This window comes from Curcuma longa, chromosome 20 (assembly GCF_044706935.1).
Source record: "Curcuma longa cultivar G26 ecotype Majalengka, Jawa Barat chromosome 20, ITB_CL_G26_1.1, whole genome shotgun sequence".
Taxonomy (NCBI): domain Eukaryota; kingdom Viridiplantae; phylum Streptophyta; class Magnoliopsida; order Zingiberales; family Zingiberaceae; genus Curcuma; species Curcuma longa.
The window spans coordinates 1,538,558-1,610,646 of NC_133880.1; the positions used below are offsets into that span (position 1 = coordinate 1,538,558).

The 72,089-nt window shown below is 34.7% G+C and overlaps 3 protein-coding genes and 1 pseudogene across 4 annotated transcripts; 2 read left to right on the forward strand and 2 right to left on the reverse strand.

Moving 5' to 3' along the window:
• Window positions 1-30,298: 30,298 nt before the first annotated feature.
• LOC141813315 (protein REVEILLE 6-like) lies at window positions 30,299-48,114 on the reverse strand. Of its 2 annotated transcripts, none has more exons than XM_074701257.1 (9): window positions 47,801-48,114; window positions 47,002-47,059; window positions 44,556-44,679; window positions 44,307-44,420; window positions 44,112-44,234; window positions 43,804-43,904; window positions 42,769-42,828; window positions 30,676-30,776; window positions 30,299-30,591 (listed from the first exon to the last, which is right to left on the reverse strand). In XM_074701257.1, exons 1-9 carry the CDS (start codon window positions 48,019-48,021, stop codon window positions 30,576-30,578), a joined length of 918 nt encoding a protein of 305 aa, XP_074557358.1. In that variant the 5' UTR covers window positions 48,022-48,114; the 3' UTR covers window positions 30,299-30,575. The 2 variants fall into 2 exon arrangements, with proteins under 2 accessions (XP_074557358.1, XP_074557357.1); XM_074701256.1 differs by having other exon boundaries at window positions 43,804-43,913.
• Window positions 48,115-48,241: 127 nt separating this feature from the next.
• On the forward strand, window positions 48,242-55,393 carry LOC141813517 (uncharacterized; annotated as a pseudogene).
• A 4,150-nt stretch (window positions 55,394-59,543) lies between these two features.
• On the forward strand, window positions 59,544-61,482 carry LOC141813979 (pentatricopeptide repeat-containing protein At5g15300-like). Its single transcript, XM_074701983.1, has one exon. It carries the CDS (start codon window positions 59,544-59,546, stop codon window positions 61,479-61,481), a length of 1,938 nt encoding a protein of 645 aa, XP_074558084.1. The 3' UTR covers window position 61,482.
• Window positions 61,483-61,854: 372 nt separating this feature from the next.
• Window positions 61,855-67,019, reverse strand: LOC141813349 (putative phosphoribosylformylglycinamidine synthase, chloroplastic/mitochondrial). The gene is made up of 3 exons (XM_074701300.1): window positions 66,659-67,019; window positions 62,354-66,555; window positions 61,855-62,256 (listed from the first exon to the last, which is right to left on the reverse strand). The coding sequence occupies exons 1-2, from the start codon at window positions 66,722-66,724 to the stop codon at window positions 62,359-62,361; spliced, it is 4,263 nt and encodes a 1,420-aa protein (XP_074557401.1). The 5' UTR covers window positions 66,725-67,019; the 3' UTR covers window positions 61,855-62,256; window positions 62,354-62,358.
• Between the last annotated feature and the right edge of the window lie 5,070 nt (window positions 67,020-72,089).

The following is a 72,089-nucleotide window of genomic DNA, read 5'->3' on the forward strand; positions in this document are numbered from 1 at the left end:
CCTTCGTGTGGATCTAGCAATGTATTGGAGGGGAAATGGGAGAACATTAAATCCCAATTTTGATCTTCATGTTCTAGATGTGCCAATTGTTGTGTAATATTATCTAAGTCTTCTTGTAAAGTTTGGATACAAGGAGATTCTGGTAGTTGTAAGTTATCTATCATTGAAGGTAATTGTGGGTGATCTAACATGGAATTGATTAATGTATAGTCACTTGAAGAAGCTACTTCTTCGATATCTTGTACTGATACTATTGAGTAGATTGAAGAAGTATATATATATATATATATATATATAAAAAAGAAGATAACTAAATGTCACAGTTGGTTAACTTTTCAAATACCTTTCGAGGATCATCATAAGGTAGTAGTGAATTGTTCCTGTTGGGACTATGTGGTGAAGCAAAAGCCTGGTTCAACAATGGTTGAGTTTCAAGGCCTGACTTCTTCTTCTCCTCCTCCTCCATATATGCCGTGATGCTACTATTCAAGCGGAGCTGCCATATGAAGCAGCTGATATGTTTATGCATACTACTACTACTGCTGCTGCTGCATTACAACATTAATTGCAAATGTGAATGAAACTGTACCTTTGCAACATTCAATGTTGGGAAGGAAATTCCACCAAAAAAACCTAAAACAATTCCAAATATGATGGCTACCCTAAGCCTCATATTCTCTCTCACTTGGATACCTAAGAAAACTGCTGCAATCCATTGCAGAGTAGAGTGGAGAAACAATGTCAGCCTACACTTTGAAGATTAGCTAGAAAAATGAATGTTCTATACTGCCAATAAACTCAAACGGAAGAATCAATAGACCTGCATGCCACATTTCCACGTTTTGCCATGTCTTTTAAGATAAAAAAAAAGGCAGAAAGAATCTTGCAAATGAGAGATGTTCCACATGATTCAAATTGTTCATGTTTTCTGTAGTTCAACAAGACAAGTGGCTAGGTCTTCATGGAAACCTACATTCATAGAATACAGTAAAAAACAGATAAAATTGTTGCAAGTGTCTCCAAACCAAAAGTTAAAAAAAATTTAAAAAAATGTGAACTTATTTAAGTTGTCTATCTATCAGTATTTTATCAAATGAGGTACTTGATTTTGCGTATTACCCAAAACGCATAGTCCATTTTCGAATTGATCAAATCGTGTAGTCCTTCTCATTCTCTTTCCCATATTACCCCTCTTCCTTTTCCTTGTTCATCAGAACAAAAAATAAATCTGAAGCGTTTTATTATTTTTGCTAAAAAAAGATAATCTCTCAGCCCTCCTTTGTCATCTCTCACCGAATTTCCTCCATCGTCCCCTTCGCCTCCACCCAGCAGTGCAAAGAGACACAGTAAGTCAATGACAATTTAAGATTAAGGCTAGAGTTTTGGATTGATTCGTGGCAGGCTCTAGGAATCAGTGACATTTCTAATTAAGATTTAGAAGAAAGCGAACAACATGGAAATCATGGCGAGCTACGTCAAGGACATCGAATTGCGACATAGTCTGCCTAGCTCCAATGCGTCAGAGAAGCTGATCACGAGGGATAGAAAATGAGTGCTTTCAGAGGATAAGACTGACTTGATTGATTCTTTGCCAGAGGGCGATTCTGGTAATAGAAGTGTCGGTGCGTCCTTAGTGGTGAAGTAAGTTTTTGATTTCGAATCAAAGATGTGAACTTTATATGTTTTAGGGTGGTTCTATTTTTTTTATCGGTAGTTGTTTGATGAAATGCTAAGGAGCAACTAAAGGCGGACACAGGCGCCGCTTGATTGTTTGTGAATGTTAGCATAAATGAGGCTCCTTACTTGAGGAAGATTCAAATAATTTTTCTTAGGTAAGTAAGCATGACTTAATTGTTGCTATTATTACAAATTGATATGTGTTCGTATTTTTCAATAACTATCATCGTAAATTATTGATTCTCAAATCTCTTGCAGGAGAAGTATCAAGAAAAGAAGGTTGCAATAGATATGAATATGTCATCACTTACAAAAACAAAGATGATGACTTAATGTTGGTTGGATATGTTCCTTTGGAGTGAGTGACACGTACTAACTTTTGTGTGTTTAATGCACTATTCCTTTTTGTGAATTAACATAAACACCTTTAATTGCTATTTGTAGAATATTTATATCTTCATGTAAAATACTAAAGAAAATGAAAGGATTTGAAGTAAGAGGCCTAGAATCAAGATAGTAAGAAGTCAACTAGCCAAACAAAAAGATACAAATGGAACTTGTAGTTGTTTAGTCCAAGTTCATAGATGTTGAATAGATAAAGGAAAAATTAGAAGTGGATTTTACATCACCTTATCATTCCTATTTAGACAAAAAGCTAAAAATATAAAAAGGAAAATTGCAAGATAAGATATTAAACGTTATTCAAGCATACATTTAACTGAGAATATCATTCATGTTGTTTATAAGATGTGCCAACCTTTTATAATATAATAAAACTATGTTATATATTCTTTTGCAACGTGTCAAATATGAAATGTATTGTTGAAGATTTCTTCCTATTGTTATGTGAAAGAAAAAGAAACTATCAACTTGAGATCTATTATAGTTTGTCTATTGTAAATTAATATTTAGTATGTTATAAAATGATCTTGTTCTCTTTTTTTTTAAAAAAAAAATATTCAATCTTAATGTATATTGGTCTTTGTTTGAAGTCATTTTGAGATCTCTTGGTCCATTAGCCACTTTTGGAAGAAACCGACTGATGAACCTTCATCATTCAAAAAATTAAAAATTTGATAACTTCGAAAAAATGGAAGTCCAAGAAACTCATTTGTGATATCAGTCAGTGAATATGATCATCAAGACTTTTATAATGCACTTTTGATATCATTTATCATGCTTGAATCGAGTTTAAAAAAATCATTACATTCAATATAGTGTATCACATTTATGTTTGAGCCTCTTAAAAGGTTTTAAACTATATTTTTTTTAGCCTAAAGCCTGACCGTTATGGGTTCCACCCCATAACAATTAGGGAGTCTTTGGTTGGGGGTTATCATTGATAACCTTAGTTATCTGTCCAAAGTTATCAACCATAATCTTATTTGGTTTAGGTTATGATCGATTTTCAAGTAATACAATATCACCACCACATCAGCAAATGGATTATAATCTGGAAATGTGATTACCTTGGCAGCCTAAGATTTTTTATAATTCTGGAGGTTAATAAAAAAAATTTTCATAATTACCCTTCGATTTTAAAATTTAATTAATTGAAATGTATTGTAAAATCTAATTAAAACTGAGTTACTTAATTTAATAAATTTTAATTTTAAAATTTTATAAATTAAAAAAATATAATTTATTTTAAATTTAAAAAAGTAAAATTAATGAATTATCTTTATAGTTTAACAAATTATTTTATTAAAATAATTATTTTAATAAATTATTTTATTAATATATATAAATTTATGTTAAATTTTAAAAATAAAATAATAAATGATGTTCATTAATTTTATGAATTATTTTATTAAAATAAAATTAATAAATATATTTATTAATTTAATAAATTATTTTATTAAAATAATTATTTTAATGAATTATTTTTTTAAAATATATATAAATTTATTTTAAATTAAAAAAATTATTGAATTATATTTATTAATTTAATGAATTATTTTATTAAAATAATTATTTTAATAAATTATTTTAACAAATTATTTTTTAAATATATATAAATTTATTTTAAATTATAAAAAATAAAATTAACAAATTATATTTATTAATTATGAATTATTTTATTAAAATAATTATTTTATTAAAAATATATAAATTTATTTTAAATTTTAAAAAATTATAAATAAATTATATTTATTTTTTGATATATTATCAATTTATTATCATTATTAATATTATTAATATTAATATTAATATTAATATTATTAAGTGAATTTAATTTATTTAAATCAAGGATAATATAGTAAATTTTAAACTGATTATGTTTTATTCCCTCCAAATACATAAGTTGAGTCAAACAATATTAGGTTATATATTATACCTCATAACCTTGGTTATGTGATTCCCTGGTAATCACATAACCAAGATTACATATGATAACTTGAACCAAACGCACTTTTATAGATATCTGAATGAGTTTCGATTTGATATATTATGTGTCCTGTGGTTAAACCCAAATCAAAAGTTATGGCCTTTCAAAATTTAAGTTTAACATTTAAGTTATAGTAGTTATAGTTTCATAACTGCTACAACGTGTTGTTGATCTTTTAAAGACCAACAACACAGTCTTCTGCAAACCACGTACATCTCAGTTGTAGCAGCTACGAAACCTAACTGCTACAACGTGAATGTTAAACTCTAAAATTTTAAGAGGTCATAATTTTTGACTTGGATTAAACCATAAAACGCACAATATATCAAATCAAAGCTTATTGAAAGATCTTAAATTTGACATATTGTGCATCATGTGATTTAATCCAAATCAAAAATTATAACCTCTCAAAGTTATAATATGCAGTTGTAGCAACTACAGTTTCGTAGCTACTACAACGTGAATGTTAAATCTTAAATTTAATTGGTCATAACTTTTGACTTTGAACTATAGAACACACAATATATCAAATCAAAGCTCGTTCAAAGATCTTCGATATGAGATATTGTGTGTCCCGTGGTTCAACTCGAGTCAAAAGTTATGACCTCTCAAAATTTAGGATTTAACATTAATGTTGTAGCAGCTACGATTTCGTTGCTACTATAATGTGTTGTTGGTCTTCTAAAGATTAGCAACACAATCTTCTGCAAACCACGGGCATCTCAGTTGTAGCAGCTATGAAACTGTAGTTGCTACAACATAAATGTTAAATTCTAAAGTTTAAGAGGTCATAACTTTTGACTCGAATTAAACCACAAAACACACAATATATCATTCCAGCTAAATACCGTGGATGATCAAATTACCAATCAACAAACAAGCTGGCGTGTACTTTCCCCTAAGATAATCATTGAAAAGGGTGAAGAGATCTAAAAAATACTTTGAAAGAGAGTTAAAATGATACTGAAAATGGATCCCGATAAGCCACTCCGACACTCAAGTTAAGGTTTTACGAGAGGAAGAAGATTAATATTGGTGTAAGGAGCACTAGGTCTAATACTAGAGATTCGATATTTGACAATGCACCTAGGTCTAGTCTGTTTGACCAAGGGTTAATCCAAACAGAATCTAATATTTGAATATGAGTGAAGTCTAGTCAGGTCAGTTTGACTAGAAGACTAGTGAGAAGTCCTTGTCGATTAGATCAGACAAGGAGAAGTCCTAGTTGAGGCTCGACAGGGAAAGTCCTAGTTGGAGGCTAGACAGGAAAAGTCCTAGTTGGAGGCTAGGCAGAGAAAGTCCTAGTTGAAGGCTAGGCAGAGGAAGTCCTGATCTGGAGGATTGGGCAAGGAAGTCTTAGTTGAAGGCTAGGCAATCCTAGTTGGAGTCTTGGAGACTAGGAGAAGTCCTAATCTGGAGGATTAGGCAGGGAAAGTCCTAACTTGAGGTTAGGCAAGGGAAAGTCCAAACTGGATGTTTGACAGGTGAGAAGTCTACTTATGGAAGTGACTAGTCTTAACTGTAGATTAGGCAAGGAAAAGTCCAAACTAGATCTTTGACAGGTGGGAAGTCTACCTATGGAAGTGACTAATCCTAACAGAAAGTTAGGCACGGATAAGCTAGTAGGTTAGACCTACAGGATAAAGGTTAGGTAAGTCTAGTAGGTCAAACAAACTACAGGTAGGTTTAGGTTGCTTGTGTGTTTGTATGCTTATTTTACAGGAACCAGGAGCTGGAAGCAAGACAAAGGAAGCATAAGAGGAACACACAGAAGCAGCTAAACCAAGTCCGAGATCAACTCAAATCATACCCAAGTTGACTGGATCTGGGTGCCAGGATGTTACTCCAAGCACCCGGATCAAGAAGAATCAGCTCGGATAGAGTCTAAAAAGATCATATTTGATCGGATCCAAGCGCCCGGATAAGAATCCAGGCGCCCTAAAGACTCTATATATGGAGGTTGAACGTGCACTATAAGGAGATCATCTCTCTACGTCATACTCTTCATCTAGTGGTGCTGCTGAACGTGAACGACATCCTGCTCGTGCAATTAGGGAAGTTCTAAGAGAAGTACGATGCGCTCAGGACTTCTAGATTGGTCCGACAAGAGTTTGTTTATTTTTAAGTCTTACTTTTTATACTTTTACTTGTTATTATTTGGAATCTAAGACGGGTTTCTCCGCCTCCGAACGAAGGTTTGAAAAGGAGACCATTAGTAGACGGGCGTCTCCCATACATAAGCCTTGGGCGTACTAACCCTAGGAGATTATGAACCAAGTAAATCCATGTGTCCCTGTTATTTTTCTAATATCTGTTGTAAGTGTATTTGATAGAACGAACGAACGACGAACGCGCTATTCACCCCCCTCTCTAGGCGCCCAACGATTCTACAATTGGTATCAGAGCAGACCTGCTTTTGATTGGACTAACTGCTAGAGGAGCAAGACGGAAATGATGGAGGGGGAGAAAGGTATTAAATTTAAAGTTCATTTTAAGTTACATATTATATGTTTTAAGTGCAGGAAGAGAGGACATTACAAAAATCAGTATCCTACTCGTAAGACTCGGACGGCATCACCGGTGACAAAAGAGCAATCAATGCCAAGAGTCTGAATGAACAAAGAGCACATCAAATGTTTCAAGTGTCAAAACTTCATAAACTACAAGAATCGATGCCCAAAGAGGAAGAACACAGCGGAAAAAAAATCAGAATTAAGGAATGTAATTTCTGTAAGTTTATTATTTTACGAAAACATCCATAGGATTTTACATGCTAGATTTAATTTTGTTAAAAATTAAGATAATTTTGATAATTCATAATTAAAAAATAATAAAAATATTAATTTGACTACTTAAAAAACTTTAATTTAAATAATTTAAAATTAGCAGCTTTAGTAAATTAAAATTTAAATAATTTAAAATTTTCAATCATAAAAAATTTAAATTTAAATAATTTAAAAAATTCAACCATAGAAAATTAAAATTTAAATAATTTAAAAATTCTCAATTTAGATAATTTAAATTTAAATAATTTAACCAATTCAAACTTGAATAATTCAAATAATTTGACTAATTCAAAATTGAATAATTTAAATAATTTAACCAATTCAAACTTGAAAAATTCAAATTTAGATAATTTCAATTTAAATAATTCGACCCATTCAAATTTAAATAATTTAAACAATACAAACTTAAATAATTTAAATTTTGATAATTTAAATAATTTGATTAATTTAAATTTGACCAATTTAAATAATTTAAAATTAATAAATTTGAAAATTTTAAATAAATCTGAAATTTTAATAAATATAAATAAATAAATAAATAAATTTTAAAAATTTAAATTTAGGTATTATTAACAATGAAAATTCATCTAATTTGAATAAATTTAAATTAAATAATAATTTAAATAATTAAAATTTAATAATTAATAATTAAAATTTAATAATCACGATATAATTCAAATAAAGATGAAATCGGACCAATTTTTTTATTTATTTAATTAAGATAATAATAAATTAAATAATTCAAACTTAATTAATTTAATAAATTTAAAAATTAATAATAATTTCATCAAACAAGGTAAAATTGATAATTATCAAAATAAATTAAATAATTTAATTTAATAAATAATTTAAAATTTAATAATCATGATAATCTTAATAATAAAAAAATTAAAATCCATCAAGATAAATATTAAAATTAATAATTTAATCATAAAAAATTCAAAATTAAATCTAAAAATGCTTATAATAAAATTTCATTAAAAATAATTATTAAAATTTAAATATTAAAAAAATTGAAATTAAATAATAAAATTAACTATAACTGTGTACCATTAATTATGAAATAATAAATAGTTCTAAAATTTTAAAATTAAATCTAAAAAATTTTAAATTAAATTCTAAATTCAAGAAAATAATTCTATAAATTTTAACAAGTCAAACTAAATCTTAAAAATTCAAATTTAAATAATAAAATTAATTATCATCAAGTTTCATTTAATTATAGAATATAACTTAATTTAAATCTAAAATTAAATCTCCATCCTTAAACAAATTCAAATTTCAAAAAAATAAATTCAAAATTTAAAAACAAATTCAAAATTTAAAAAAAAATCAAAATTCAAAAATAAATTTAAAATTTAAAACCAAGTTCAAAATTTAAAAATAAATTTAAAATTTAAATTTAAAATTCAAAAACAAACTCAAAATTTAAAAACAAACTCAAAATTTAAAAAAAAAACTCAAAATTTAAAAACAAATTCAAAATTCAAAAATAAATTCAAAATTCAAATTAAAAATTAAAAAAAACAAGTTAAAAATTTAAAAATAAATTAATAATAATTCAAATAAAAAGAAATTAAAAGTCATGAACATATTAATAATAATAAAATATTTATAATTATGAAACTAAGTTAAAATATTTCCTAATGAAATAAAATTTAAAGTGTGTTAAAGTGGATTGACACATTCATAGGTCCACAAGAAATGTATCAAATCGAGAATTTGATAAATTATTAGAAATTAAAAAAATTACTTGACTTGTTTGACTCATGAATAAATATTTAATTTTTCTTTTCAGAAACATGTCATGTCATCATATTTACTTATTGTTAATCTAGAACAGTTAATTAAGGATACATGAATGTTTGATACTTACCCAACATAGTACTAAGGTGGGGCAAGATAATAGTACGTTAGGGAAGTTTGGTCTAAGTAGTCAAGTGGAGGAAGGAGTATCTTGCTTGATCTGCTTAGTTAAGTGAAACTAACTAAAGTTACCTCACCACATTTTAGACTAGTTAGACCAAGGTTTCTCAAGAAGTTGATTAAGGTCATAATTTCTTTAAAAAGCTTTGTCTAAGAAAGTGGTCATTTTTTCGATAACCATGAAGGTCCTTACCTCACCACGACCTGGAAATTAATTTTTAAAATGTGGACTTAACCAATTGACGGTTAAACCTAAATCTAACACAAGGTCAAACACTCAATAGAATTTAACTTAAAATTAATAAAGATAAAATTGACAAATCATCTCACAAAACCCTTAAGATAACCCTTATATACCATGTACTGAGACACTTAGAATAAGTGAGATGTTAAGGACTATTAAAGTATAAAGTGTTGAAAAATATTTTTTAAAATTATTAAACTATTTTCTATAAATTATTTTTGAAAAATTTGATATTTACTTGAAATTCCTGCTTGTTGTATGTATCTATACTATAGTTTTCAAAATATTATATATTTGAAAATTGTGTAACCAACACTTAGACACAAACCTCTAGGTCAACACTATGTCTAAGAACCTTAAGACACACAGGCAGAAAATCTTTATCGGTAACAAGGGTATCCTAAGAAGAGTGTCTAGTTGAGGGGAGGTTATTCTTGAAAGAGCTAATTTTTAAAAGACTTTGTAGAACTTATTTGAAAACTTATATTGGAAACATTTTTTGAAAACTCAATGTGTTGGGAAATATTTTAAAAATTGAGCTTTTGACTTATAACAACCCCTAAGACACATAGAGAGATTGTCTTGTGGTCAACAAGGAGCCCTAAGGGAGTGTTAGATTTAAGGGGAGTCCAAACAAAAAAGTTTAATTAAAAATTATATTTTAAAATTTTTAAAAAAATTATAAGTTATTTGCTCTATTTAATTTAGATTAACCTCTAAGACACTTAGGGAGTAGAGTTTACCTTGTGGTTAACAAGGAGCCCTAAGAAAGTGTCAGATTTAGGAGAGGTCCAAATTGAAAAGGTAAAACTATTTCAAAATTATTTTTTATATAAACTCTTCAAAATTTATTTTTATAAATATATTTCAAAAATCTTTAAAAATTATTTTAAAATTAACTTTAAATTATTCTTTTAATATGGGTCAAACCTTAAGACACCTAGGAAGATTACTTTATGGTTAACAAAGAGTCCTAAAAATGTATTAGGTGAAGGGGGAGATTCTGATTTAAAAGAATAATAAATAATTTTTAAAATTTATTTATTTTGAAATATGATTTCAAAACTCATTTGAAAATCTTTTGAAAAATTGATTTAAAAAATTCTTTGCAAAATTATTTTGAAAATCATTTCAAACTCCATCGCCAAATTTAGGCAACAATAACATCCCCACACGTCATCACAATTAATGAGGTAAGGTACTCTTGCTATTTTAGGTGGATATCGAATGTCGACCATTAATGCGACTGTACGTCATGCCAATGATAAGGCTGATATGTGATCTAGCGTATCACATCCCTTAAATGTGATGTCTTATCTTGTCAAGGCGAGAACCTAGCTAGCTATCCCAACATTGAGTTGACATCATCTCAGCAAGCATTGTATCTCAATGACAACTCATCACAGTCCAGTTAGTCGAATTATGCATCTTTCGACTAGACTAATTAGGAAAGTTTGTGATATAGCGGGAGCCTTTGACTAGACTAATTGGGAATGCTTGTGATATGGCGGAATCCTTCAGCTACCACGTGATCCGTGAGATCTAGAATGGTGTTGAGCTATCAATTAAAATCAAGGAGGATTAAACAAGTTTTGAAGGATAGCATATTAGATCCCAAAGGTGACGCAAACCTTCAAACGTCTTCCACAAGCCTCATGCCCTTCCTTGCACTAGCTTGAGACGTTTCCCTCAACTTCATCGTGATAAGTCTTCCTTTGCCAAGAGACCGTGCCTCTGGGACTTCATCCTTTGTCAAGAGACCTCGCCTCCGGGACTTCATCCTTTGCCAAGAGATCTCACCTCCGGGATTTCACCAAATGCCAAGAGGCCGCACCTCCGGGATTTCACCATTTGCCAAGAGGTTGCGCCTCCGGGACTTCACCATTTGCCAAGTCTTCCAACCTGGACTTTCCTGTGAACTCAATTCACACACGTTAGATCACCAACATTGTCTAACTTAAACTTATTTTAGCCAAACATTAAAATTCAATTCACTTGGGGCAAGATTTCACCAACAAAAAGTCTTAACTGGAGGATAGGCAATGGAAAGTCCAAACTAGATGTTTGGCAGGTGAGAAGTCTACCTATGGAAGTGACTAGTCATAACTAAAAATTAGGCAAGGAAAAGTTCAAATAGAATATTTGGTAGGTGGAAAGTCTACCTATGGAAGTGACTAGTCCTAACTGAAAGTTAGGCATGGGTAAACCAGTATGTTATAACTACAGAGTAAGGCTTAAGTAAGCCTAGTAGGTTAGACGGACTACAGGTAGCCTTAGGTTGCTTGGTTGCTTGTATGCTGATCTTGCAGAACCAGGAGCTAGAAGCAAGATGGAGGAAGCATAAGAGGAGCAAACTGAGCAGCAGGGTCAACTCAGGTTAAACCCAAGTTGACTAGATCCGAGCGCTCAAATATTACTCCAGGCGATCGGACAGTCCAGGTGCTCGGATTGGTTCCAGGTGATCAGACATCAGTCGATTTGGCCAGCGAGGCAGATGAGGTGGCAGAGTCTCAGTGGTCGGGACACCTCAGCGTCCAAACGTCCGGAGAGGTTCCAGGCGCACAGATCAAGAAGAATCATCCCTCATAAAGACCGAAGAGATCAGATCAGATCATATCTTATCCAAGCGCCCGGAAGGGTCTATATAAGGGGCCTCAGCATGGAGCACCAGAAGATATCAATTCTACGCCTCATTCATTATCTTGCGGTGTTGCTGAATGCGAAGGGAGCTAGCTAGGCTCGTGCAACCGGAGAAGTTCCAAGAGGAGTGTGCGGCGCTCAGGACTTCAACACGATTGTTTGGTTATTCTTTTAAGTTTTACTTTCGTACATTTATCTTTATTATTATTTGGACTGTAAGATAGATTTCTCCGCCTCCGAACAAACATTCGGAAAGTAGACCACTAGTGGGCGGGTGCCTCCCGTACATAGGTCTTGGACGTACTAACCCTGAGGGGTTAGGAACCAAGTAAAATCCCCAAGTCCTTGTCTATTTGATCTACTTTCGCTGCTAGTCTCTGTGATAGAAAGAACGAACGAATCACGCTATTCACCTAGTGCGCCCATCAATCCTACATATCTAACTATTTACAATATCTTTGAAGCTTTTTCACTTATCTTCGCGCTTTTACTAAAGAGATGAAACATAAAATATTCAACATTAATCACATAAGTAAATTTCAATATTATCTAAATCACATACCCAACTTTCATAATATCCAAATCACATGTCATATTTTCAAAATACTTCTCCTCTTTCACTATATATAGGTCCATCAGCTAGTTTCGTCCAAAATTGACTGATGGACCTACATCTCTAAATTTTTACTCTACCGATCAATTTAAAATTCATTCACTGCTCTTAATTTACACTATAGATCTGAGAGCATAGATATATTAAGGAGATTTTCAGAAGTATATTAGTTTTAGTTCAAAATGATTCAGAGTTCTCTAAGTCCATCAGCTAATTTCGAACGAAATTGGATGATGGGACCTACACCATTCAAAATTTTAAAAGTTTAATTTTTTAAATAAGGAGAGTCCTAAGAACTCATTAGTAGTGTTGGTTAGTGAATAATTATCCTAAATCTTATAATGAGTTTGTGATAAATTTTATCAAACTTTTATAAATTTAAAAATTTACTGCTCTCAATTTATACTATTAAATTCAGATCCAAGAAAATAAATACATTAAAGAGATTTTTAGAATTACATTAATTTTAGTTTGAAGGTCTATCACTTAATTTCAGATGAAATAACTAATGGACTTAAAGAGCATGATTTGGATATTATGAAAGTTGAGTACATGATTTAGATAACACCAAAATTTACTTATGTAGTTCAGTAAAACACCGATAAAACAAGTAAATTATGTGGTATGTGTGTAAAACAAGTAAATTAAAGAATATTCAATTGTAACTTAATTATGCTAAATAATCACTAGGCTAGGAGCTTTGCTTGTTGAATGGTAATTGTATGAATAATTAGTTGAGTTGTAGTTGCGGAAGCAATTAATTTATTTATAGGTGAAGAATTCAATGAGGTGTAGTAAATGTATGTAATGGGACAAGATCTAGAGTGTGAGGTAGACTTAACTTGAATGGTCCTTGCTACCCATTAACAAGGTTGTGGTCCTTGATTGATTGGTATTTGTCCAAATAAAAAGGAGCTAGGTACAATTTTTCTTTTCTTCTCTACTAAAATTATTTGTGCCAAGATTTATATATCATGCATGCACCACATGCAACCACAAGCAATAATATCCCAACAAGACCTAAAATTTCCTATTTTATTTAATACATTTATCAAATAAATTTCTATATTTGATTTGGGAAACCAAGTAGTATCACAAATTAGCTATCCCAAATGGAACTTATATAAAGGAGATTTCATGATAATCGGCTAAATGAAACTTATATAAAGGAGCCCTTTATTTTTCTATAGACACTGTTTTAGGATAAATATATGAATAAATCTGGACTAGTAATCAAGCAATATTGTCCAAGCTTATGTGTAATAATTTCTTTAACTTGATAGCTCTGTAGGGAACCTTCATAAAATTAATTTCTCTATAGCGGTCTCTTAATTTCATATAAGTTTTGTTCAAAGTCTAGGATTAAAGATTGATTAATTGCTCGTGCATGGGTACCTTCATGCATAATCACCTTGTAGCCTTTGTGCATGCAAAACATAAGAAGATGAAATTTTTTTCTATAGTTGTATAGATTAGTTTAGAGTGTTCATATGCCCCCTCACATGCATCTCATTATATACTACTCATAGTTATAGGTTGAAGGCTTAATAGCAAGTCAAAAAAAAAAATTTGGTCATAAGGATTGACCAAGTGTGTAAATAATCTAACTAAATAGAAGTTTCTTTACATACTCGTATTGCATGTACCATGCAATGTTTCAACCACAACTAATACCTAATTAGTACCCTTAATGAAAACAATGTCAAATTCTACATCTATGTGTCTCATTTGGAGTGCTACTTGGGCAAGCCAAACATCTAGGACATTTTCCACTCATTGGCAATGGGAGAAATGGATTGCCCATAGTTTCCTTAATTATGCTTTTCCTCCACCTTAAGTGTAGTCTTTTAAGGATGCTTACTAGCCCCCAGGGCGTAGCATAGATGGTGTGTGCATGGTATTACTGGCGTGGTCAGGGGTCGATTCGAGGAAGTAATGACTTGGAGTCAATCTCGTCATTCACCTAATGCATGTGTATTTGTATGAACCTCCCTTCATATCTGTGGAACTAGCTCTAGGGGAAACGTTGATCAGCGGATCTACCTCTTTAGGGATGCTTACTAACTTTTTTTTCCAAGAGGTACGTACATTGGGTGTATTGTTGTCATGAAATCGCACACACATTCTCCATTATCTTTCAAAAGATAACCCCAATTCTTGTTGCTCCAAACTGAGAACCGGGAGAGGGAGGGAGGTTCATGTTGCATTCACATGTTGCGAACTCCACTCGGATGGGGATATGGTGTCTTTGTGTAGTTTTGAAATGGTTCGATGTTTCAAAAGCTATTTGCACCCTTGACATTCAAAGAGATGAATTTTAAGTTAATACATATAATAAGATGTTGCATCTGACCCATGAAACAACCTTGACTAGAGTGATTAAGAAGTGAAACCTCCAAATCCACCAAGATAGCATCAATAGTACGTAATCACATCTCCATGAATAATAATCCTCACAGATGCATATATAAATATGATATATCTAGGCAAAGAATTTAAGGAGTCATGTTTAGCTACTCAAAAGTAAGTTGGATTTTTTTTCATAGGAAGAACCATCTTAGATTGGTGATTAGTGCTACAGAAATCGCAAATGCCTCACCCCTTTTGAAGGATAGTTTGCTATAAGATGAAATTGTAAGAACTAATAGAATCAAAATATCTCCACAATAGTATGATATTGTCCACTTTGGGCCTAAGCTCTCATGGCTTTGTTCTTGGGCTCTCTTCAAAAGACCTCATACCAATGGAGATATCTTTCATCCTTTTAAACCCATGATCTTTTCCATGTGTTTTAGATGTGGGACTATGTTTGCACCCTTGCAACCCAACAATCCCCCCTCAAACAAAGGACCACATGTCCCCTTCAAACGGAAAGTCTCCGTTTGATGTCTGAATCCTCGACCCACCAGGACTTTTTGCCCCTCGGTCCACCCGACCTACTAGGACTTCCCACCTAGCCGCAACTAAGATTTTTTTGCCCCTCGGTCCACCCGACCTACTAGGACTTCCTACCTAGCCGCAACTAGGATTTTTTGCCCCTCGGTCCACCCGACCTACTAGGACTTCTCACCTAGCCGCAACTAGGACTTTTTACCCCTCGGTCCATCCGACCTACTAGGACTTCTCACCTGGTGTTTGGTCCTCTTGATTCAGACATGAGAGCACCCACTTCCTTTGTTTTTAAGGTTCAACCCACATGGTTAGATCTGGATCATGGCTCTTCCGGCGGTTAGTCCGGTGAAGAACGATCTCGCTCTGATACCAATTGTAAGTACCGATGGAATCAAAATATCTCCACAATAGTATGATATTGTCCACTTTAGGCCTAAGCCCTCATGGCTTTGTTCTTGGGCTCTCCTCAAAAGGTCTCATACCAATGGATATATCTTTCATCCTTTTAAACTCATGATCTTTTCCATGTGTTTTAGAGAAACTATTCTTGTTTCTCAAACTAGATATATATACCTAGCATTTTGCTAGATAGAACCACCGCCAGGTGATGGATGGGTAGAGAAGTAAAAGCCTTAAGAGCAAAGGGAGAAGTCCAATTAAGTTATAATTCAACCTAAGAGGAACGAAGGGCCTAGTCACATGGTTTGAATCAAAGGCCATCTTGTTAGGCCAAATTAGGAATCAACCAATAGGTTGTTAGTGTAATCAACCTTTAGTCAAGGTTGATTAGGTTAACTAAGTTTGAGTTAACTCGAGTTGGAGTTTTTTGATCAATATATTAGTTAGTCGAGTAAGACGTCAAATAAACAAGGTTGATCGGATACCTGACAAGATACGAAAATCTAAGTGGATTATAGGTGATCAAACGCTCGATGGTCGAAAGTCCAACATAAAGTTGGCATGAGATAAAAATTTCAAGTGAGTTTTAGTTGATCGGATATTTGGTGATCACAAATTCAACAAGGAGTTGGCGAGAGAAAAGTCCAAGTGGGTTATGGTTGATCGGACAATTAGTGATCGAAAATGACGGTAGTCCAAGTGGATCATGGAAGACTAAACACTTGGCATAAGTATGGAAGTCTAAATAGGTCAAGGAAGACCGAATGTTTAGAATATAAGAAGTCATGGCAGATCAAGGGTGATCGGATGCTAGGCGCATAAAATTTCAACATATCAAGGTTGAACAGATGTTGGATAACAAAAAGTCTTGACAGATTAAGAATGACTAGGCAAAAGGAAGTCCTGATAAGTGGAGGTCAACTGGATGCTAAGCAAGATGAGATTTCAACTTTGGAAAGGTTGAAACATGGGTAGCAATCAATTACTCGAAAGTGACAATCAATTGTTAAACTCTAAAAACTTGGGGTTGGAATAAAGGGGGTCTGTTAGAATCCAATAATTGATTGCTGGAATGCAGCAATTGATTACTGACACTATAACACTAAACTGCCCAGTTGAACTATTGGCTACCAATCAATTGCTGAAATCCAGCAATCGACTACTATCTATGTTCAAGCGAGCAAAATGTTTCCAACTCAACTAGTCAATGCAACTAAGGCCTACCAATCAATTGTTATGGTTCATCAATCGACTAATAGTAGTCAAACTGTATGGAAAGAGTCATTCTGTAAGTTTTTGTTAAGACCTTACGAGCTAGAGGGGTGAATAGCTCTGATCATTTCTCATCTTCATCTCATACTCGTCGTTTGAATGCGTAATGGAAACTTGAATCCAAAATCGACACCACATAACTTGAGATTTACTTGGTATCCATCTCTTAAGCGACTAATCGAAGGCCTACTCCTACTGATCTCCCTCCACTATGAATTTTTCTTTCTCCAATTACCTTCAAGAGGTAGGGAAATCTCTTACAACAAGGTCTTAAAAGAACAAATATAAGAAATACAAAATACAAATGGAAATGAAAGCAAAAATATTTTACAATTGAGAACTTTACTTTGGATGTTTGCTTGTTACTTTGGAATGTCTCTTGATGGTTGGAAATGCAACAATACTTCGCCTCTAACCTCTCAAGAATTGGTCCCAAGAAACCTTCTCAAAATCCTCTTTATAAGGCTTCTATTCGGACTGATTTTGCCTAGCAATTAATTACTAGACTTCACTAATCGATTGTCATCAAATCCAACCATTTAAACCTACACAATGACTCTTTTTTACCTTACCAATTGATTGGTGAGACTCACTAATCGATTGTTTGCCTCCAATCGATTCGAAAATATTCTGTTCACTATTACAGTGCCACCAATCAATTGGTACTATAGCAAAAATACCGTAGCAGCAACCCTAAACCTAGTTACTATAGCAAACTATAATTACAACTGTAGCAAATCTTAATTTTTGGGTGTTAGGATTTACGAACCATCAATACTATAGCAACCCTAGTTACTATAGCAAAAATCATAGTTACTGTAGTAAACTCTAAAAGTACCTCAAAACCTCAATTGGTTAATACTTCATCGGACGATTGATATGCCTTATTAATTGGCTAATACTTCTATTTTAACTTTATCAAGCTGAATTCTCATCTTGCCTAGTATCCAGTTGACCTCAACCTACTAAGACTTCCTTTGCTCAGCATCCAATCAACTTAACCTGTCAAGATTTCCCATTGTCACATCCGGTCAACTTAGACCTACCGAAACTTCATCATTTCCTAGCATCCAATCAACCTTGACCTATCAGGATTTCCATCATTACCTTGGTATCTAATTGACTTCAACTTACCAGGACTTCTTTTGCTCAACATCCAATCAACCTTAAACTACCAAGACTTCACGTTACTTAGCATCCTGCCAACCTTGATCTGCCGAGACTTCATCATTGTCTAGTATCTGATCAATTTTGATCTACTAGGACTTCCGTCATCACCAAGTGTCCGATGCTCCATATCCCACTTGGATTTTCTATCTCATGCCAATTCCATATTGGACTTTCGACCGTCAAGCGTCCGATGACCCATGACCCACTTTGACTTTCTATGTCTTGTCAAGTATATAATCAAGCTTGACCTACTTGACTCTTCACTCAACCAACTTAACATATTAATCAAACATCAAAATCTCAACTCGAGTCAACTTGAGCTTAATCAACTTAGTCAATATTGAACAGAAGTCGATTGCATCAATAGTTTAAATGGTCGGATCCGATATGACAATCGATTGGTGGGGAACCCCAAGCAATAGCCTTTAAAAGAGGATTTTGAGGAAGATCAAATATGTTAGTTCTTGAAAGATTAGAGACAAAGTGCTATTGCATTTTCTACCATCAAGAGGCAATCTAAAGCAATAAAAAAATAAGCAAAGTAAAGTTTTCATTGTAAAATCACTTTCACTTTCATTTGTGTTTGTATACTTGTTTCTTATTGTATTGTGTAAGCATAAGTTGTAAGAGGCTTCTCTACCTCTAGAAGGTATCCAAAAATGAGAAAGATTAGTAGTGGTAGTCGTTAGGACTAGACCTTAGGTGCATTAGTAGTGGTAGTCTTGAACTAGAAGGCTAGTCGTGAACTGCAAGTAAACCATCTGAGTTAGAGATTGTGTGTGTTATGTTTTGACGTCGAATTTGATTTAAATTTTCCACTGCATATTTAAAAGATGAGCACTCAATTGAGACAAAGCGATTAAAACTATTCATCCTCTCTAGTTTGCATGAGTTCTAACATAAGTCCCACATGCTTGGGAGAGAGAGAACCACTACGATCTACTCACATAATGATTGAGGAACAACCCAAATAGAAGCTTCTTTTATTCTTTCAGCTATGTCCAATGAAACATAAGAACTCCAATAAAAACACCTACGAGGTAAACATAGGTTGGTGGAGTCGTCGGTTTAGTGCATAGTGAATGGCTCTCCTTTGCCATTAAAGAGAGGAAGCCCATTCATTATAAAGTCAAGTCGACTCTAGTCCCTATGGCCAAAAGAAGGAGAGGAGCTCAAGGCTAGCAACAAACCCCACTAGACAAAGAATATGGAGCACCCAAAAAGGTGAATGTGTGGTATATTTTCCACCTTGAGAGATTGAAACGTGATCTCCAATGACAATAACCAATCTTAAGTGAGGACTTCTGAATCGATAAAAGAATAATATATAGCGAACTACCTTTTAACGATCGAAGACATTACATATATATGACACCTCAAATATTCCAATCTAAAAAACATCACTCGCTTCCTAGCTAAGAAGCACCACTCAACTAACATTCCAAGGCAACACATGGAAGGATAATTCTATCTACCATAATTAAGAAGTCCATATAGTATTGTGTCTCAGAACAAATATAAAATTAAAATAGATCAATTTCATAGAGAATAGTCAAATATCAATAGAGGGCGAGTCAACTAGAGACGTTGACTATATCATAAACCTATCTAACTTGCAAAAGAAGGGGAAGACATTGACAAAGCAAGTAAACACCTAAAGTTGATGATAATCTCCTCCATTATTTGAAAAAATTATAGATAGAAAGAGAGTGAACTCCTTAGAAATTAAGGTGTAATAGGAACTCTTTACCACTATGGCTAGAGTGTGGAATAAAAAATATTTTTGATAATAATAAATTTATAAAAAAAAAAGAAGATAAATTTCGTTTTTCATCACTATTTCTATAAAGGAGTTAATACGTCAGCATGACTCATTTATAAAAAAAAACTTCGAGTTGTGGATCGACAGTCATATAGAATAATTTATAATTACAAGCTAAGCTACTTTCTTTATTATCCATGCATGAATAAATGAGTCATGTTGGTAATAATATAATTTGCCGCCATAAACAATTTATGGCCTGTGCAAATATCAACAAACCATCGAACCAAAGAAAATATTGCTAGTTATAGATCAAGCCGAATTAAAAACAAAATTAATTATATACCTCCAACACTTTTTCTAGTACCTAATTTTCTATAGAACTCAAACTTCACTGCTGCAGATTTTGAGAAGCTATTCCTATATAGGAATAGCTTTTCCATGTGAAAACCCTTTGCTTGCTGGTACTTGTACTCTTCCTACTGCTTCATTTTAGAACAAACACTGAACTATGCTATCATCTGTTCTTCATATCCCAAACAATTGAAACCAAGTGTTCATTAATGCTGATGAATGATAGGCCGTGTAGTGCGCCGATGAGTGTTAACAGTTCGCTAGCATCGATCAAACCATACATATCTACTGTAGTAATTAATAAACAAAACACTGCGATGAAGGAATCGTAATGAAAAGGCAGGCAGACAGGCAAACAGGCAGGCAGATCCTGGACGTCAGTGGCTGAGGTGAAGGCGTACAAGAGAGACGGAAGGAGGAGAGGGACCGGGCGGTGGGGCGGAGGAGTTGCTGTCATGCCACAGTGGCAAGCCGTGGCGAGGCCAACAGGCGCATTCATTCAGCAGACCGCCCTCCGTTACTGGCCAAAACTGCATGCTGCAGCTAGCTTCGTCTGCACTGCTGCTCTAATTATTGCTGCTCCTGTTTTTGTCTTTTTCTTTTTTTTGAAACAGAAGCCTCAAATTTAAATTTATCTATTAAAACTCTTCTTTAAATTTGATTCTAAGACTAGCTAGTATGTGAGTTTAGTGGGTGTACAATGAACTAATTAAGCTACGTAGATAGATTTATCTTAGAAATTGATGGAATGGAAGAGCCACACAACTTCTAGTTGTACTTTCTAAAATTTAATGAGTCTTTGAATTGGGTGGTCAATGGACACAATGTCTATGTTACAGTACTGAGTAAATGCTTTTGTTCTCTTCCAAAATTTACTTGTCTTTCAATATATCTTTTTTTTTTTTTGATAATTCATGTAGTCAATTCTTACAATCAAAGCGATCATCTCTAAATTAATCTTTCAATGTACCATGTTACTCTATAGAAGTTGTACAACTTCTAGGTGTACTTTCTAAAATTTAATGAGTCTTTGAATTGGGTGGTTAATGGACACAATGTCTATATATGTTACACTTGTAACATAGAGTAAATGTTTTTGTTGTCTTCGAAAATTTACTTGTCTTTCAATATATACCATGTTATTAGTCAAGATTATCGAGATATTGATTGATTTGATCGACAATCTAATACAATCAACCTCATAATTTTATCACATGGTGGAATATGACTATAAGACGAAGGAACTTCTACTAATGTCACTCATCTTATTCGACAACATCAAGGTATTGTCAATTTTGATTGACATCTTATACTTTATTTTTAAAGTTTTGTCTCATTGTGGAGTCTAACTCCAATTTAAGGGCTTCCAAATAGGTCACTCATTCTAGAATTGTTTTATACCAAATGACTGAATTCCACCGAATGACGCCTCGTTATAGAGAGTATATAATTCATTTAAGGGTAAGTTACATCCATAACCTAATCACATTCATTTAAGACTACTAGGAACCACAACTTAATGTCTTAGCTATGTGACCTAGTGTCGCTTATAGCGCTCATCATACTAGGTAGATAATATTGAACTACACATCTAATAGACGACCCTACTTTGGTTCTAAATTATAATGTTACGCCTATGTTATAGGCACTCATTCATCTAAGCTTGTAAAGTTTCATTATCAGCTATAACTCATCGTCATGTTGGAGTAAATTGAAGAGTCACAATCTTTAACATTTAAGGTTTGATCATATGCTCATCTATCGAGATCCAAAGACCAACTCATAGTCCAAATAATCCCTATTTAGTGACATCTAAAGCATAATGGTGGCTACGACATTATCTAGGAAACTCTTTTCGATACCTATGTCTTAGTGGTAGCAAATATAATTTGAAACTGTTAAAACAAACCAATTCAAACTGAAAAATTCAGTCTATCAACTTCTCCAATTAGTTTTGATTTGCGTATTAGTTTGGTTTTTGGTTTGATTTTTTACAAACTGCTAAAACATTAACACAATTAGCTATATATTAACTAAGATTCTTCTAATTCTTATATATAGATAGATTATTATATTAATTATCATAGTTGTTTTTATTGCTTTTTAGGCATTCTGATCGACATAAACCTTAAATTAATATATTAATTAATACCAATATTATTATTTTAAAACTATTTTTAAAATTTTTTATTAAGGCTATGGAAGGAATATGTGCATGATCGGTGGGCATGCTAGATAGGGTGAATAGTATTTTTCGATCGTTTGTTTGTTCTATCACATACACTTACAACGAAATTAGTAAAAGAGATAGAGGACTCGTGGATTTACTTAATTTCTAACCCCCAGAATTAGTACATCTAAAGCATATGTACGGAAAATACCCGTCTACTAGAGGTCTCCTTTCTGGACCTTTGTCCGGAAGTAGAGAAACCCGTCTTATAGTCCAAATAATAATACAAAGTTAAGTACAATAGTAAAATTGAAATAAAATCAAAGTCTCGTGTAGTCGATCTGGAAGCCCTTGAGGACATTGCACCCTTCTTGGAGCTTCCCCAGTCGCATGAGCAGGATCCATTTGTGTTCAACAGCACCGCAGGATGAAGAGTATAGTAGTAGTTGATTTTCTTGTGGTGCACGTTGAGACCTTTATATAGACTCTTCCGAGCCCCTGCTGGATTCTTATCCGTGCATCTGGATTCGATTCGATCTGATTCGATCTTTTCGATCTTTATCGGAGCTGATTCTTCTTGATCCAAGCGCCTAGATCATCTAGGGGTGGCTGGACCGTCTGGGCACCTGGAGTAAAACTCGGACGCCCGAATCCAATCAACTCAGATTTGACCTGAGTTGACTTCGAGCTTGATTCGACTACTTCTATTTGTTCCTCTTATCCAACTTCTGATTCCTACAAGATAAGCATACACACAAACAAAGCAATCTAAGCCTATGTATAGTCCACCCGACCTACTAGGTTTACCTTCTCTATAGGTCTAACCTACTAGGCTTACCCGTACCTAACTTTCCATTAGGACTAGTCACTTCCATAGGTAGACTTCCCATCTGCCAAATATCCTGTTGGACTTTTCCTTGCCTAATCTCTTGTTAGGACTAGTGATTTTCATAAGTAGACTTTGTACCTACCAAACTTCTGACCCTTGGACTTTCCCTTACCTAGACTCTAGTTAGGATTTCCTGCCCAGCTTTACTCATCAGGACTTCTCCTAGCCTCCAACTACGACTACCTAGCCTCCAACTAGGACTTCCTCTTGTTGGATTGCAAGGGTGCAAACATAGTCTCACATCTAAAACACATGAAAAAGATCATGGGTTTAAAAGGATGGAAAGTATCTCCATTGACATGAGGCCTTTTAGGAAGAGCCCAAGAACAAAGCTATGAGGGCTTAGGTCTAAAATGGGCAATATCATGTCATTGTAGAGATATTTTAATTTCATTGGTACTTAACAATTGGTATCAGAGCGAGGTGAAGAGTCGCTCTTCACCGGACTAACTGCCGGAAGAGCCATGATCTAAATTCAATCATGTGGGTTGAACCTTTAAACAAAGGAAGTGGGTGATCCCGTGTCTGAATCAAGAAGACCAGACACTAGGCAGAAAGACCTAGTTGTGACTAGGTAGGAAGTTATAGTAGGTCGGGTGGACTGAGGGACAGAAAGTCCTAGTTGCAGCTAGGTAGGAAGTTCTAGTAGGTCGGGTAGACCGAGAGGCAAAAAGTCCTGGTGGGTCGAGGATTCGGACATCAAACGGAAGCTTTCCATTTGAGGGGGGTCTGTGATCCTTTGTTTGAGGGGTGGATTGTTGGGTTGCAAGGGTGCAAACATAATCCTACATCTAAAACATATAGAAAAGATCATGAGTTTAAAAGGATGGAAAGTATTTCCATTGACTTGAGGCCTTTTGGGAAGCGCCCAAGAACAAAGTCATACGGGCTTAGGCTCAAAGTGGACAATATCATGTCATTGTAGAAATATTTTAATTCCATCGGTACTTAACACCTCTGTCTAGCTTACAGCTAAGACTTTCCTTACCCGATCAAACTGACTAGGACTTCTCGCTAGTCTTCTAATCAAACTGACTTGACTAGACTTCGCTCACATCCAAATATTAGATCCTATTGGATCAACCCTTAGTCAAACTGACCAAACCTAGTTGTATTGTCAAACATCAAAATTCTAGAGACAGAATAGTACTTCATACACCAATAATCTCTCCTTTTTTATGTTTGATAATTTTTTAAGTTAAATCTAGGTCAGAGTTTAATAATCTAGGAGAAATCTAAATTTTTTTAACTTAAGTCCCTTCTCCTCCTTTTCATACATAAAAAAATTATTATATTGCATCAATAATTATGGTATGCCCTATGGTCATAACTTAATCTTGACAATTCTTGAAAAATTATAATAGTTTCAAAAATAATTTTGAAATAATTTTCAAAAGAGTTTTTCTTTAAAAAATTAAAAGATTTTCAAACCAAGTTTTGAAATAATTTTTTAAAATATTTTAAAATAATTTTTCAAGAGAGTTTTAAAATAAATTTTAAAATAATTTTTAAGTTATTTTTAAAATAGATGATTTTGAAAAACTATTCATTATTCTTTTAAATCAGAGTCTCCTCCTTTACCATATACAAATAGTTTCAAAAATAAATGATTTTTTAAAAATTATTTATTATTCTTTTAATCAAAGTCTCCCCCTTTACCATACATAAATAGATGATTTTAAAAAATTATTCATTATTCTTTTAAATCAGTCTTCTCCTTTACCATATTTTAAAATAGTTTTACAAGAGAGTTTTCAAAATAAATTTTAATTTATTTTTAAAATAGATGATTTTGTATTCATTATTCTTTTAAATCAGAGTCTCCCCCTTTATCATAATAGTTTTCAAAAAATATTTTTAAAATAATTTTCAAAAGAGTTTTTCTTTTAAAAAATTAAAAGATTTTTAAACAAAGTTTTGAAAGAATTTTTAAAAATATTTTAAAATTATTTTAAAATTATTTTAAAATTATTTTTCAAGAGAGTTTTCAAAATAAATTTTGAAATGATTTTTAAGTTATTTTTAAAATAGATGATTTTGAAACTATTCATTATTCTTTTAAATCAGAGTCTTTCCCTTTACTTGACATATCCTTAGTGCTCTTGGTTAGCCACAAAACAACATCCTTATGTGTCTTAAGATTTAACGTAAATCAAAAGAATAATTTAAGATAATTTTGAATATATTTTTAAAATGGATTTTCTAATTTTTTTAATATTTTATAAAAATTAATTTTGAAATATATTTTGCTCTATTGATTTGAACCTTTCCCTCAATCTGATACTCCCTTAGGGCTCCTTGTTACCCATAAGGTAAGCTCCCTATGTGTCTAAGAAAACAAATAACTTATGATTTTCAAAATATGAATTTTGATTAAACTTTAAATTTGGACTTCTCCCTAAATCTGACACTCCTTTAGGGCTCCTTGTTGACCACAAGACAATCTCCCTATATGTCTTAGGGGTTATTCCAAGCATTCTCTAGGAACACCTTGTGGGCATCAATAGTTGATGCGTATAAGGTTTCCAAGAACCTTTCTAAAATTATGTTGGACAAACTCTTTTTCGAATTTAAACTGCACAAACATACTAATGTCAATCCAGTTGAGAAAGGGATTGCTCTTTTTATAGGTCAAACCAAGGAACAAAAGATAAAACATCAAATTAAGGAAGAATCCAAAGACTCATCAGGTTCCGAAAGCAACAATGAGGTTGCTACCGAACTAGTCAACCTAGTTTAAAAAATATTCAAGAAGAAACGCAGAATACACTTAATTTGAAATGAAGAAGGTGATCCAGAAGGTTGGATCCAACAAAACACCAACCAATAAGGTTGAAATCACCTGTTATGGTTGCAACAAGAAGGGGCATTTCAAGGTTGAATGCCCTAATTAAAAGAAAGAACGCAAAATAAAGAAGAAGGTGTTAAAGGCCACCTAAGATGAGTCCTCCTCAGAAGACTCAGAGGAGGAAGCAAGCACAAGCTTCCTAGCCCTCCCAGCAAGAGAGGAGATTGCTGAGACCAAGACCAAACTAGACACAAAATCAAAAGCTGAATCAGAATCAAGCCACGAATTGTTAGTAGTAGCCCTAGAGCCAATTATGTGATGATTGACTAGGAACTTTTGTATCATATTCTATTATTAATAAAGGCATGATTTTTTGTTATTATACTTACTTTGTATTTGTGTCAAATAACTAAGTATAATAATATCTTTGGGTAGCTAGTTCTAATCTATACCATATCAATTGTTTGAATCGATAGTGAGATGATATAGAGAACATTACTCTTAATCATTCATAGTCAAGCATTAATATTCAAGGATGATGTTAATGCCCTGAGACTAGCATGTAGGTCAACTGGATGACTTGATCTCACAAGTCATTGATATGAGATATCGAGTTGACACATAGGTATACATTAGAAAATGTATACTGAATTGACCTGCCATGAGAAAGTTTCATGGATCATTATATGAGTGTCATAAACTTTCTCACGTGACTATTAGTATGAATAGTCTTTAGACCTGAAGTCACTACGATTTCCTACATAAGGAGTTATGTACTTTGGTATCGTCAAACGTCACCCATAACAGGATGGACTATAAAGGTGATCACTGGGTATGTAACAAATTATGCGGAGAGATGTGAGTTATGTAGATGGGATATATCCCTCTCATATAACGGAATGATATCTTACGGCCTATTGATAAAGTAGGATCACAAAATGCATGGTCATACTCAAATGAGTCAATATGAGATATTGAGCTCATTTGCTTGAGTGAGTCTACTTGAGGATTAAGAAACATAAAGATTGATAAGAGGATGACACGGTCTATGCCTCATTGATCAATCTAGATATCGAAGATAGAACGGCATGGTCATATATTATCATAGTCATGAAAGTTATGTTGGATCTCGACATTCTTGTCACTTGGGTAGTAATGATGCATTGCTTGATGCCGAAGGGGTGTAAGGAGAGGAACGATCAGAATTAAGATCTTTTGTTACATATTTTTCTATGATCTTAAAACCTAAAGCTATTGTCTTCCTTATTTCCCTATCAAATCTTTTTTTTAGGCTTCTATTAATTTCTTATTTTCTTATCAATGATTCATGTTGTAAACTTGTAATCTTATTCGCAGTTAATATTGTTAGCAAATTTTTACAATATAAAGATATGAACATTACTATTGTATTAGATCAATTAAAAGGTTTTATTTCTTTTTTGAATGAGTATAGAGAAAATGGATTCATATCTGCTATAATTTCTACTAAAGAAATTGTAAATGAAATGAATATAGAAATTTAATTAATAATTTTATATATCAAAAAGCTAGAAAATTTAATTTTATATAAAAAAATTATTTTTAAAATTAATATTTTAATTTATTTTAAAAAATTATTAAATCCACTATTATCGGTCTCAAATCCGAATAAAAAAAGATGAAAAATTTTTTTTTTAAATAATAATAATTATTTAAAAAAAATTTTGCCTAGGGTCTCCCGGAGACTTGAGCCGCCCTTGAGTTCAGATTTCAACATCGTGCCCAAATTGAAGTCAGCTCTCTACTCTATTATCAAGCTTATCCAAGGATCATCGATCTTAAAATCCATAGTCCGTTAATAATCTATAATATTAATGCATCGTATTATTAAATCTATACATGCAAATCATGATAGATAACTTAAAGCTCCTTTAATATATAATGTATTAGATCATTTAATTAAAATTTAATAACTTTAATGATAATTATGTATGATGTTAATTCATGTATCAGCCAGTCAAACGAAAGCCTTTAGGTTATGCCCCTCTCTCTCTCTCTCTCTCTTTTCTTTTTTTAAAAGTATTGGGATTTTAATAAAAATGTAGAATCCGCCACCCAGCGATTTCACACGATGGCTTCACGACCATCTATAAAGAGATAAATCGAAAAGCTACAGTTGGCCATGATGGAGGATGACATTGCCTCGGTTTCGTTGAGATTGGATCCTTGCTCACTTCAGTAACTCTGTTCTGTCGTAACCAATTCAACTATGTCCAAAGGGTAACTCTGTATTAGCACACTAAATTTCGATGCCTATTCCTAGGAAAGTTTATCGACCTTTTTTATGTTCCTAGTGAATTAATGTAATATCTTAACAGTTAGATTTGCATAATTGGTCACATTTCAATGATTATAATAAAAGATCAGTTATTTTCCTCCTTCAACCTCGAAGGTGGGAGAGCATTATTATGTGGGAAACTAATTCATAAAATAGCTTGTCTTTTAAAAAATTGACATAGAATACAACAATTATATCGTCGTATATATATATATATATATATATATATATATATATATATATATATATATATATATATATATATATATATATATATATATATACAACATCTGTCTGTCGTCTATCAAAGGAATCGCGACGATCGAGCATTAAAAATCTAGCAGAAAAAAAAAAGAAGAAGAAGAAGAAGAAATCATATCAAATGATGTTAATTAGAATCTGATACCAAACATCGCTCTGAAAGTTGTCCTTCCTAAAGATCAAACTCTGCTTTCCCATTATATTGGGTCCGTCCGCCTCCTCCCTAACTGCGTATGCATGGCATATGCATGCACGGCTTTAGTTAATGTATCGTTTGCAAGGGTGACAGCGACTATTTCCCCGACTACAACTCCACAACCGTGCCTCTGCTCTTCTCAGGGCCGATCCAGTCCCCTGGATCTTTAGCTGGATTTAGAGTGTCTCGTCGTGTCGAGATTCCAGAAATTCACATGGCTTGACGTCCCCCGCCGGCCCCAACCACGTACGGGACGCCCATTTAGATTTCACCAGCGCCGGCCATTAAAGCTGTGGCAGAAGCTGTGGCAGGCGGCAGCGGCAGCAGCAGCTGCTGCACCGATCGATCGCATGTAAATTATATATATATATATATAAATGGATCAGCCACATGCGAAAACCGTCGAATCAAATCGTGTCGGAGCATGCAAGGAAGCAGACAAACGTGATGGGAACGTGGAGTGGCAATTTGTGTCGAGGAGTCGGAAGGCCAGCGCAGTAGAGGACGATCGAGGAGGCTCTTAAATTCGATCGCCTGCGCTAGCTAGCTGCATGCCATCTCATGGCCGGTGGTCCATTGCATTAAGCCGATTAATTGCGATTTTCAGTCGCAGGCAGAAACGAGTTTTATCTTAGTTATCGGGCACGAGGCAACAATGGTCTGTTTAAATTACATAGAAATTATTGCTAGCTCGTAAACACCCTTAAGGTGTGTTTGGCTTTAGAATCAAAATGTTAAAGAATGAGAAAAAAAAAACATATGTAATAAAGAAGGAATAATATTCACAAGAATAAAATATCCCTATGCGAAATAGGGTATCTCACCCATGCATCCAACTCCCACCACTCAACCCGACTGATCCATCAAGACCAACTTTCTTATGTTTGCTCACTTTGATTAGTTCGATATCGACCCACTCACTTTGATATTAGTTCGATCAACCCACTAGTCCATACCACCTACATCAAATTCGACCAAACTTATCTATTATATCCAACTTCATCAGACCTGATTTGCTTGTCCAATTTGATAAATTCAATCGATCCATTAGTCCACCTTGCCTAATGAAACATAAGAATACTTCTTCCATCAGAGTGCATAGAAAATTAAATAACCACTCTTGTGAACCAAGCACGTCGATTGAAATTTTGCATAGGTATTTTAATGCATCAAATAAAGAGCCATAAAAGTGTTCAAACTTTACCCAACTAATCTTAAAAATAAAGTCTTTTTTCTAATTCATATTTAATGAATAAATTCAAAACAAAACTTATACACATTTAAAAATTAACCTTCAAAATATCCATTCTATTTGAAATTCAAAAAATAATTCTCTTATTACTCATCTAAATATTTTATCCCTACAGCACACGCACAATGAACATTCTTGAACCTTGGATACGATCTATTTATGATTCATTTAAAACAATACAATAAACGTACTGCACAACACATACTCCCATGCATTCTTCTACTCCCGTGCATTCTTCTGCTCTGCGATAATACCGAGTTAACGAAGCACAACAGAACAATTTGTTATGTAGGCATCAGAAAACCAAAAATGTCCTTGCAGCCTCAAGGAATGGAAGCTTTTCATAAACCAGTGTAGAAGCTCTAAACTACTATATACAATCAAAACCCACTCGCATGGACACTCTGCTGTACAAATATACCATCTTTATTACTTAGAGAATACAACTAAAAGCAAATACAACATGCTTGAGTTCTCAGTACTCTCCCTGAATACAACTAAGCAAATATGCGATGTTAAGAGACGCTGCATGAGCCACAGAAATGCATGCACCATCAGCTATTAGAATATTCTTGTAGTTATTCTCCTTGAACCCTAGACAACAAAATGCTCATGTTAGCGTGGCAATTTAACAGTATTAGGACCAACTGATATTGTATGGCAAGAGAATCAACTCACACAAGAGGGGTAATTGCAGCATCTCCTGAATGAAACAAGTCGCTTATATTATGTGCTTTAGCTTCTTCCATATCACTGCCATAAGTTGAAAGCAACATTCTCTGCACGAGGTTATTGTAAAAAATAAGTTTGCGAGTTAGTACCAAGCAAAACATGCAATGTTGACGAGATAAATTTAGGCACAGTAATTTCAAAATAGCAAGTGACCTGTGTTCTTGATAAAAGGAGGAATAAATTTGGGTGGCAACCATTTACAAGAAACCAGAGTTAAATAATGCAAACACAAATCCAAAAAAAATACGGAGGACTATCTAGAAAATAATTTGTAAGCATGCAACATTCAGTACTGTTTTTTATACGTTCAAATAAACGGATGACCACAACGAATACTCTTGCTTGAGCCAATATTTTGTGAGCCATACAAGATCACCTTAAAATGTGAACACGCCGGTGTCAGATGATGTTGTAGCTTCTAGGGAAATGCCATTGCACAAACATCAAGTCAATTGTTCATTATTATTGCCAGACAGGCCATTCTGCCAAAGTTGAGCTAACTATAAAGATTGCAACATGAACTGACAGCCACTAAACTTCCAGCTATCTTTCAGTTTTGAAAGTCAAATATTCTACTGTTCATTTGGAATAGAACAATAAATGTTGAGGGGAAATTCTACTGATTATCCATGTGATCGTTGGCATAATATCCTTCGCATGCAATTCACATGCTTAACAGATGTTCAACAAGATTTGGTTGAAAGTGTGGTGGTAAATCCTAATTCAGAAGAGACATGCAAACACATCCAAATCAGTAATAGGCAAAGGCCATCCAACCATTAGATCCCAAGTCCCACAAACCCAGAAACAGTAACATCAGATAGTTTCTAACAAGAAACAATCAGGTTTTGCAGATTCCAAGCACAATATCAGAAGTCAATTGGAGCTGAGTACAGCTAATGATTTAATACAGTAAATCTAGCCTTATTCAGTTTCTGTCTCATATAACCAAATTTCAAGCCCTTGAACTGTGGCTTCACATTGATTGTTGAAAGTTAACAGTTAACTTGAAATGTAGCACCCTGGAAATGAACACCGTAAGCAAAAGAAAAACAAGACTACTAAATCTTCTGTTCTGGAGATCTGTATGCATCCACAATGAGGAGAAGAAACAATTCCAATGGGAAAATCATAAGGGAAGATACATTCCCTACCACAAAGCCACTTAAGAAGGCAACTTCGCCAACTCAGCAAACTCATCTGTCCAACCAGGTATATAGGAAGCACACATGCAAGATGGATATAACATCGGGAGGAGGTTGGCCTGTGTGATGGCAAAGAGTGATGTGATCATGAAATCAGTGGAGCCTTGTTGAAGTCCTGTAGTTTGGTCAGCTAATTCAAAGTTTTCTACAGGAATTATCCAAGTTGTGGTCTGCTAGTTAAGCCCTATAGTTTGGTTGTCAAGTTGTAGAAGGCTGGGACAATGGTTCAAACAGAGTTTGTAGACAATATCAATACCAGCAATACAACAAACAAATCATTATCTCTTGGACAACACAGCACAAGTAGGGATCATAACTTACCCAGCAATTCCACACATTTGTGTGACAACAATTTTGCAAGAGGAGAGTTTTGGAGAACCAAGTACTTTACTGATTACTGAGCAAATGAGTGAATAATTGAAAAAAAAATAATAGGGAGCCCATTTATAGACCATACAATAGCTTGGTCTCCTTAGATTTGGTGTAAGTTCACTTGTTTGCTAGAAGTACTAAAAAAAACAGCAGCATGTGCAAAGTTCATGTTATTGGACTGATTTATTTTTAAAAAAAATTAAAGGTCAAATTCTACATCACTTGGACTTGTTACAAAAGAATGGGGCTGCAGCAAGCTCCATGCTGAACAACCTGTCGCATGATCCAAAGTGGGATTTTGAAAGGATGTAGATCTAAGCATCAAATAATCACCACCAGGCCATTCCTACCAATCCTGAAAGACTGAAACACCCTTCTTCTCACACACAATCTTAAGCACACAAAACATGTATAATGAAAAAATGCCAATAGCTCCATCTCACCCACATCCAGAGGCATTTTAGTAGGATAACAACTTCAGCCCAATCAATGCCTCCACATTTCACATGTTCAGATCAGTTGGTACCTGTTCCTACCCAGCTTGCTCAAGTCAGACTCATGGATTTTTTTTTCTAAAAAAAATAAATTTTAGTTGGTTCAGGAATGTCCAAGATACTCTTTTAGACAACCTGATCAGAGATACCAGTAGAATCCAAGGTGGCTTGTGGTTGTTAACTGATATGGCCCTTCTTTGCTGTGCTCTTCTATTCGTTAAAAGGTCAATGCTACATTGGTGTCCAGAGGATTCTTTGGTCTCTGTAGTTATCTGAAGAGGATAAGTACAAAAGACGAAGTGAATACATCAGTGGTATGCCTTCCTCCTTTCTAGTACCAACAACACTATCCAACCTTGAAATCCTATTCCTTTTCCTGTTAGTAGGACCAGTCACCAGTTTTCTATGATTCTGGCTTCTGCTAATACTTATGTCAGTGATAATAATTATATGTGTTAACATATAAATATAGTCACACAAGGGGTAGTAAATCATTATCCGCTTTATTAATCCTATTTATAGTTGTAATTGTTCTTTTGACTAGATAATACAATTTTATCCCTCTCAACTCAGTGAGGAATTAGGAGAATCCTAGAACTCTTTACTAGGTGTTTCCATTTGAGAGGGAGGCTAAGATTTTGCACGGAGCAAACTCCACTATACCCCTACACCACCATCTCTCCAAAATCTTTCCTTGTGACTGAAGCATGCCATAGAATCGATGCACATATGCCACCCCTCCATCCTGTGTTACACTACATCATCCTTCCTTTTCTCCTTCTGTGTGTATGGACCCACATCTATATGTTAAAATATCACCAACTCATGGAAGGGTCTAGAACTTACCAGAGCTTACTAGAACACTCCACAAGCTTCTATAGTATTGTAGGTTTCTCTTGAAGACCTAGAAGAGTCTAGGTAATCCTAGGAAAGGCCTAGAGAAGAAGCAAATATCTAAGCATATGGCTAGAAAGATTTCTCTAGAATGTTTTGTGAAAATATTTAACCACCATCCACTCCTACAAATAGGGGTGGTAGATGCCATAACAATGAAGCGAAGAAACAAGAAACAAGAGAAGAAAAGAAAATGAGTGTGTGTGAGGTGTGAGTGGAGCTACTGTGTAAACAATCCAATTAGATCAATAAAGTTATTCAAATTTCAAAGCTTAGACTTTCCATTTTGCAACATTTGGTTTTAGAGTCATCTCGATTAGGGACCGTTGGTGATGCAACAATTTCTCTACACCAAAGTTCGAAATTTTAGACAGTAAAAGTGTTTCGATCTTTCACTAGAAAGATATTAAGTATTGTGTTGGCGTTCGGATATATGATGTCAGTGGTAAATTAGAGGTAGAAGAAAAAAAAATTAAAAAAAGGAAAAATATAACAGAACTATATAGTTTGTTTTCCATTTGAAATGCTAGAATTTTGACATTATCTTGTACGGAGACAAATTATAAAAAATAACATTATCACAATTTAGCATGGGTATCGAGTATTGACATGAAATGGTATTTGTCAACATGAATGATACAATAATACAGGAGACATCATCTCGGTGTCAAATAGTATCGAGTTTCAATAATTTATCGGAATAATAGGTTTTGACCATTTCATTCGGCACAATATGAGATTTCTAACCATGCTCTACACAATCACTCAATTAATCTCTCCTGTTATGGTCACCATTTCAACAATATTACAAGGAGGCAAGGAATCCTGGAGAAGATATTATCCATGTATATTCTGGAATTGTGAAGTTAGTTGGTCTGGGACTAAGCCTAATTAGTATAGGCCAGTATCTTACTACACCATGATGTTCAATCAAGTGGAAATACTGGTCATCAATTAACATAGCATCAATTAACATAGCCCATGACAAGAGATGAAGGGAAGTTGATGATCCTGGCCCAATACAAATGTAATAAAGTGATGAAGACTGTGGATGATATAAGGCTTCCGATCTAGCAAGTCAGATGTGCAAAAATTACAACTCACATGAGTTCTAAACAAGGTGAATAATGTCTTCCACGTGATGAAGAAAAGTCTACCTTCTGTTGCATAACTCACAATTCTATGGAACTATATGGTTTTTGGTATTGGAGATGTGCAAGTATATTGACAACTAAGATGCGCATGAATAGCTGGCATGCACGTCTGGGGCACAGCAGCTATCCCATATTACAAGTGATTGATGAATCAGTCTTTGGTGAAAGGTCTTCTCAAGTTGGAAGTGCCTAGAGATAGAAAAAGGGATTTGGCCTGTGAGATTCTTTTTCCATAACATGGTATCAAAGTCATAACTCTGACCCACATTGATCATCTACATGTATGTCTCAGATCTATACCTTCTCTCTCATTGTTGCTCAGCGTTGGCTCTCACCCAGATGACATCTACAAGAGTCGTCCATAAGGGATAAACACAGGTGTCATCCTAGTAAAGCCCATTAAGTGTTTGTTGGTTGTTGTTGAACCTTTAGTAGCAATGCTCAATGAACACTTTGGCAACTGCATCAGGATCCATTGCCTCTGTCACTAAGGCATCTCTTTTTGGAGCACCCATGTTGAGTATCCTCACCACTGCCTCTCTGGCCAAGCATCCTCTCAACACAAGCACTTCTTCCTTAATGATGACATTTATGAACAAGCAAATGAACTAGCACTCAGTCAACTCTCTTCGCTCCTTGTTAAATTGCCTCTTCGCCATTGTTACACTTGGAGAACCCAACAGAAGAAACATGCTACTAAGCTGAAGCTTTCCTTCCTTCTAAGGACTCCTCCTCATTGGTGTCCTAATTCAGTCGACCCATTACTAAATATTGGATTCAACCTCCACTAAACCATCACTGTCTAGTTGCACCGTTGTTATTCCAATAGAGGAGCACTTAAAACTTGAGTTATTAGTGTTTTATCCCAATGGGTTACCTTATTGGTTCATAGAGAAATGTCTACTACTTTCTGCACACAATTAGATCTTTTTTATGGATTTTAGCCTCGAAGCCTCTCAATACATTTCTGGTGACATATCGTCTATCTCTATTATCACACCACCAGCAAATCCTATTAATGTCACTATAGATGATGTGTCTTAATCAGTTAAAGACATTGGAACATTGGAAGTGTTTCTCTTTCATCCGCTTTGCATCTGCTGTCCGTCTTTCATATTCCTGAATTTCCGTTGACCTTATTGTCAATAAGTAAATTAAAATCCTCAAATTTGTTCTGACGCATTTAATGCAACCTTTATCTTGAGGACCAACAAATTGATTGGCATAGGGTAGACCTGCTCACCAAAGCTTTGAGTGGTCCTGGGATCATGTGTCTGTAATAAGTCAGTTTTCCACTAAAAAGAGTGTTAGAAATGGAAATAATAGAGGGATGAATATATAAATATTCTCCCCGGGACCTATTTGTAATATCGCTTGGTGAATCATACAAGACGAATGGGAGAACAAGTATCCTATGGAATTCTTTTCCATAACAAGATGATTGAGCTTGGTAATCAATCTATAGAGTCCGTGGGCTATATGTGTCTTAATCTAGGTACCATGCACATTGCTTTTAGTTCAGTATCTTACAAAAAGAAAAAAAATATAGATGTTAGAGAAGGTGCAGTAGGTGATAATAATTTCTTTTGGCAGTTCCAAAACCTAATTAGAAAATTAGTACTGTCAGTTGAGGTAAAAAAAGAATATATCATTTTATTGAAAGATAAGGTATATTTATATACAAGACTAGAAACTCATCTCAGGAAACTATCTACAAATAGGAAGTTAATAAAGTTAATTAATAGCTAACATAATTAACAAATATATATTACTATATATATATATATATAGCTAATATGGTATTATATATACAGCTAATATTCCCCCTCAAGTTGAAGCATAGATATTAATCATGTCCAACTTGTTACAAAAATAATCAATCAGAATTTCATTTAAAGTTTTTGTAAAGATGTCTCCTAGTTGTTCACCAGTCTTCATATATTTTGTAGAATCAAGTTTTGTTGAATCTTCTCACGAACAAAATGACAATCAATTTTAATATATTTAATTCGCTCATGAAACACATGATTCGATGCAATATGAAGAGCAGCTTGATTACCACACCACAATTTTACTGGTACTAAAGTCTTAAATCCTACTTCAGTCAAGAGTTGATATATCCACATTATATCTCATACAGACTGTGTCATAGCCCTATATTCTGACTTTGGCCTGGATCGTGATACAATATTTTGCTTCTTACTCTTCCATAAGACTAAATTTCCACCAACAAAAATACAATAACCTGAAATAAATCTTTTATCCATTTTAGAACTTGCCCAATCTACATCTGAAAAACATTCAATATGAGTATATCCATGATTTGCATACATGATACTTCATTCGGGTGCCCCTTTCAAGTAATACAAAATTTACTCTACCACTACCCAATGATGAATTGTTGGAGATAACATAAACTGGCTGACAACACTAATCGGATATGCAATATCTAGATGAGTTACAGTAAGGTAAGTCAACTTCCCAACCAATCTTCGATATCTCTCAAGATGTTCGAATAAGTTTCCATCTCCTATGAGGTACATATTCTGAATCATTGGAGCATTACAAGGTTTTGCCCTCAATTTTCTTGTTTCCGTTAATAGGTCAAGAACATATTTTCTCTGAGAAAGAAATATATCTTTTTTACTCCTTGTAACTTTCACACCTAAGAAATACTTTAGCACCCTCAAGTCCTTCGTGTGAAACTGAGTATGAATAAAAGACTTAAGAGATGAGATTCCCATAACATCATTTCCAGTGATAACAATATCATTCACATACACAACTAATAGGATGATACCAGCTCCTGATTGCTTATAGAATACAGAATAGTTAGATTTGCTTTTCATCATACCAAAATTTTCAACAACCTGATTAAATTTTCCAAACCAAACACAAGGACTCTGTTTCAAACTATATAAAGACTTTCAAAGACTACAAACTCGCCTTGACTCCCCCTAAGTAACAAAATGAGAAAGTTGCTTCATATACACTTCTTCCTGAATCTCCATGAAGAAAAGCATTCTTGATATCAAGTTGATGTAAAAGCCAATGATGAATAGCAACCATTGAAATAAACAATCGAATAGATGTTAATTTTGCAATAGGAGAAAAAGTGTCAGAATAGTCCATACCATAGGTCTGAGTAAAGCCCTTTGCGACAAGACGTGCTTTCAATCTGACAACATACCTATCCAAGTTGACTTTAATTGTGAACACCCATTTACATCCAATAGCCCATTTCCCTAAAGGTAAATCAACCAACTCTCAACTGTCATTCTCATCCAAAGCATTCATCTCCTCTATTATTGCATCATACCAACCAAGATGAGATATGGCTTCACGGACAATTTTAAAAATAGAAATAGAGTCAAGTGAAGCAATAAAAGAGCAAGAAGAAGACGACAGACCATTATAAGAAACAAAAGAAGTAGGATAGATACATTGTTGTTTCCCTTTGTGTAACGCAATACGGAGATCATCGCTCAGGACTGGATCAACTGACGAAGGACGAGATGCAAGACCTGAATCAAGAGGTTGACGTTTGGAGTAGACTTGAATAATAGAAGCCTTGACATGATCTGGTTCTGAAACGTGTGGAGGATTTGACAAGATATAACAACAAATCATCATCTCCCCCTAACAAGTCGGAATAGATGAAGATCGAAAATAAGGTGTGTCTTCCATGAAGGTAACATTAATTGAAATAAGATATTTGTTAATATTGGAACAATAATACCTATATCCTTTCTGAAGACAAGAGTAACTAAGAAAGACACACTTCAAGGACTTAAAATCTAATTTAGTGATATTTGGACAAACATCCCGAACAAAATAGGTGCTACCAAATATCCTAGGGTTAACAAAAAATGACAACTTATTGGGAAAAAGTATTTTAAAAGGGATCCCACTATGAAGAACAGAGGATGGCATGCAACTACTGAGAAAACATATTATACAAACTGCATCAGCCCAAAATGCTTTGGGAACATTCATTTGAAATAAAAGAACTTGTATAGTTTCAAGATGTCTGTTATTACGTTCTTCCACACCATTTTGAGATGGAGTATCTGTTGGTGCGGGAAGCACCAGATGATCAAACCTTAGTTTTGATAATGGCACGAGGTTCAAGTTAAATGTGTGGTTAGACTAACAAGTTGATCTAGTGTGAAGGGAGCACAGGAAAGTCCTAGTTGAAGCTAAGCAAGACAAAGTCCTAGTTGTAGGCTAAGCAAGGGCAAGTCCTAGTCTGGAGGATCAGGCAGAAGACTTAGCAAGTCAAGTGCACCAGGTGCAAGTCCATGCAGTGTCGGAGGACCGGGAAGCGTGATCAAAGTCCAAACGAGTAGGGTCAGGAGGACTGGAAGCTTGGTGAAAGTCTAGGCGGTCAGGAGGACCGGGTCCTAGCAGCAAATCCCTGGAGGTCGAGGACCACAACTGAGCAGAAAATCCAACAAGTCTGGAAGACTTGATTGGCAACTCAGGTAAATTCTCCCGAGAAAAAAGGGTCAGGACACGTTCCCGAAGTGGAACTATAGGCGTCGGTCTAACTCAAGGTTTCACTGAAAACCTGAAGTTAAAACCAGTTAACAGTTCGTTGAACTGTTAATCCAATCTGTTTATTTGCATTTTGGAACTAACTTGTAATGCAGATTGGAGAGGCGAAGTCTTTGACTCCGGGCGACCTTATCCTAAGTTCCAGTCTACCGGATGGTCCAGGTGACCGGATTGTCGAATCCAGGCGACTCGGGTTTGGATAAACGCAGCGGAAGTCGAAGTCTATCAAGACCCTCCACGTCAGCACGGAGTCGACCGGAATGGAGAGTCCAATCGACCGAAAGGTCGAGTCAACTGCGAAGATAGTGGATCGGCGGTCTACGTGGAGTCGCCCGGAAGGAGGATCCAGGCGACCGGAAGGTCTTATAAAAAGACTTTAAACAGAGGCTTCTGTACAACAATTCAAATCAATTCCAAGACGCTTCAAGTCGAGCTGACGGCACCCTGAGCGAGCAGCAACATCCGACCAGCCGTCGTAACGCCGGAGTCGCGCCGGAAAGATCGATCTTCAACTCCGGCTCTGGGTAACTGTTTACATTTATTGTATGTTTTAAATACGATAAAGTTTTTATCATTGGCTTTCTTGCAAATCATTACAACTCGTTCCCGTAAGAAACGAGTTCACTAGTGGGTTGCCCATACAAAACGATCAAAGACCGTGTACCTTGGAGTAGCAGCCTTTGACTGTGAACCAAGTAAAAACAAAGTATCTTCTTGTGTGTTTGATTTTATTCTTATTTCCGCTGCATAGTACCTGATCTACGAACAAGCACGATCGAATTAACGAGTTTTTGAAATCAAAAAAAAAACCGCTATAAGCTCTATTCACCCCCTCCCCCCTAGCGCTTATCCGATCCTACAGTATCAACACAAGAGGTTTCATGATACATGTCATTCTGACCCATATAAGATTGAAATAAATCGAACGCAATAGCATAGTCATAATATTTAACTGCCCTGGACTAAATTAGTAGGACTGAACTAGACTATTTTAATTTTTTAAATTTTAATTTAATATATTAAATTAAAAATTACTGGGCTGCAATGGACTGGAGCCCAGTGCAACCCACCACTGTCTATGCCAGTGACCGGACATATATTCTTTAGCATTATCACTTCGCAATGTACGAATAAACACATCGAATTGAGTTTTAATCTCAACACAAAATGCACAAAATAGAAAAAATAACTCAGAACGACTTTTTATTAAATATAACCAAATTACACGAGAATAATCATCCACAAAAGTAACAAAATATCTAAATCCAGGTTTAGACAAAATAGGACAAGGACCCCAAATATCAAAATAAATTAATTCGAAAGGAATAGTAGCACGTTTATTTACTCTAAGACTCGAACTAACACGGTGATTTTTGCAAACTAACATGACTCACAATATAATGAAGATATCTTACTATAGTGTGGACAAAGCTTCTTGAGCAAATGGAGAGATGGATGACCCAACCTACAATGAGTCTCGAAAAGAGAAGTGACATTCGAACAAGCAAAAGATTTTGTGAGCGATGTGTTAAGAATGTAGAGGCCTCCAGACTCATCCTTTACCACTAATCTTCTTCGTCAAAAGATCCTGAAATAAATAATGATCAGGAAAAAATGAGATGCAACAGTTAAGATTATGACTTAGTTAACTGACAAAAAGCAAATTAAAGTATAAATTAAATAAATATAAGACGGAGAACAGAGGAAGCAAAGGGGTAGTATTGATAGTGTCAAACCCACGAACAGAAGATGGTGACCCATCAACTAAATTAACGGTAGAAGTGTTATCTTTGGATTGAAAAGTAGAAAAGAGATTAAAATTACCTGCCATATGATCCGTGACACTAAAATCAATGACCCATTTAAAGGATGAGGAAACAAAACATGCGTTGTATTTACCTGAATCGGCAATAGCAATGACAGAGAAAGATGAAGACTTGAGTCATTCCTGATATTTTAAGAACTTGGCAAATTCATCTATAGAGATAAGAACTAATTTATCAGAGGCACCATTGATGGAGGTCATATGGGCCAAATGTTTTTGTTGATTTTTGTACTGAAGCTTTCTACACTGAAACTTTATATGATCGTACGATAGTAGTTGCACACAATACCACCAGAATTCAACGTTCGAGTTTGAAAATTCTAAATAATCGATCAGTTCTTTAACAAATTCACAATGATTGATCAAATAAATTACCTCAGTCTCAATACCATTTCGAATTTAAAGGAATAAGCGAGCATCGTCTCTAAGTCATGTCTGCTTTGAATCATCTTTAGGAGGATCATCAGTCAAATGATCATTTTTATCAATACGCCATAGATAAAGACGAATAGTCTTACTCCAATCCGAATAGAACCATTCAGCTTATGGTCTATGAATTAGACATCACATGCCCCCACATCTATCATAATAAAAGATCTATTCTCAGTCATAATACTTTATCACAAAGGAAACCAAATAAGAGAAGAATTCGAAAGAAGACCAAAACGTAGTAGCTGATGGGCGGCGAGATGAGCACGAGGCTACGAGCTCATCGAGTTGATGTGCAGGTGTCTAAGGTAAAGGCGAATGGGATGTGTCGACGAATAAAAGAAGAATAGGTGGCGGTGGTCGGTGTTGTCACAGGCTAACAGGTGGAAAATAAGAGGGTAGCAACAGCGAGGATGGAACCCTAATTTTGAATCTCTAATGCTCTAATACCATGTTACTTAAGGTAGAAGCAGAATATATCACTTTATTGAAAGATGAGGTATATTTATATACAAGACTAAAAATTCAACTTAGGAAACTAAACTCATCTTAAGAAACTATCTACAATTAAAAAGTTAATAAAGCTAATTAATAGCTACCATAATTAACATATATATATAGCTAATATGGTATTATATATACAGCTAATAATAACTATGTTTTTGCGAGGTCCAGAAGTGAGTTCATTTATGACAAAAGTGTAATTTACACTATATGTGAATTGGCTTGAATTCATTTATGACAAAAGTATTTACACTAAATGTGAATTGGTTTAAGAGGAAGAATTGAGGGCTTGATGGTAAATAGATCACGGTTTACCTGTAATTTCCAAACTTAGGAAGATAAATATAAAATAAGATACTATATATACCGATAGATAGATAGATACAGAGAGATGATTGTGTTAGGGACAATAACCTAAAAATTTTCCCACATTAGTAACAAAATTTGTATTATCCCACATTCCTACAAAAAGTGATTGAGATACCCATGAGGATATAAACAACCCAAATAACAAACTCAAATAAATCAAAAGAAAAGCCAACTGAAAAAGATAAACAGGTTTAACATGGGGACAAAATTAGTATTTACAAGATTAGCATACTTACATGATCCTCAAACTCTGGACAAGTCAAATTCAAAGCCAAGTTCCTCATCAATATTAGTACCTGACATTAGTGACAGGAACCATTAGTTCTTGTTTCTTCAGCTAAAGTTCAACCTATTCCCAATCCATGTGCTTAAATTTAAGTATCATGGAGAAAAATAGTTATACAAAGATTGTATCTTGCTAAAACATATATTTAAACAGATGGTGTAGATTAATGAAACAATCTGTGAAGATGCTCATCCTATTTTCATGTATACTATTTTGCCTTGGTTGTTAATCCAAATTGACAAATATATCAATTGGACTTCAAAAATGAGATTCTATATGGCAATTATTTTGAAGAGGTTTATGAGAGAAAAATTAATAGAAGCATTGCTCAAGAGGGAAACTAAAATATGCAAACACAAAAAACGTAATGATCATCTCAGACAAAGTTCTCATGTCACTCACATAATGCCACCAAAATAGTAACGTTGACCATTCATATTGACAAGATTCCTTTAAGTGACATATATACCTAAGTTATCATATAAGTTAAAAGTATCTAGAAGAAACTAAGATTGCTATTGAAAATTTGAGAAGTCTTGTTATTTCCTTGAATGAAAGTTTCTTATAGTTCTAAAGGTATATCTTTGTCATGAAAGAAATATGTCATTGATCTTTTGCCCAAACAAAAAAAGAAGAAGAAGATTTGATTGGAAGCAAAGCAGCAGATGCTTGATTATTTAAATTATAAACTTTGCCCACAATTGTGATAAAGATTGTCCCCGTGATCAAATACGTGTGGAAAATCTCATTTGTGTTCAAGCTTGTTTATTGAGCTGAGACATAAGAACGATCAAATCACAAAAAGTTACCAGAATGACTAGAAATCACAAAACAAGTTCTTCCATAAGAAAATTTGTCAAAATATCCTACCTAAACCAGTCACACATCACTTATGTGGAGTTCTGGACCACATACATGACTACTTTGTAAAATTTTATTTTGATGTTCAAAAACTTTAAGAAAATTGATACTGCAAGAAACTTACAGTTTCAACATCAATTGGATCCATTGCTTTCAACTTTTGCAAATGTCCACTTGCGTTAGGATCAAACAAACTGCCAAGAAAGCTATACACCTGGGCGAAGTCTGGCATGACTTACCAAAATAAAAATATATATACAAAGGTAAGAAAGTAAGGAAGAGAAGAAGGAAGATAAAGAAATACGAAAAAATACAAACAGCAGTTTAAAATAGTGTGGTTGATGATGAAATTAGGTTCTTAATTTGGACAGGTGACTAGAATGCTATATAGGTGGAAGACAGCACGCTATATAGGTGGAAGACAGCACTCACTGGGAAGAGACGTGACCAAATTTTCCTGATCAATTGCTTCACAAGCAGACCATGTTCCAGGGCTCTCAGTGTTAGTAGAACTGGAATTGTTTGCTGTCAAAACTCCTGCATTTACTACACCATCTGCAAATTCAACTGAGCAATCAGAAGACAAATCAAAAAGGTCACAAGATAGCTGAAATCAAAACAGCAGACCTTTCTTAAGATGGCAGGTACTGACAGGCTGCTCTGATCTTTGAATCAAAGAAGAAAGTGTCATGGTAGTGTGGTTCCTAGGCATGGATGTACTTTCCCTTGTAGAAGAATCGCCTGGATCAAGTGACAGGATGCATAGAATACAGTTTTGGGTTCAGGTATCAGAGAAACTATTTTTGATCCAAAAGAAAAAAAATTCTATGCATCTTACAATTGAAAAAAACAAGAAGTACTATGAACTGTGCAAACCATTTTTAGCAGCTTTCTGAGGATATGGATGAACTGCCTTTCTCTTAGGTCGAGGTGGTGGCACATGCTCGTTTGTACCATTCTTCTGAACTTTCAGAAAGTATTTTTGTGCATGGCTCCTTATCTATAAAGATAAGATTTAATATGTGAACGTCAATCAGCAAACACACCAAGTAACTGATGGTATCTGAATGTATATTGGCTTGATGCTTATGAGAACATATAAAATAAAATACAGATGAAATATAATGGAATATAATTCTAAGTTAATGATTCCTCCATGTGTCTGATGCAAATGATCTCCAAAGTGCGTAAACTTACAAACTAACCGTCACATGTGCTAAATAAAACATATTGTGACTTCACCCTATCCAAAAAACAGAATATTCGAGAAAGAGATTCAGGTTTTTGTTTAGAGAAAGTAGCATCTAAAATCAGGCCTAAGGTCAAACTCATGAAAAAAAAAAGCACAATCATACAACCAATTCCCATTTCAATTAGAAAGAAATTATGTAATTAGCCAAAAAAATTCAAAATAGATGAAAATTGAAAACAACTATATTACCAAACTATAATATATACATAGTTAATTTTACAAAAAAAAAAAGATATTTTGGTGCATGAAGCTTTTGCTAATGTAGGGTTTCGGGAAAGGATCGGATCACATTGGGTCTATTGTATACAACTTTACCAGACTATTTCCACGACTCGAACTCGTGATTACAAGGTCATACGACAGTAATTTTATTGTTATGCCAAGGCTTCCCTTCACATAGTTTAATTGAAAAGAAAACATAAATATAATTAAATCACTCTGCATTTCAGTTGAAAGAATCAAAGGATTGCATAGGTGCTCTCCACTACTTATGCCATGAGTAGAGAAGGATTGACAATAGTACAACCCAACATTAACCTAAAATTCTACCTAAGTCACTATCAGCCCATATCTTAAAAAAAAAACTTCAACCTTCAAATTTGGATCCATAGAGATGAGAGCTGACACACAACCAAACCACCCACAGATGACACATACATTTTACAAAGCACTTATGCTTACAGAGATAGCATCTAGTGCTAATTTGCAAAGCATCTAGTGCTAATTTGCAATGTATACATCCTACCAGGGTTCGCAAGAACAGTCGCAGCGGCCGTCGCAAACTCTACCATTCTCGTTCCAATATCATTTCACGAATGGTTGTGGCATGCATTTTAAAAAATAAAAATAAAAATATATAGAGAATTAGTAAAAAAAACTAAATAAATGTATAAATTACATTAGTAATAAAAAATAAAATACATGAAACTATAAAAAATCAATACATCAGTACATAATTATCATACAATAATAATATAATGAGAAAAATACAATGAAAATTATACTTTATCAAAGCTATTATTAAGAACAACATCTCATAGCAACCAACGTTATTTACCGGAAAGAAAAAGAAAAAGAATTGACATAATTAGGGGCGCAGTGACCTATTACTATGAAGCTACATCCAAACTTGACTATCACGATGTCACAACAACTTTACAACAACCTCATGACCAAGCAAGGCCTCTTCATGAAGCCTCCGCAAAATCGTTGCCGCTCACAACTCTGAGCCCCATGCTAAATGATTAATGTCGATCAATAGGTCAAACTATAAATTCTGCTTGTATTAACTCACATGGCCAACATCTTATTCGTTGCTTGTGCCAATTACATTATGATACTATGTAATCATCTAATGCATGCATGGATTGGTTCCTGCCATAAGTTATTAATTCTTTAATATTTTATTATACTCTTCTTTTTCTTAATTGACTAAAAACCATATTGTTTCATAAACGTTGTTTACTTTAATTAATTTGAAGTTAAAATATTGTTAATTTCTCTTGTATTCACAGCTTAATTAAATTATTTTATGTGAATTCATAAGCCAAATCAAACCAAACCAAATCCAATGCAGATTGGTTACTCGTGGTTCTCATTAAGCCTTTGCTCGCCTCTCAGTGAGCGACATGTGGCACAAGGTTCGTGGCCACATAAACTGATGTGGTTGGAGAAAAACCCTATTCAATTTCAAAATCCCTCAGTCTTTCTTTCTACTTCCTTTCTTCCTCCCCACACCGCCTCCGCTCACTCACACTTCCTCCAAATGCGTCTTCTCCTTCCTTTCTCCCTCTTCCCCGCCGGGCTTAAACCCTACGTCCTTCCCAAATCTCTTCCCCGCGGTCGTCTTAATCAAGAGTTCCATTCCGACCCATTCCATTCTTTGGCCATTATAACGCTCAAGAACACCATCTCATAGCAACCAACGTTATTTACTGGAAATTTAACACGGCATGAGGCATTCCCATGCCGAAGTGCCTGTTCCGGCCATTCCACGTCCATTCCGACGAACCATGCATCCTACAACATAGAGTATATAATACTAAGTACTGAGGTGATTCAGGAGCTCACCTGGATCACTGTCTTTGACCCCACAAATGCTTCTATCTTTTTCCAATCTCGGTCAAAACTGCAATCAGCAAAAGACCAGAAATCAATTATACACAAGAAAAATGCAACATTATTTATATGTCAATGACCTATATCTGCAACCTAACTCACGTGCATTCTTTGAGAATCAGAAAGTAGAAATTTCTACGGGCATGAATAAATGACAGAAATCTAGTTTTCTCATCTTATAATAGAGCAATAGTGCTTATTTCACTTTAAAAAAATGAGGATCCATTTAAGCATAGTATGAGAAAAGGAAGATAGGTTTAAATTGTATTAAGACAATCTTAACGAAGAACCTAGAGAAATGAAGCAACATCCCACCACACTTATCAGTACAAAATTAGTGATGTTAAGCCTTGCTGGCTTTGAAGTGATCAATATAATCAATTGTGAAGGTACATTTTGATTTAAATTTGACCTTAAAAAATTAAGCAAAGTCAAACAAAAAAATTGAACGCCCACAATCAATAGCACGTTTATGCATGGTAAATTGCAGCCAGCAGATCCTGCAATACCAACAGCAAAGACCAAAGATCCACCATGCGAAACGAAAAAAAGCGTAACTAGGCGATTAAGTTATCGCCATTATAGAACGCAAATTCGCGGCCTAAAATAAGCAATATCCACAACGAATGACAACTCAAATCCAAACATCACGAAGAAACCATATACTATAACTAAGAACTAGTAAATCTGATAAACCTAGCACCAAAACCCAATCTTGCAATACAAGAATCGGAACACTGGGAAAACTCACAGCTGTAGGGCCTCAAGGAACTTGTCGTGATCCTGCTCGGTCCAACTCTCCCTCGACTTCGTAATAGTGTAGGGCTTTCGGGTCTTCTTCCCGAGGTCCTCCGACGAAGCCAGGTCATTACCGTCAACGACCATCAATGAGGGCCGGTCCGGGCAATAGACGACACAAGTCGGCTCCCTTCCGCCTCCAGTTTCCATCGTGCTGGCTTTGGCGATCATCATTGAGAGAGAGTTCGATCGAGGCGAAAGTGGAAGCGGAAAGTGGATGAGATCGAAGAGGATGAAGCTCGTCAGCTTTCGCGTCTCTTCCGTCCAAATTGCCTTCTGGGTTAAAATAACGAAAATTTTTATAAAATTTGTGGTGGACTGACACCTGCGGAACCAAGGGAGTCAAACATTAGGGCACGGAAATTGATGCGCTTATTAGTTACTCGCTTGGCGGATGGGCAGAAATGTGACGTGGGGTCCACGTAGCATGGGGTCTGAAAGTGGGGTAATTTGGATGAGTAGATCATAAGAGCAATGATACTTGAGGCGGTGAGAGAGCGTCCCATGGAAACTCTATGCGCGGCATCCATCCGTGGTTCATACTGCCGGTTTCATGCGGGGCCTATTATTCCAAGTGCATATAAATTAGCCAGTTTTTTAATTAGAGGCAATTTCACATCGACAATAGCGACGTTTCTTTTATTTATTAAAATTAAAATTATCCAGGGACGTCCGTTTTTTATTTTGATTGGAAGGGCTGTCCATCCTATCAACTTAAATAATTATCCTCTAATATAATAATAAACATTAAATTTTTCTAACACATACATCAAATCTTGAATTGATCAATTAATTATAATAATTAGATAAGTTGCTATAATATATATTTAATTTATTTTAAAATATTTATATTATAATAATTACGATTTTATAATTATTACAATAATACTTAACATCTATAAAAATATTAACGTTATAATAACTATAATTTTATAATTGTTATAATGCAGATTTGATATATTTATCTAACATTTATATTATAACAATTATAAAATTGTAACTACAATTCAGACTTATTTTATTTACTAACATTCACGTTATAATAGTTACAATTTTATATCTACTACAATTTAAATTTATCCTGTTCAATTACATTTATATTATAATAACTATAAAATTATAATTACTACACTACAAACTTATATCATATTCATATAACTAATTAATAGGATTGGATGATAACACATAATAATACTGAATAATATATTAGAGGATAATTATATTATTTTATTTAAATTATAAATGAAGTGAAGTGTTTTTTGAGTAAAAATAATATAAAAGAAATGCCCTTTACTGATTCTCATAAAATTAAATAAAGCATTTTTTATTTTTGTCAGCAAATTCACAAATTAAAGGATGCACATGAAGTTTTAAAATTCTCAAAGGCATGCTAAATTTTCATTATTCCCAAAATGCGCACTTAATTACAACATCTCTCTCTTACCTCGCTCTCATTTAGCAACTTCTCTTTCCTCCCTTCTCTTTCTCTTTTTAAATTAAATTAAACTAATTTAAATATCATTTAAACTTTAATAAATAATCCTCTAAATTATTTATTTTTAATTTTAATTTTAAAACTTTAATAAAAAATTTTAAAAATATAAAAAAGGTTAATAAAACATTAAAAATATTTTTCTATTTTTTAATATCTTTAATTTTTTAATATCTAATTATAAAAGAATAAAAAAATTAATAATAAGAGTTGATTTTATTAATAAAAAATAAAAAAAATTACTCTGGTGTTGGTTAAATACAACTTAAATACAATATCACTATGGTGTTAGTTTAGGATTAGGGTTTAATGGTGTTAATCTTCAGAGATCAGTACTATAGTATTCTAAAAGTTTAAATCATTTTGAAAACTGCTGAAAGAGGACTAATTTGGACTCATGTTCACCTAATAAATCCATAAGAGTTAGAATGAGTCCGATCGGAAATCTCTAGATCCATCAATAAATTTTAACCAAAACTCATTAATACATCTAAACAACTTAGATTTCTAAAATTTTGTAATGAGATAGAAGCATGGAATATATAGAAGGTAGATATGGTAAGAAATTTTGATCCTGAGTCTCCTATACGAAGTTATAGGCCCGTGTCAATTTGCATAAAGTCTGAAACTTTTTAAACCTGTTCAGAAATATTGAAAACCCTTTACAATGATAACGGAGGGCACATTTGGACTCCTAGGTACTACAGAAACCTACATGAGTTGGAATGAGCTCGATCAGAGTTCTCTAAGTCCATTAATGAGTTTTGACCGAAACTCATTGATGGACTTAGACGACTTAAATTTTTAAAATTTTACAATGAGCTAGAAGTGTAGAGTGTAGAGTGTAGAGTATGTAGAAGGTAGATATGGTGAGAAATCTTATTTTTAAATCTTTTATACGAAGTTATAGGTATGTGTCAATTGACAAAACATTTTAAATCATTTATGATAATAACCAAGGACACCCTTGGAGTCATTGTCGCCTCAAGGCATAGGCCTTTAGCCTATGCCTAGGGCCTAATAAATTGGGGCCCTAAATTTTTTTTATTTTTATATTTATTTTTTTAAAAATATTCACTTTAATTTAAGATCAATTTTAAAAATTATATATTTTAAATTTTAGATTATTTTAATTTTATTTATTGTTGATTTTTTAATTAATTATTTATTTTTTAAAATTTAGTCAACTTTTCATATTGATCTTTAAAAAACGTGCACTCTCATAGTCATCAGTGATCTCATGTCCTTTCCCTCTCTTGTCAATATTTCTGCGCTCTTTTTCTCTTTTGTCCTTTTTTTCCCATCCTTGTGATAGTTTCAAAGAATGTTTTTTTCTTCTTTCTTTTTCTCACTCTTCCTTTCTTTTCCTTGATAAGAATAAAAAATAGAGATTCTTCGTAATTCAATATAAAGTAGTATGTTAATTTTTTAAATATTAAATTAATTTTTTTATTGCATAAACTAAAAAATAACTAGCTTTAATTTTCCGTCATTATATTTTTAAATAAAAAGTTTTTACAGTTAGCATGTTTTAATTTTGAAAACTTTTTAAAATATAAAATATTATTTGATATTGATGGTTTAAATTAATTTTTAAAAATAATTTTTTAAAAATAATAAATGAGATATTAAATCTTATAAAAAATATATTTTTTCCTAATACATTAATAGGCAAATATCTTATAGAATACTATTGATAATACTTAATACTTTAGTATATGAAATAATTTTTAAAAATTAAAATTAATAAAGTTGTTAATAATATCTAAAGATTAAATAATTAAAAAAATTTATTAATTAAAAAATTATCATCAAAATTTAAATATAAAATTTTATTAGTAGTTTTACTTTTAAAAAAATTTTACAACCATTTTTTTAATTAATATTATTTTTTTAAAATAAATATTTAATTAATTAAATAAAATTTTTTTTTACATAGGGCCTCTAGAAGGGTTGAGACAACCTTGCTTGGACTCGTAGGCACTGTAGAGAATGAGTTCAATTAAGGTTTTATAGGTCTATCAATGGATTTTGATCGAAATTAATCCATGAACTTAAATCATTTAGATTTCTGAATTTTATAGGTTAGAATGTAAAAGATATATATGATATCTAATCCTGATCCTAATATATATAGACGAAGTTATGATCATGGGTCAACTAGAACAGACTGTGGTGCTATTTTTGAAAACCAACACCACAGTGATACTGGTCTTCATAAATAAGCACTACAATGTCTAATTCTGATCACACACTATGTTATTGATTTTCAAAGACTAATATCACAGTATTCTAAAAGTTTTAAATAATTTCAAACACTATTGAAAATATCTTAAAATAGTGAAAGAGAGATTATTTAGGCTCAGATTCATCTAATAAACTCATAGGAGCCAAAATGAGTCTGATTGGATCTAGATCCATGAATGAGTTTTGACCGAAACTCATTGATAAAACTAGATGATTTGGATTTTTAAAATTTTGTAATGAGATGGAAATATGAAATGTGTAGAAGGTAGATATGATAAAAAAAATCTTGATCTTAAGTCTCTCACACGAAGTTTTACGCTTGTGTCAATTGACACAAAGTCTGACACTTTTAAACCTTTTGAGCAATATGTTGGGAATTCTTTATGATGATAACATAGGGTACCTTCGTGCACTGTAGAAACCTACAAAAATTGAAATGGTTCCGATCAGAGTTATCTAAATCTATTAATAGATTTTAATCGAAATCCATTAATGAACCTAATATTTAAATTTCTAAATTTTATTATGAGATGTAAAAGATTAGTATGTAGAAGGTATATATGATGTCAAATCCTAGTCTTAATCACATAAGCGAAGTTATGATCATGTGCTAACTAGCACAGATTGTGGTGCTCATTATTTATTAAAGTTTAAATAATCCTCTAAATTTATTTAATTTTAATTTTAAAACTTTAATAAAAAATTTTAAAAATATAAAAAGAAGGTTAATAAAACATTAAAAATATTTTTCTTCTATTTTTAATATCTTTAGTTTTTTAATATCTAATTATAAAAGAATAAAAATTAAAATTAAAATTAATAACAAGAATTTATTTTATTAATAAAAATAATAATAAATGGAAATAAAAAATCACTTTAGTGCTGGTTAAAGCTCAACACAACAGCTTAAATACAACATCATTATGGTGCTGATTTTTGAAGACCAATACCATACTGTTCTGAAAGTTTTAAATCATTTTGAGCGATACTGATGAACCTAAAAATAGTACAAGAGGGTTTATTTGGACTTAGGTTCATTTAATAAATCCATAGAAGTTAGAATGAGTCGAACAAAACCTCTAGGTCCATTAATGGATTTGGACTAAAACTCATTGATGGACTTAGACGACTTAGATTTTTTAAATTTTGTAATGAGATGAAAATGTGAAATGTATAGAAGGTAGATATAGTGAGAAAATCTTGAGTCTCTTACACGAAATTATAGGTTCGCACAAATTTGCACAAAGTCTGAAACTTTCTAAACTTTTTGAGCAATGTTGGAAATCTTTACGATGTTAACGGAAGGCACATTTCAACTCCTATGCACTGCAGAAACCTAATAAGTTGGAATGAGCCTGATCAGAGCTCTCTAAGTCGATCAATAAGTTTTGACCAAAATCCATTGGTGGAGACCTAAATGACTTGGATTTTTAAAATTTTATAATGGAAGTGTGGAGTATGTAGAAAGTATATATAGTAAGAAATCCTAGTTCTGAGTCTTTTACACGAGGTTATAAGCCTATGCCAATTAGCATAGTCTAAAACATTCTAAATCATTTGAGCAATGTTGAAAATAGTTATTTTATTTATGTGTCGATGGTTTAACCCTATCAGAGGAATGAAGGTGCATCCACACTACAAGTTGGTTGAAATAAATCACAAGAGATTTTATAAAAGATATGAACCATTTGTGTTGGCACAACAAGCTATTCAGGTATTCTATGCTTCGTATCCTAGTTTGAGACGCGACAAAAATGATTGGTGGGTTGTTTGTAAAACTAAAGCACGGTCAAAAATTGAGGAACGTTGGGAAGACATTGCATATCAACAAGAGGAAGTTAGAAACACTTTTGAGACTAAAGAATATATTATTTCAACATTACGAGATCTCAGCGGAATTGTAATAAATGTCGATGCAAATGAAATTAATGCTAATGAATCTGACGACGACGACGACGACGATGACGACACGATGACGACGACGATGATGATAATGACAATGAAAATGAGGACTTTGATATTATATAAAAAATGACATCTTTTAAAAATGGTAAGGAAATTTTTATGAGTTATTAAATTTTATTCTGCATATTTATATAACTTGTTGCTTATTTACTTGTTTATATACTGTCTTATTGTTAAATATTTGTAATTAACTGTTGATGCACTGTATTTTTTCTTATAGGTTATTACAGGTGATATTATTTATATATTCTGTTTTACATCTGCTTATATCGTACGTAGCACACATGGTAAGTTTTTTCATATTTCTCTTTATGTAATGAATATTTATTATTTTATCTCATAATAATTTTGTTTGACAGTTTCGCAGAGGTGGTCATAGACGGAGTACTCCTGACCAGTCTGCTTCAGCACCTGGCCAGTCTCCTTCACCACCTAGTGCTGGAGGACCTTCCCATGCACCTGGCCAGTCTCCTTCAGCACCTGGCGCTGCAGGACCTTCGCATGCACCTTCGCCACCACAGTCGTCGCCGTTACAGTCTCCAAACCCTTCTCCCAGACAGTCCGCTACCGAGATGCAGAATACTCGAGAGTTTATAGTCCCTCATGGCGATTCGTAAGTATTTATCATTTTTTTATATTCAAATTTTATTTTATTTAGGTTACTAATTAATGTTTGTTTGAAATTTTTTTATAGATTTCAGAATTCTGTATCAGTTATTCGCGAAATTAATAAAATTGTGAATAACCATTGGGGAGGGGCTTTTATGACCTATACTAGCACTCCATCACCCACGAAAGATTTATGGTGGAATGAATTTAAGGTGAGTGTTCTCTTTAATCGATATATCAAATTAACTTGAATATATCTAATCATTTGTTATTTTTTTCATTTTAGCGTGTATTTACTTGGGATCCATCAGAAGAAATGGAAATCAAGCGAATTTTTTAAAAAAAATGTGGGGATCATATTCGGCATGTTCTGAATCATGCTAAGACCAGAAGCAAAAAACCACCGTGCATCACCGATGAAAACTGGACGAAGATCCTCGGTGTTTGGCAAACCGAGGAAAGTAAACAAAGAAGTCACCAGAACAAAGCAAATCAAACATTTAATTCTGGTGACTCATCTGCTACATATGCGGGAGGCTCCATCAACATCGACGAACACACACGCAGATTAGTATATTTCTTATAAACACTATATTATTAATTAAATTTAAATTATTAGTATATTTCTAACAATATTTTTTTAGGCTAAGGAGATGGGGAAGGAGCCACTTTTTATTGAGACATTTACCCGCACTTTCCAAAAAAAAGATAAGTCTTGGAGCGGACAGAGAGCTAAAGCGATGAAGGTTTGAAATTTAATATTTAACTTAATTGAATTCTATTAGTTATGTATGAATCTAACTTATTAAATGTATTTATATTTCAATACAGGAAAAATATGATGAGCTTGAGATAGCCCAGAGAAGTTCAAGTGCTAGTGATAATGCTGATGGATCTGAGCCCTCCGTTGGTAATGACCTGAGTATTTGGTTGGAGGCGAGTGGAGGATCCAAGGGGGGGGGGGGGGGGGAGGATATTGGGAATGTGTTCTCTGAGCAGAACTCATCAAGTTCATGGCACATCTTCTTCCACCCAACCAGCAATGAGGGCACAATAGATAGCCTAACTGAAGAAGTCTCTCATTTAAAAGGAATAATTTTGCAAAGAGATGAAGAAATAAAAGAAATGCGCAGACAGCAGGATTTTATTATGCGTCATCTTCAGTTAGGTTCCGCTCCGAGTCAGCTTCCTCCTGCTCCCGGTGATGACGGTGACCACGACGATTCTTCGTAGCCTAGTTGTGTATCAATATAATTTTAGTATTGCTTTAATTTTTTCTATTTGTAAATCTTTTATTTTTATTGATTAATATTATTATTTTATTTCGAACAGGGTTGATGAAACCAAGGATGGCTAAGAGGTAAGTTTTTACATATTATACATTATTTGTACAAAATAATATTAATATATTTTTGTTTTCTGATGTAGGAAAAGAAAAAGAAACTTCGATGGAGAAGAGAGTGAAGCAGAAAGTATCATCCGAGGCCGATGCCGTGGACGGTGATATTTTTTGTTTCTTGTCATTTGGAGACTTTACTATTGATGTTTTTTTTATTATCGATGGATGTTTTGCCACTTTATTGTATGTTTGGAGGATGTTATGGATAGCTTGATACTTTCTTGTATATTTGGAGTTTATGTTGTATGTATGATAGGATGTATGCTTGTTATTTTGTCATTTGGTGATACTTTCTTATCATTTTGGTTTATTGTTATGAATGTTAATGTTAGGATGTGTTTGATGTATTGTTTGTTAATTAGGATGTGTTTATTTTGTTAATATGTGAGTGTTTATTGTTATGAATGATTGGTTGTGATGTTTGATTTTTTATTGTATGGATTGGAGGATTTGTATGTAAACAGGATTCAGATTTGAAAGGAACTAATTGAACCTGTGATTTTTTTTTGGTTTCCGATGAATTTTGCGACGAATCACGGATTCGTCGCAAAAGTATCGAAATTCCACTGTTCTATCGTAATATTGGCGACGAACAAGCGTTTTCATCGCAAACTTTGCGACGAAAACACAGTTTCGTCGCCAACGACGAAAATACACACATTCGTCGCTAAATTGGCGACGAAAATACATTAATTCGTCGCAAACCATGGCACAACACTCATACAATTTGCTCGTCAAATTTGACGACGAAAAAGTATTTAATCAGTATTACAATAATTTTTTTAATAAAATCATCTCTCGTTATTATTTTTATTTTTATTTTTTATTCTTTTATAATTAGATATTAAAAAATTAAAGATATTAAAAATAAAAAAGATATTTTTTAATATTTTATTAATCTTCTTTTTATATTTTTAATTTTTTTATTAAAATTAAAAATAAATAAATTTAGAAAATTATTTATTAAAGTTTAAATGATGTTTAAATTAATTTAATTTAATTAAGAGGAAAAGGAAGAAAAAAAAAGAAATTATATGCATGTAAAAGAAAGAGAGAAAAGATAGAGGTTTGATGCGCTTTTAAGATTAAAAAAAACCTTCCTTTTGGGAATTGAAATGTTACGTGCACCTTTTAAGAATTTATCATATTTTTGCTCAGTTTAAATCATTAATTTGATTCGTCGAAATGAAATGATTGGACATACAAGCGATGGTGCAGGTGGGATTGGGCCTTATCATATTGTTTTTAATTTTTATTTTTATCTCATGTTGATAGGAGTGGTTTTTTTTTAAAAAAAATCTAACTATTAACGTAGAAAAAAAATTCTATAATTCATTGTAATTGAAAAATAATCCATGAATGTTACTTTGCAGATGCATCATAGCCAGGGGCATCCCAAGTCTTCCCTTGTCTCTTGATTTTGTGACTGTATCCAATTGATCACGTATTATTGCTATTCCTTTTTGTTGCAATGTACCCTCCTAGAATTTCACACATCTGCACGGCCCGATCATATAGAACTATTCGGATGACGGATTTCATCTTAGTTGAAGAAGAAATTATTGCTGCTACTTACTGAGTTAATGTCAGCTTGCTAACAATAAATAAGGATAGATCAGCCTATATTGAAAGCCTCCTTTTTAAGTTTACTATGGCTTCAGTTGGTTGTGATTCCAGAACTCTCCTTCATTCATATAGGGCCTAGACCTGTCAAACGGACTAATCTATAGTGAGGCGGATTAACCTGTTTGAAATCCATCATATGGTAAGGTGGGACGGATCGATCCACCAACTTAGCGGATTAGAAAATTTTCAACCCAACTTAACTTAAAACGGGTCGTGAGTTAGGCGGGCTAACCCACGAATATGTCAAAAATAAAAAATACAAAAAATATTAAAATTTTTAAGTTTGGATTCTAGTTTAAATGGATCAAGTTGAAGATTTTAAATTTGGATTGCAATTTAAATGGGTCAAACACACTAATTTATTAAAATTTCTCTTTTAATTTTAAATTTTAAAGAAAATAAATAAATTTTCTCAATTTGCGGACCAACCCACGCGGGTCGTGAGTCAATCCACGCAGGTCACGGACCTAAACAGGTCGACCCACCTTAAAATGAGTTGATAAATTTTTAACCTAATCCGTTTAAATTATTCGACGGAGCGGACCAATCCAACGGACCTAACTGAAATTGACGATTCTAATAGGTCATGTCAATCATTTTTGACTTAAGTAAAAAAAAATCTTTAACATATATATTTTTTTTAAAAATTAATATTAATTTTGAAATATAAAATTTATTTTTTTTAACTTTTTGAAATGTAAAATTACTAATTAATTTTTTTATATTCAAACTATGATAATAATTCTTTTTTGATTGTTAAAATTATAAAATTATTAAAATTTTTTAAGACAACGTAAATAAGATTTTATTAATTTTAATTTAAAAAAACTTTTTTTTTATTGAATCTATACTAATAAGTATTATCGATAGTATTATATAAGATAAGGAAGAGTCGATTATAATTTAAAAAAATAAGATATGTAATTAAAAAATCAATAATAAATAAAAGTAAAATAATATAAAATAAAATGGATATTTTTTAATTAATTTAAAATTAAAAGTGAATGTTTTTTTATTGAATATAAATAATATTAAAATATAAAAAATAGGGGTTCTAATAAAATTAGGACACTAAGTATTGCTTGATCTTCGAATCATATTTATCAAGCTATATATATCTGAATAAGGAATGGTCAATTATAATTTTTTGATTTACATTCTTCTGATCGTGGAACTGATTGTGTGATAATAGATTCAACTTTTTTACTACAATAGATACTTGAAGTGGTGCTATACTCCACATTTTGCGCAATACGTTCCTCGAATAGTATATGATTGACTATATTGAGAATTAATTTTCATAATTAATTGATCTAATACAGATAGAGATGATTATTTTATGAGTAATCATCATAAATCTTTAAATATTATTCTAATGATGAAGGATTGAATCAAAATTCATTATTAGTTGATAATTAAATCACGACTTGCAAAGCCTAAAATTGTGAACTAGGAAAAGAATCTCAAGCATTTGATTCAGTACTTTCAATTCTTAAATTGTGTAAATGCAACGGTGAAGTTGAAACTATATCCTCTTTCATTGTGATTAATTGTAATTTTTTGATTTACCATTTTATAGATAATTATAGAGTTGATCGTGTATGTAACCGCTAAGATGACAAATTACACCTATCACACAAGTGAATGAAATATTTAAAATTAAAAATCAACTAAATAAAATCATCAAAATCATTGATAATTATCAAGGAAGACAATATTCAATTCATTCTCCCTTCCCGTTTTCGCTATAGCCGTCAAATTGGGTTAGGCCCGCCCCGCCAAGTAATTTAGGCTGATTAGGTTGAAATTTTATCAACCCATCACAGATGGGTTGAGGTGGGTTGGCTCGCCTAGGCCCGCGATCCACGTGGGTTGGCCCGCGGCGGGCTTGGGTTGGCCCGCGGGTTGAGAAAGTTTATTTATTTATTTTAAAATTTAAAATTAAAGTATAAAACTTAATGAATTAGTGTGTTTCATCTATTTAAAATACAATTTAAGCTTAAAAATTATAATTCAAACTTAAAACTTTCAACTTAATCAATTTAAATTATACTTCAAACTTAAAATTTTTAATATTTTTAATATTTTTTTATTTTTTAACAGATTGGAACCTAATCCGCGACCCGCCTTGAGTTGGGTTGGGTTGGAGATTTCTCAACCTGCCAAATGGTGGGTTAGCCCGCCCCGCCCCGCCAAATGATGGATCCGTCATGGGTTAGCCCGCCCCGCTATGGGTTGGCCGTTTGACCGCTCTAATTTTCACCATTGTGTTAATCTCTCTCTCTCTCTCTCTCTCTCTCTCTCTCTCTCGTTCCACAACTGTAATAAAAATGCAATCTTTTGGCCGAAAAATGCAAAATGACTGTTAAACTCAAAGCTGCGGCCCGACCATCGTCTCGCGATCTCGACCACCTTCTCCTATCCCTCCGCAACCGAAGCCGTCTCCCCGCCCACGTATGGCCCGATGACGACCGCCATCATCTCCCCCAACCTCCCTCCTCCTCCGTCGCCGCCTCCATCCCCGTCGGCGATGACTCTCATCCGCCGCCTCCTCTCAAGCTCAGCCACCCTCTCCTCCGCGCGCTCGAAGCATCCGGCCCCGCCTCCACCCCTCGATTCTCTCAGATCCTGGCGCAGATCGTCATATCAGGCCTCTCTCGCCACCGCCTCGCTGCTGGCCGCGTCGTCAAGCCCCTTTGCGCCTCCCCGTCCTCCATCCCCCTCGCCGTGGCTCTCTTCTCCGGCGTGGACGACCCAGACGCCTTCCTCTCCAACATCATCCTCCGCGCCTATATCAACTTCGATCAGGCCCATCAAGCCCTCGATTTCTTCCGCCGCTACGCGCTTCCTTCCTCAGTTCCTCCCAACCACTTTACTTTTCCACTCCTCGCAAAGCTACTCGCGGAGCTTGGACTTGCTCGAGAAGGCCTGTGCATCCACGCCCTGGCTTCGAGACTGGGTTTCGAGTTCGATTTGTACGTTCGAAACTCTTTCATCCACATGTACTCCTCTCTGGGCGATGTCGACTCCGCCAGAAAGCTCTTCGATTTAGGCCTCGATTCAGATATTGTCACCTGGAATTCCATGATCGATGGGTACATCAAGAATGGGATGGTTGACTCTGCTCGCAGCCTGTTCGATCATATGCCTGAGACGGATTTGGTCACCTGGAATGTGATGATTGCAGGTCATACCGGGGTTGGAGAAATGGATGCAGCAAATCATCTCTTTGTAAAAATGCCTGAGAGGGATTCTGTTACATGGAACACTTTGCTCGATGGTTATGCCATGAAGGGGGAAATTGCAGCTGCTAGGCAGCTTTTCGATAAGATGCCTATCAAGAATTTGGTGTCTTGGAATATCATGTTGGCTCTTTGTTCTCGTATCAAAGATTATCGAGAATGTTTGAAGTTGTTTGATAGTATGATTGCAATGGAAGATGCGAAACCCGACAAGGCCACCTTTGTCAGTGTCCTCACAGCCTGTGCACATTTAGGCGATCTTGTTCGGGGAAAATGGATTCATTCGTTGATCATGGACAGGTCTGAAACAATCAAGCCTGATCTTTTACTCTCAACTGCGCTCGTAAATATGTATTCCAAGTGTGGAGATATGAGTTTAGCTACTGAAGTCTTTGATTCGATGGAAGAGCGTAGCGTAGCCACATGGAACTCTATGATTATTGGTTACGGTTTGCATGGCAATGGTGAGAAGGCTCTCGAGTTGTTCATCGAAATGGAGAAGACGGGGCAAGATCCCAACGAGACTACGTTTGTGTGCATTCTGAGTGCATGTGCCCATGGGGGAATGATAATGGAAGGATGGTGGTGCTTTGATCGTATGGTTCGCATGTATAAGATTCAACCTAGGCCAGATCATTTTGGTTGCATGTTGGATCTTCTTGGTCGAGCTGGCTTCTTGAGCGTCTCAAAGAAACTAGTTGACGGACTACCAATTGAGCCAGTGCCAGCCTTGTTGGGGGCTCTAATGTCAGCTTGCAGCACTCACTGCAACTGGCAGCTCGGGGAGATTATCGGCAAGAAGTTGATCGAAATGAAATCTCAAGAGATTGGACCATATATATTGTTATCTAATATGTATGCAGCACAAGGCAAATGGGATGATGTAGTGAAGTTAAGGGAGATGATGAACAAGAATAATTTACAAAATGGTGTAGGTTTTAGCTTAGCGAGCAGTGTCTTGGAGAACAATGGCTCAGCTGGTAAGAAAAACATGATCCTCTCTATGTTGTGTGAGATGGGTAGCAACATCAAGTTGTCATTGTACAACCATTGAAAATTAGGGAAATCAGTACAGTATGACTTGATCACTCTGAGATTCATTCGCTATTCTTATCAAACTATTGCTGCATTGGCACGAGATTTCTCAATTATTAGAACTTCTTTAATTTGTTATTATAAATGGAAAATCAAGTTTAGAATTAATTTTGTATTTTCTCAACTATATTTATTAGATTTAATTAGGAGGATTAATCAAACTATAATAAAACGTACCCACACTTTGTATTAATAATTTATAGTAAAACACTATATCACTATTACATCCTAGAAGACATTAAAATAGATTGATTTACCACTTCCTAATTACAGATTAAATTTTAACGATTTTTTTTCTAAGCAATCATCATGCGGCCTTTCACTGAAAAAAAAAACAGAAGAAAACAATTAAAATTGCACATATGAGGATTTACATTACATCCAAAATTATTAATTTCAAACCTTGTTATGTGTTACAGGTCAATTGAACACACAGGATTACACAGAAAAGTAAACGATCAACTCAACAAGCCACAAGTAACGCATTAGAGGTTCAACCCACAGATTAGGTGGGACAGTGCAATAGCAGTAATCAAGCTGCAATTTTGATCTTATTTTTTGTAAGAGAAACAAGTTTAAGAAGAAAGAGTTCCATGAAAGGGCTAAGTCTTATCCAACAATTGTACTCAAAAGATGTCATCCGAACTAAACTCAGATAAAGAGAGGCATCTCAAGAAATTATGAAGCTCTATCATTAACTCATTATCATCTAACAGAAGATGTCTGCTCAAGCCCTGCAGAAGAGCATCAAAGCAAGCTCAGTAACAAATCAAAGGGTGAACCGAGCAATAAAGATAGAAACACGACATAAATGGATTAGGATATGTGCACCTCTTTCAAGAGCACCATTCGCGAGCATTCTGAAACATGCGTAGCCATGGACTAGGCCCTCTCTTGTCGACGTCCCATTCCTTCGGATACCATGGGAACTGCCACATCATAAAGCACCTTTCAGGATGCGGCATCATGGCAAGGTGCCTTCCGTCAGGAGAACAAAGTGCAGCAATTCCGAGTGGAGATCCATTTGGATTGAAAGGATAAGCCTCCGATATGCTGCCATCATCATCACAATACCGTAGAGGGGCCAGGTTAGACTTCAGAACACGATCTAGAACACCGTCATCAGGGAAGTATGCTCTTCCCTCACCATGAGCTGCCCAGACACCCAATGTACTACCCTCCATACCTTCAAACATCATGGCGGGGGACTTTCCAATCTGGACACTTGTAAAGCGACACTCGAATCGGCCAGATTCATTGTGAATGAACCTTGGTTGTGACATGTCTCCACCATAACCAAGGGATCCTCCCACATCAGCGCCAGGCACCCATCCAAGAAGGGCCATCAGTTGACACCCATTGCAAACACCTAGGCTAAACGTGTCTGGGCGGTGGTAAAAATCTTGAAATTGTTGCAGCAGAGGCTGGTTAAATCTAATTGATGCAGACCAACCTTTTGCTGAATCAAGTACATCAGCATAACTAAAGCCACCAACAAATGCGATACCACGAAACTTGTTCAGAGAGACTTGTCCATGCAGAAGGTCTGACATTGTTACATCCCAAGGTTCAAATCCAGCAGCATGGAATGCTGCCGACATTTCTCTATCACCGTTGCTACCTTCCTCTCGAATGATAGCTACTCTGGGTTTTGAAGGAGCAAGGATCAGCTTTTCATCAGTGAACTTTGGAGTGAATGACAATGACCACGAAGGTGCATGCCTATGCTTTAGACCTTCCTTCTCCAATTCAACGCAAGAAGCTAGCCTTTGCAATCCCTCGAGTTGAAAACTTGTCTCCTCCCACAAGTCCCTAAGGAAAGTTGTTTCTTCTTTCAGTAGTTTGATTCCATCAACAGACAACTCCATAGTTGGCGTAGCAGTAACATTTCCAATTATCTCACCAGTAACTCCAACTGCTTTGAGTTTTTGAATAACCTTGTCAGCGTGTAGTGAATTGACCTCAAGAACAAGACCGAGCTCTTCCGCAAATAATACTTGAAGAAGGCCATGGCCCTTGGAACTCAAGTTCAATTGCACACCACAATTACCAGCAAATGCCATCTCGAGAATACAAACAATAATCCCACCATCACTAATGTCATGACCAGCAGAAATTAATTGCTCACTCAGGAGTTCCTGAACAACCTCAAACACCTTTTTCAGGTATAGCACATCTTCAAGATCAGGGCACTCATCGCCAACTTGGTCAAATGCTTGTGCAAGTGCAGATCCACCTAGCCGCCGATGTCCTTTTGCTAGATCAATGTGTAAAAGAATACCATCATCTCCAAGCTTTAGGTCAGGAGTTACAGTCTTCGTTATATCAGGACAAGTTACATATGTGCTAATAACCAGGTTACCAGGAGCCTTGACAACCTCACCAGCTGCATTTGCTGCCATAGAAAGACTATCCTTTCCCCCATCGATGGCTATACCCAGTTGTATCATGGATTCTGAGAGAGACATAGCAGCATCATACATGGCTGCTCCTTCTCCATCAAGTTTCGCAGCATACATCCAATTACCACTGGCCTTTACATCTCCGAGAGATGTAACCTTTGCCCAAACTAAATTGGTCAATGCTTCACCAACAGCCAATCTTGCCATAGCTTTTGGATTCAACAAACCTTTCAGTGGTTGCTCTCCTATTGCACAAGCACCACCACTCAAATCTGTATAAGACTGGGCGATAACAGCAACATCAGAAAGTGGTAGCTGGAGGGGACCTACAGTCTGTTGTTGTGCCACAAGTCCTGTTACACACCTGTCAACTTTTGTCGTTAAGAAACGTTTAGAACAAACTGAAGGTAGTTTCAAGACCCTCTTCAAACAGTCTATTAATGTAGTGGCAGGTGCAATATCTAGCGGCTCCACCATTGTAGGTACTCGCTTGAACTCAAAGATTTTCTGTGGCATATCTCCAAGCACCTTTTCAAGTTCAAGATTCTCAACAGGCGGTGGTGGAGGAAGCCCATTTGTTTTGCAATGGTCAATAGCCAAGCTATCTACTAACACAATTCGCCCACTACCATTGATTGTACCAATAATAGCCATAGAAACCCTTTCCCTGTCACATACAGACTGCAACAAACTCCGGCTCTCTGGTTTAACTAACAAAGCATCCTGTTCTTGGTATTCTGCACCCCAAATCTCTAGAACTGACATGGTATGATCACCAACAACTATAGAACGGATATCAATTTCAGCTCCTTCAGGATAGATAATTTCTTTTACAACATTGCAATTTCCCCCAGCCCCTTGATCATGGATGCTAATAATAGGATTTTTATCCCCCATTTCAACACAAGCACGGACTACACGATATAGCTTCTGAGCCATCTCAGCATCTCCTCGCTGCACTGCATTAAAATCTAGTTCTGCATCATTTTGCCCACTGACCATGCTTGAAGCAGCACCACCTCCCATTCCAATTCGATAAGCTGGACCTCCGATCTTGACAACAAGCATTCCAACTTCTGGCTCTCCCTTTGATACATGTGCATGGTCAATTTGTCCAATACCTCCACTAAACATTATAGGCTTCAGCCATTCACGTCGCTCACCATTCGAAAGTCTCATACCAAATGTTCTTGTGTAACCTTGAATCAGAGGCTCTCCAAACTTATTGCCATAGTCAGATGCTCCATCGCTTGCAGAAACTAGAATTTGTAAAGGAGAAGCTAAATTTGAAGGATATGTGAAAGATCGGTCTTCCCATGGTGCATAGGCTCCCTCAATATGAAGATTACCAACACAATAGCCAGCTGTAGAAGCCACAACAAAAGATCCCCGTCCAGTAGCATGTGTATCCCTTATGCGGCCTCCAGCTCCTGTTTCTGCTCCAGGGTAGGGAGCTACAGCACAAGGAAAATTATGTGTCTCTGCAGTAAATAATACATCTAGCTCACGGATCATACTGTGAAGGGGAGATGTCACTCCAGGTGATGCTGGCCGCAACTGGGATACTGTGAACCCCTTGATGGCACTTGAGTTGTCCTTGAATCCAATCACAGAATTATTTGGGTTTGCCTTTAAAGTGCCCTTCACTATTTGCATAAGTGTTTTGCCCATTGTCTCACCATCTATAATGAGTTTCCCATTGAAGAACCAGTGCCTGCTATGCTCGCTGTTTGACTGTGCAATATCAAAGAGTTCAACTGATGTAGGATTCCTCTTAATGTCATCTCTAAAGAGCCTGGTGTAGTACTGAATATCTTGTTCATCAAAAGCAAGGCCCATCTTTAGATTAATCTCTTCCAATGCTTGTCTTCCCCTCTCGATGACAGGAATCACTATAACCGGATCAGGAGTAGCACTAGTGTGAAATGTAGTAAGCTTTACTGGATAAACACATTCTGTCATCCTGTCATGAACAATTGATGCAAACTCTCTGATTTGGTGCTCCTCCAGTGGCTTACTTCCTTTCCTAAGACGCAAAAGGTATCTTCTTGACCGCTCCATACGAGTCACTTCTGTTAAGGAACATGCTTGACAAATTGATACAGCATTAGTTGACCATGCTGTAGTAAAGGACATGCGAGGTCCAACTTCAACAATTATGGTACCAGCATCTATGGAAACTTCTTTTTCAAGAAAGCTCTCTGCCTGAAAATTCTCAGGCTCAAATGTCTCCTGCAGAATCCACTTAAGCGTTCCGAGTTTCTCAGCTGACAGTACACCATCAAGACCAATATTGAAACAAATTTCAGTTTTTATCTCAACAATGTCACCTGAAACCTTTACTTGGACCTGCCTCAGCAGCTCTGCAATAGCACTGTCATGAAGTAGTGGACGGCGGAAGAAATGAATGATTTCCTGGTATACTCCTAGTGCATCAGATTCCTCTACTAATGAACTCTGTGGGCCTTTCGAAACAGCATCTCTTCGACTCAACAATAACGAGAACTTTGGCGTCAAAACTCTACCAAATGACAATCCATGGCCATGCCAACGATTCGAGCCACCTCGAATAAGGTGGCACCTACTAGGTTGGCAGTGCTTATGCCTAAAATGGCCAGACCTTTCCCTTCCCTGAAAGAAGAAAAGCGAAATATTTTCAAAATGCAAACACATGGAAAGATCCACAAGGAAAGAAGCGATGAAATCCACGAGAATCAAAATCAAGGATGCTCACCGTACTAGCGCAGAAAGCATGGAGGCGCGAGAAACCAGTTGTAGCCGTATCCCCCAGAACAACCATTTAGACCACTGAAGTAGCCAAGAAAATAGATTTACCGATCGACAAAATAAACCTTGATAAAAGGGACGGGCAATAAGGGATCATAAATCCTCAAATCAGAATAAAAATCGCAATCCACTAGTTAAAAAGAGTTTTGCAAAAAGTGGAGAAGAAGACATAAGGTAGGTTTAGGGTCCAGTAAACCGAGCCAACGGTTGCCGGCGGAGGCGATGGAGGACGAGGGAGTCAGGCGCAAGTGATCGCCGGCGCCGGGCGTTTGGGGAGCAGGTCGGCGACGAAAGAGGGAAGGGGCAGGAGGCGGCGAGGGAGTTAAAAGAGGTGCGGCTGGGAGGCAATTTATTTACGGGATGATCAGAAAAAGAAAGAAAGAAAAAAATCTTGTGTTCCGACCATTTCTATTTAAATATTTAGATTAATTTAATTTCCAAATTCATTGAGAGATATAATATATTTGAGACTTCAGTTAGAGATGGATTTATGATTTAAATTATCAGGTAATTTAATCTGACATAAATTTATTAATATAAATTATAATTTATTCAAATTTTAATTTTATTTATCTATATATGCATGGTACCTATTAATCATCCCGTCACTAATTCAGCAATAATTTATTCCATTAATTTTATTTATAATGTTAATAGTAACCATAAAATATCTTAGGAATAAATCTAGTAACAGTTGGTTGCCTTTCTTAGATTAAAATAAAATCTTTTTGAAGAATAAATCTAATTATAATTGTTTCTCTTGCTCAGATTACATTGTGTTATCATCTAGCTATAATTTCATGTCTTACCTTTATCTTTATTAGTGTTAAAAAAATATCTTATTAAAAACAATTAAAAGAACATTTCATCTTATTTTGTTGCTTATAACTCTTATATCCTAAATAAAATTATTGCATATTAATCAAAATTATTGCACATAGAGTGCTAATACAATAAAATATTATTTTTAGCTTGATTAAAATTACTTAAAATTAATTTAAATCATCCAACTTTAACAAAATTATTTCAATGCTATTGTAGCATCTATATATGGCTATATCTACTATAATTTATAATAGCTTTAGTCATAGTTGGTATAATATGAAGTAATTTGACCTAAATATAGTATAGTTAAAAGTGTTAGGAAAAGAATATTTTTGGCATGAGAAATATAATAGGGGTGTTCTTTTATATATATATATATATATATATATATATATATATATATATATATATATAAAATAAGGCATCTTTTTTATAAGCCCAAATAAATTAATCAATTTAACTTAATTAAGTAATAAGATTAGATCATAACATGCCATCATTCTCATCCGCTGCATCTTAGACTCGACTTCCTCCATTCTAAACTCCTGCACACTTAGACAGAGGATTAGAACAATACAGGACCTAACTTAACTTGGTTGATCATATCAAAACTAACCGAGGCACCAACATTTTCCAATTTATCAAGTCTTAATTTAAAAACTTAATTTTCAATATCTAATTCATTGATCCTCGACTTTTCATAAATGCCTTAATCATTTTTCTTTCTAGGCATATATCTAAAATTTTTAAGGTTCTTGCTTAAATTATTTTCTACCTTTCTATCCTTAGACGGGGTAGTTCTAGTATGATATGAATTATAATCGTCCTTAGAATGATCATGCTTTCTATTTTCATGATAATAAGCTCTAAATTCATAAAACTTATTTCTAGTATGTTTTTAGCATGATACAAGGGAATTGCATTATAAATGATACCTTAGAAGCTCCCCCTAGGTTTGAGCTTCCTCCCTTGTCTTTTCCTTGATGTCTCCCCTTTGTATATTGATTCCGGTGATGCCCTCTTTGATTACATGTGAAGCACACAATGTGCTCCTTGCCTTTGCGTATCAAGGGTTCGACTTCTTTTGGTTTCTCCTTTATCTAGTTGTCGATTGAGCCTTCTTCTTCATCAATTGTGGATACTTACTTTTATAGTGCCTTTTCTTCCTACGCTCAAAGCACATGCTATGATATTTATTTTTATGAAATGAAGTTGATATACCTTCTTGAGTTGACCTACCTGCACTCGTAGAAGTGACACCCTCTTCTTCCTTATAATCTCCGAATGTAGAGAGTTCTTCTCGTTCTGATGTCAAAGGTCTCTCCCCCTCAATCCTTGAGGTTGAGGTTTCTTCATCATGCTCCTTGGAGGTTGAGAACCTCTTAATCTCTGAGTTCTCTTATTCTTGAGACAATGAGTCTTCCTCCTTGAACTCATCTTCATTTTGTGCCAAGGTTGGATCTTCATTGAACTTGGCTATCATGTTCCATAGATCCTTTGCATCTCGATATTGACCTATCTTACACCAGACTTCGTTAGATAAAATATTTGCTAATAATTTAGTTACCTTGTCATTTGTCTCAGATTTTTGAACTTATTCCTTAGTCCATTTGCTCCTATGAAAAAGCTTTTCCTTTTTATCTTTAAAAGCTTCAAATCCTTCCATTAGAGCAAACCATTGTGCTATTTCCACCATCAAGAAATACTTCATTCTTGATTTCCAATGATCAAATCCTCTAAATTCGAACAGTGAAGGTACTCAGATGTCATATCTAAATCCATCTCGGGAATCCATGGTGAAGTTGAGCACATTTGATGATCAATCCTTTGACTTGTTAATATTGGAGTGCTCAAAATTTCAACTTCTTTTTCTTCCTCTAGATCGTGCTTCTTCTGATGATTAGTTTGATAAAGAGCACCCTTGTTCTGATACCACTTGTTAGGAGACATATGAGCTAGAGGGGTGAATAGTTCTGATCACTTCTCATCTTGAATGAGGGCTCATCGTTTGAATATGCAGCAGAAATCTTGACTCAAACTTGATGTCACATGCACAACTCTGAGATTTTACTTGGCATTCTCCTATTTGAGGTGACTAATCCAAAGCCCACACCTGGTGATCTCCCTCCACTAAAATCTTTTCTTTTCGGATATCTTCTAGAGGTGGATGATGCAGGAAGATCTAAAGATTGGACTGTGTGAGATACTGCAAAAGATCAATGACAATGCATGCAGGTTGTGACTTCCAAGTCACTTGAAGACTTTCGACATTTTTAATGTGAAGCATTTGAGTCCGTGTTCGGGGGATGTTGATGATACTTCTATGAACTCGAGGACGAGTTCTTTTCAACCTGGGGCGACTGATGTAGGAGGATTTGAAGATTTTTATTATTAATTTTGATAATTTTTATTTTTAGTAATTTTTGAAATTTTTGGTATTTAGAGTAGTTTTTAAAAGTTCTATTTTTTATTTTAGGATTTTTTAAATTCATCTAGGATTTTTAGGATTGAGTCTGTTAAAAAATTTTCTTAGGATTTTATATTTGGAGTCCGTTTAGGTTTTTTAGTATTTCGAGTCTATTAAGCAAATTTTCTTTTTATTAGAAATCTTTGTTTTCAAATTTGTTAAGAAATTTTCCTTTTTATTAAGAATCTTTCTTTTCAAATTTGTTAAAAATTTTTTCTTTTTATTAGGAATCTTTTTTAAGATTTGAGTCTATATAAACATCTTATAGGTTGATGTTTAGGAAGCAATTTAGTTGATTAATAAAATTATTTTTTGGCAAAAACCCTAAAAGCGGCGCCGTCGCGACCTTCTACCCATTTTTTTAATTTCTCAAACTTGTTCTCTCCCCAATTCTCCTCCAAGTTTTGGTTTAATAATAATTTTGGTAATACTGTTTATTTCTCTATCTCCTATTATTTTTTTGAATTAATAGGTTTTAAAAGATTATTTCTGACGTTTGCAGTCAAATTAACAGATTCAATATTGCCCCTAGGATAATCGCTATCCCGCCAGACGTTAGTTGGAATCAGAGCTTTCAGATCCGATGGATCGTCGTCATGGTAGTTATCGTGGTCATGATAGACAAGTTCCGACAGAGGAAGTCTCACACCGTGAACATTACACGCAAGACGAGATTCTTGATCTACAGAGACAAGTTACAATGTTATCCGAGCGCCTAGCAACACAAAATCATAGAAGTCAACTCTCAGATCCAATGGATCCTCGTTGTGGTCATGATCATGGTTGTGATAGGAAGGTTTCGGCTGAAGAAGCCTCGCCCCGTGATCGTAGCACTCGAGACGAGATACTTCAAGATCTATAGAGACAAGTCACAAAGTTATTCCAGCGTCTAGAGGCACAAGATCATAAAAGTCATAAGTTCCTTTATTCTCCTTTTGAAAATTCATTAATTTCCAATCGAGGAGAGATGTTGAAGCACAAGTTTGATTTCAAGAAATTCGGAATCAACCGTCCCACCACCTACAACTTCAAAAGAACGCCAGCTCCGCAACACCTCTACGTACCCCCTTCCTCCTACGGCGGTGAGGACAACCATGAAGATGCAAACCTTGACAACATCGAATATGATCAGTCCTACTCTTTCGATCGTCCAATCATAGGAGGCGGTGAAGATAACGACAAGATCAAAATAATTAGTGATCCAGTTTATGACAATGCTGACGAAGAGGAGATAGACCTATAGGAAGCGTTGATCGAAGATCAAATGTCTGATGGCAATCAGCAGCATGATTTATCTATCGATGAAGTCCAAATCTCCATTGTTTCACCCTGCATTGATTCGACATCCCAATTCATTCAGCATGAAGGAAATGAGATCGAGTTCCAGCGTCTAACGACACAAGATCTTGAAGATCGTGAGGTACGTGGTCAAGATCATGATAGGTAGGTTCGAGATGAGGAAGCCTCACACTGTGATCATAGTGCTCGAAATCTTAAAGGTCATAAGTTCTTTTCTTTTTACTTGGATACAATTTTTTTTGAGAAAGATATGGACGACAAGATCAAAATAGTCGGTGATCCAATTTATAATGAAGACGAGACCAAGTCAATTAGCGAGCCAGTGTATGACGAAGTATTTTATGATGATGATTGTGAGATTCTAGATGACAGGTTATCTAAGGATGCAGTTTATGTTCCATCAAAAGTATAACAACCACCTAGAGATTTTACTGAGTTAACATCAGAGGATTTTCCTTCCATTCCACCACTTACGCGACGACTTTTGATTCATCAGCACTTAAATATTTTTTATTTTAAAGACACTATCCTGAACTCGAGGATAAGTTCTTTTCAACTTGGGTCGTCTGATGCAGGAGCATTCAGTAACACAATTAGTTCATGCCTTTCGATACAATTATATTTCCCTCTGAGTTGTGACAAGAAGAACTTGAGGCTACCAACCTCCCTTTTGAGCCTTGAAAAAGGACGATTGAGACTATCATCAAGAAAGATGATCAATTCATGGCCTTTTGATGTCATACTCGTCAGTGGATTGACAAAGATTTCTAAAGTCCAGCAACTACTA

Excerpts from the sequence above, each read along its gene's own strand:
- LOC141813315 (XM_074701256.1), bottom strand. The coding sequence starts at position 48,021 with ATGATGATCGCCAAAGCCAGCACGATGGAAACTGGAGGCGGAAGGGAG. Across the intron at positions 47,060-47,800 it reads TTCCTTGAGGCCCTACAGCT|TTTTGACCGAGATTGGAAAA; the intron begins GTGAGTTTTCCC and ends TGCTGATTGCAG. Across the intron at positions 44,421-44,555 it reads TCAGAAAGCTGCTAAAAATG|GCGATTCTTCTACAAGGGAA; the intron begins GTTTGCACAGTT and ends CACTTGATCCAG.
- LOC141813979 (XM_074701983.1), top strand. The coding sequence starts at position 59,544 with ATGACTGTTAAACTCAAAGCTGCGGCCCGACCATCGTCTCGCGATCTC.
- LOC141813349 (XM_074701300.1), bottom strand. The coding sequence starts at position 66,724 with ATGGTTGTTCTGGGGGATACGGCTACAACTGGTTTCTCGCGCCTCCAT. Across the intron at positions 66,556-66,658 it reads ATGCTTTCTGCGCTAGTACG|GGAAGGGAAAGGTCTGGCCA; the intron begins GTGAGCATCCTT and ends TTCTTCTTTCAG.